This window comes from Ambystoma mexicanum, chromosome 1q, assembly GCF_040938575.1.
Source record: "Ambystoma mexicanum isolate Mex_15411 chromosome 1q, UKY_AmexF1_1, whole genome shotgun sequence".
NCBI lineage: Eukaryota > Metazoa > Chordata > Amphibia > Caudata > Ambystomatidae > Ambystoma > Ambystoma mexicanum.
In genome coordinates, this window is record NC_090922.1 from 216864588 (window position 1) to 216936676 (window position 72089).

The window sequence follows — 72089 nt, forward strand, 5'->3', positions numbered from 1 at the left end:
AGTTTGGCCCACAGTTGGAGTTTCACAGTTAACAGCTGTAGGAAAGTTTCATGGCTATCTGAGCATAATGTTTGTCTTTCTCTGGACACAATTATGCCCAGATAGGGAACTAGGACAGGCACCCATTTGAATCCACTAATATTTGATGGGCATTCGGTAGCAGGTGTGAGTGGGAAAAATTCTGATTTCTAATTATTAATTTTATACTCAGAATACCGTGCAAACACATGCATGTCCTTTATAATGGGTTCTAGATTTAACTCAGAGTCTCGAATATAGAGGAGCGTGTTGTCTGCGTAGAGTGATAATATTTGAGGTGGACCGGTCACTCTGATGCCCCTATGCCCATGGCTTTTACAGACGACGCAGCCATCGGTTCAATTGTTAGGGCAAACAGTATGGGATAGAATACTGGGACATCCTTGTCTGGTACCCCTACCCAGGGGAAACAACGCAGATAAAGTATGGTTCGTAAGGACTCTCGCACCGGGGTTGGTGTAGAGGAGTCAACCACATCTTATAAAGTACGAACCCAGTCAGAAGCATTCAAGCACTGAGAACAGAAACACCCAGGAGACAGAATCAAATGCCTTTTCGGCATCTAGCACCGCTATTGCTGCTTTTGCGTTCGGCATATCTGTGCCATTACCCCAAATAGCCTGCAGAGATTGAGGGCTGTGGACCGCATTGCAATAAAACCAGATTGGTCGGGATGTACCAATTTGGGCATGTTGGGGAGAAGCCTAGTCGCGAGGATTTTGGTGAATATTTTCGCATCTGTGTTGATTAAGGAAAGGGGTCTGTATGAGGACATGTCATAAAAAGGGCAAAAAGGTTTCAGCAGGAGACTTATCAGTTATTATAGCTTTGCGCATCGAGTCTGGGAGTGTACTCCGGTCCATAGCCTCCTCCCACACGTACAGCAAGATAGGGGCTAGCTTTCAGTGGAACTCATTATACAATTCAATACCTAGGCTGTCAGATCCGGGGGCTTTCCTTGAAGCCAGGGCCTTAATAGTGTCTACTTTCTCCTCCTGGGTAATCAGGATTTTACCTCAGGTGGGAGCTCCGGGAGCCCAAGTACACGTAAATATTCAGATGTTTCCTCGGCTGCCCTCTCGTCTCAATTGGAGCATTGTTCTGTGTAGAATTGAGTAAATGCAGTGTTTATTTCTTCCCCTTGGGTCATCACCTCCCCATTTGCTGCTTGGATACTGGCAATAGGGTTGCTGTAGTTTTCCGCTTTCAGCATGTTAGACAAGGATGTTCCTGCTTTGTCACCCTCCCCATACCTGTGTGCCCTCGCTGGGGTGGCATATATTGCACTTCTCTATCAGCCAATTTGTGAAATTCGCTCAACAGTTTATTAATATCCAGCAGGGTGTCCTTATTATGTGTGATACTATAACTCTTCTCGTGATCCCGCAGGCAGGATTCCTCCTGGCTCAATCCCTTCCTAACCGATTTAAGCAACCCGGTGGTTCTGGCCATAATGAAACCCCGAACCCAAACCTTGAAGGTTTCCCAGAGTGTTGCGTGAGTGTTAACTGAGCCTTTGTTGATGTTGAAGAACTCTTTGATCTCTATATGTAGGAGTTCAGACACATTAGGATCTTTAGGGATAGCAGAGGGCATCCTCCAGCGCTTAGCGCGTGGGGGGGACATCACGTAGTTCAAGGCACAGAGAAACCGGGGAGTGATCTGAGAGTGTACATGGGTAAATATCACAGCTCGACACCATGTTCGAAAGCGAGGCGGTCAGGAGCAAGTAGTCAATCCGAGACTCAGAGTCATGCACCGTAGAGTAATACAAATATTGTTTGTCTAATGGGTGGAGTGTTCTCCAAACATCTATTAAAGGTACCTGTAACAATATCTGATGAAGTGTAGTAGCAGCTTTCGTGAGTATACAGGGGCATCGGATGACCTATCCAGTGTTGTGTCAAGAATCGTGTTAAAATCTCCTCCCCAAAACACCTAGGTCTCGTCAGGTGGGATGAGCATATCCAACACAGCCTGGTAGAATTCCGGGTCATCTATATTGGGCCCATATGTATTTACCAGAACCACTGAGTGACCAGCTAATTCCCCCCACACCAGCACATAGCATCCCAATGGGTCAATTTTACTGTTTGTGTACTGGAAGCCTAGTGATGGGTGGATAAGAGTGAGGACTCCCCTGGCCTGTGTGGAGTATACTGTGTAGTATCGGAGTGGGCCCCAACTAATGTTAAAGCCATCGTTTACTTTTTTCAATGCATGGGTTTCTTGGAGCATCAGTATCTGCGGGTCGTGTCTTGTCATGTATGCACCCACTTTTCTGGCCTTACCCGGATTATTGAGGCCCTTACATTCCAAGTTAACAGCTTAACATTCACCTCATTGCCTTCTGGTTTGCTACGTACCATTTGTAATCACCATGCTTATCATTATCTTTACTTGCACTTCTAATTCCAGTACTGTTCATAACGACATGACCTTTGATTTTAAAACTTTTAACATCCCCAACTTGCCCAGCGTCCCTTACCCATACCTCCCTCCTTCCAGGTGTACCAGGGAATGACCATTGTAAACCCCACCTCCCCCCACCCACACCATCAACCCCAACAAGATGATGATATTTCCCCCTAACCTTATGGAACCTTCCGGAGGTGCATATGCTGCAGCTTCGTGACTGCCACAGCTGGACGCTAACGATCCGGTTCAAAATCACAGTTTAGTTTGGTGCCATTCATTGACATCTCTCCCCAACCTATCTAAAGGGTATTACATTTTGCAACATTCAGTATGCCCGACCTCTCCTCTCATCATTGAGTCGAGGGTTCCTATTCTGATCTGCTCCACGGTCGCAGGGTGGTAGCGGAATTGAAGCTTCGATGTAGTCCATTGCCGCCGCCGGGTTCTCAAAGAAATGTGCTCTTCCACGTTGTTGTATTCGCATCTTACCCGGAAAAATTAAGGCATATGGGACGTGACACAGCCAGAGTTGTCTTTTAACTTGTTCGTAGGATCTCCTTTGTGCCTGCACTCCTGCAGCAAAGTCAGGGTAAATTTGTTCGTTGTTGCCCTCATATTGCAGCGACCCCCAACTTTCTGGCCATTCCGAGGATCAAATCCCTATAATTGAGCAGCTTGGCAATGATGGTACGAGGAGGAGCCCTGGGTTTAGTCGTTGGGGCCAGGGGGGTTGAGGCCTTTGGACCAGGAAATGGTCAGAGTATGATGTTGCCACGAATAGGGATTTCATGAGAGCTTTGATAAGCACTTCCATGGTGCCTTTGCATGCAGATTCTGCAACTCCAACTATACAGATATTTTTTCTCCTGGATCAGGATTCCAGGTCATCGCACTTGCCTCGCATTTTACCGACTTCACCTTTCAGTTGTGCAATGTCGCGGCCCTATTGACCAATTGTATCTTAATTTGTGCTTATTCTGGCCTCGCTTTCCGTCACCCGAGCACTTTCTTTATCCAATCGTGCCTTGAGTGACTCAATGGTGGACACAATATCGTCCAGTTTTACATTTACGGATAGGAATCCATTTTGCATGGTGGCGAGAAGATGATACTCTCTAGGGTTAGCTGCAGGCATTGTTGGGGCATCTTTAGTCGAGGGCGCTGCTGTCGTTGTTGCCAAGGTCTGAGTGTTTGTAGAAGAGTCCATCGGGCCATTTTTCCTGGCGCCAGAGCCCTTTGTCATTATCAACGAGTTGTTGTATATGGGCTGCTCTATAGATCGTATGAGAAGAGATGCTGAGCAATATTAGTGATGGGATAATGACCAGGATTCGAGTACTTCATGCAGTGGAAGTTATTCTTGCGTGGTCGCACATAAGGGTGTAACGGTACACCGGTATGCTGGTATAATTACCATGAATCTCCTCATTTAATCACAATAACCGTGACCTTGTCCATACCGGTTTACTGTGTGTTCAGCATCAAAGCAAAGTTTTGTTTGTTTAAAGTGGTTTCAGTTCGTGGGAGACAGAGGCAAGGCGGCAAAGCAGATCTGTATACGCAGACAGTGGAAGTTCTGACCACTTTATTATTTTGTTTACATTGCCTGCAGCTGCCTGGCACCTTCCAGTAAACTAGCACCATACTTGCCAACATTCTGTGACCAAAAAGATGTAGGATTTTTGAAGTTTTAAAAATGAATAATTCCCATAACAATGACATCAAAGTAAAATACATAACATACATTGTTGGCACCACTGAAGTATTCTAAAATACACAACCCACCAAACGGCACAATATGGAAAGATGTTCAAATGTTAAAAATGTATAATTCTGAATGGTAACTTAACACCAAATTCAATTACCTAACTTCACAGAAGGTAATCACACAGAGCTGGCGGGCAACGTTTGCCACTGCTCTGTAGCAGCATCCTGGGCAATACATATTTATTGCAAGTTGAACTTTGAATGACATGGTGACTGATACCCCCCTTAGTCTGATAGGCAGATGTTGTGTGAAGGTGTTACACTCTGCCACTTGCCTTCGCTGGTGGTTCACCTAAGGGTTGTCCCGGCCAGAGTGCAGGACAGTCACGTAGCTGTCAGGTCAGTGGATTGATCTGAGCCCAATCAAAGTAATCACCTACCAGTCCACTGCACAGACAGACTAATTAATGTATTGCATGCTTTGTCCTGGAGCTTGCCTTATAGTCATATAAATTACTTGCCTCTATAAAAAGCAGTAGGATCTGTCACTGAACTCTGTAGGCGGTAGGACTGATTAAAAAGCAGTAGCCTACTGCCTAAATCTGTAGGGTTGGCAAGCATGTAGCACCCCCGCTGAATAAGGCAGATAAACTGGTGTCAAAGTCGCGAAGCTGCAGTCACGAGGCTCCAGAGAAAAATGCATTGAAAGCTCCAGTGAAAGCTGCATTGCTTGGGCCCTCTAGCAATGTGCTGTTATCTTTGCATTGCGGAAAGGGTTGTTGTCCCAGGAGTGGGGCTCAGGGGATCCCAAATTGTCATGTTCAGAGCCGGTATGTGTCGTGAAAGCTTTATTTTTTTCCCATTTTGTTTTTCTTTCGGAGCTTTTCATGAAAGAGACAGGCTAGCCAGGCCCGTTGCACAGCAACCACCCTGCCAGTAGGATCATAAAGGTTTCAATTTGGTCCAGGCCCTTTGAACACGCTAAAAAATAACACATTAGCTCCTGTCCTGCAGCAAACTTTGCAAAAGCACTTCAGTGCAAAAGCTCTCCAGTGTTGGTCAGGTGGCAGGCTGCTTTGTTTGGGCAAATGCCGTAGAGTCAGTCTTGCCACTGTTGCCAAGGTTTAGAACGTGAACATTGCAGAGTAAAATGCTACATATAGGTTAGAACAGGGGCTTCTTTTAGTTCAGAGACAATGTGCGAGAGCTACTGGAGCAGTGATGTGCATGGGGATTTGTACTAAAATTGGTTTTATTGGAATTTTATTTTTACTCCGGAATAAAAATGTATGCGTTCACTGTGGCATTTCAATACTGAAATTAATTTCAAACTACATAAACTGCAAGCTTACAACTACCTCTGCACATTATAAGGATACATTATGTACTTGAGAAGTTGAATGTTACATACATATATTTTGTACATACATCCAAATTATGTGGGTGTTAAGTATTTATAAGAACTATCTCGCTTCAGGAATAGTCTTTACAAAATTATATAAGAACATGTTATCATTGTCCAGGTACTTTTACAGAGAAGAGAAGATTGTATACTTTTCGCTGCCTTTTTTTACATACTTGCAAATTCGATAACATTACGTTTTGAAAATGTTGATATGGATGTCTAAGAATTATCATTTTCTTTCCCAATCGACTGTGTTACTATACATGTCTGTGCATCCCAAAACATAATACTGCAACGCCATGATTTGTATCCATACCACTAGGGTTTTAAAGTCATGCCTTATTTGAAAAACTTTGCTTTGCATTGTCAGCTACACGAACCAACAGCCCAAGCCAAGATGGCTAACTACTGTTAGCTTTGGTTTAGAAGTCACCTTCTTTTTGTCTTTCACTGAGGTGGGTGTGTTTTTTATAAAAATTAACTCCCTGCAGGGGATGAGTGACTGTGAACAAGCCACTAGGGAGTGGTGAAACGCGTCAGGCTGCCGTCAGGCTTGAATACTCTCACTGGGAGAATTTTCCTTTTTTTTTTTTTAAACGCTGCAAAATGAAATAAAGGTTGTTTTACACATTACAACCGAAGTCGCAGTGTTTGCTATTGGCTTTCCGTGTATTTTATATTAATGGAACACTTGTTGTGGAGTGCTGCTCGTTTGGACAGTTTTCTGTGGAGTTTTCTGTGGATGCCGTTCACATTTCAAATATATTTTGTTATGAAATCCTTTTGCAGTGTGTTAAAAGGTATTGTGGCAAAGCACTGTAGAGCTGACATTGTGGATTATGGGCCTGCTAAATAAATGGGTCATTTTTAGTTTTGGCTGTTAGGTGGCACTAAAAGTGCTTCCTATAAACCAAAACTATTGTCACGGGAAGCGCAGACAGGAGAGAGATGGGATGCAAGGAGGAACACACATTCTGTGGGTATTGCTTGAATATTAAGAAAGCCATGGCCATGGTAGTCCCTCCGGCCATGCCGACTGACTATCTTCCCCTCTCTGCCCAAAGCCCATGACCCTGGGATCGCAAAGTCTAGCAATGTGCTTTCTGATCATCATTCTGAAAAGCAATGGCATAATTACAGCTATAAACCAGCCCTTCATGTAATAAAACTGTCTTAACCAAGTGTACCATCAGCCACGTGATGTGTAAGCAGTATGTGTGTCCTTGCAGCTGTCCCTTGCACTTAATTCCTGTTCCAAACATTCGAAAACCCAAAGGTTGTGGCTCTTGTATAGGCATTAAATAAGCACTTGTAAGGCACTTCCGTTATATATGCCCAGGTACTAGCATCATTTTCAGCTGTTGGTTTTTTATGGCCAGGTAGTAATATTATGGCAATGCCTGAAAAAGACAGAGATCATGTCTACACAAAAGCCAAAAGTGTTGGCTTTGTCAATGCTTGTCATTAGTAGACAACATCAGAATGAAGCATGACAAGCCCATGTAATTTGGGAGATGCTCATTAAGTCCTTTTTTACATTCTGGGAAATTTGGTTTTTCCATTATAAATACTGGGCGACAAGCTCCATAATGCAAAGAAAAAACAGGAATCGATAAATAGCTCTCAAATTAACATGGAGTTTTTTGGCATATATTTGCCATTGAAAAACAAATACATGCTCTTACTCAGCTTTTAGTCCCTCATTCAAGCATTTTTCCGCAACACAGCTCTTCGTGTTTAAACGATCTTTGTAAATTCCTTCTTGAAATGCTTTGAAAAACATATGCTGCCATTGCATTTATGATATGATAGTTTATTTATATAGCCCTATACACAATGTGTTTCAAAACGCTTCAAGGGAGGGAACAAGGAAAATACAAGGACATTCTTACAGGCCATGAACAGTAAGGATGTGAAATTAACTATCGTACTCGGCCTGACGACATTTCGGATGGTGCAAGAGCTAAAATAAGGAAGGGAGGGGGAGAGTGGGAAGGAAATGGAAACAGACAGGCGACTACCGTACTAGGCCTGATGATATTTCTGGTAGAGCCAGAGAAAAACAAACGGTGAGGGAGAGGGGTGTAGAAAAAGAGGGGAGGAACAAAACAAGCGACTATCATACTTGGCCTGACGACATTTCAGATAGTGCTGAGGGGGTGGGACGCTAAGGGGAGGGGGGAGGAGACAGATGATGTTGCTATCATACTAGGTCCAGGGACAATTCTGATAGAGTAAGTGCTTAGAAGAAAGTGAGTGGAGGAGGGGAGAAGATAGGAAAAGGGAGAAAGGGAGAGGAGGAGATAACAGAGAGTAAGCAATCAAAGAGTGGAGAAGCAAAAGGGGAGAGCGAATACTATTGCAGAAGTCAGTAGTAACTCATAATGTTGCAAGCCAGGATACAAGATGAAGATGGGAACAGCATGATTCAGGGCCACTATGAGTACAAGATGCAAAGGAAGTCCAGCATGAGAGTTGAGAAAGGGTGATGCACTGTGAATCAATGAAGTCCATAAAAGTAAAATCCAGCAATGGCCACAAGACGTGATGGTGAAACCAGAATGTATCAGGACAGACTCCTGCAGATGTAGGCTGGAGTGGGCAGAGCACTAAGCTACAAGTGAAAGCTATTAGTGGGGCTTTCAAACATGATGAATGTGTGATCTTGGGCACATAAAGTAGTTGATTGATCTCACACTTCCCTATATACTTGGGGACTGTCAAACCAACAACTCTTTAGCAAAGTATAGTGAATCAAAAAATACAAGAAGCAAATAACGTAATATTTCTTTTACACTGGTTACTTTCTTCTCCAGATGCAAAAGCAAAAGAAAAGCACTGCCAGCACTGCATTGTGATCAAATCCCATAATTTTAAATGTTCTGAAACATACACAGGTCTTACCTGAGGATGTTCCCTTGTGCTGCTGAGTCCGTAATGTTAGGCTGCGGTCAGTATAAAAATAATTAAAACATTGCCTGTATATCCTCAGCTGAAAACCCTTTTGATTATTCAATGTTTGCAGAGTAAACAGGAGTTTCTGTAAAATTCGCCATAATAGAATCTGCACTCTGAGCTGTTCAGTGTATGCCACTGATATGCACTCTGCTTCCAGCGGTATTCACAAAAACCAGGGCACAAAATAACAATCAGTTATATGCCCAAATTAATTTATTTCTCTCTTCAGAGACTTGGAAATACATAAGGCACACAGAAGGAATGGCTTGCAAAGTTGCAGCAGCAATGGCTCAACCCCGAGCTGGAGTCAAGCAGCCCCTCCTCCCCTGACCTGGCTTAGGGGCCAGCAAAGGCAGCACAGCTGAGAGAGCTACTGGGAAGCACGAGGCGAGCTACCAGTGGCTCCCGATCGACGGGTTGGAGACCCTGGGGTTCGAATAATGGTCCTATGGGTGACAAACCTAAGGATAGTTATTTGCCTCTGTCGCCCAACTTGCATTCTTGTCTACATTGGAGTGGACTTGATGTGCATGAAGGTATGTGGGGGGGGAGCTCAGACCTGCACGCTATCAGTTTACTTACACCCATCAGAAAAGTCCAATGGAACACCATTTGCTGTATTGGTACATAATAAATACCAAATAAATAAAATCATACTGAAAAAGGCTTCTTTATAAGCGATCATGAGCTATGTTGTGTTCCTTTTAAATGTCAACGGTCTGCATTTCTCTGAAATGTCTGAAGTGCTGCTAAGCCTACAGCCTACTTTTGTGGCATGCAGACCATTGCAAAAGAGAAGTATGCGATTGCACGAGGTCTCCCTAGAACCATTTTAGTGAATAGAGTATGGCCCAGTTTTCACAGGGGCTGAGGGGGTGACGGAGCATGCACCAAAGATTTTAAATGTTTGTACGCATTCATTTCTCTGGCCCCATTTTTGAGATGACCGAGTAATTACCAGGAAATATCCATTTACCAGATGTTTTGCTTTGGATACCTGCAGATCTGGTTGAAGAGGCATGGTTGCCCATTTCAAAATGTTATTTGGGGAGCCCCATTCCTACATCTGGAAAAAACAGCCTGCATATGTTAACAATATGATTTTTGGGTACACACAGTTTCAGGTGGTGCCGTTTGTACCTTTTGAAGCACATACCTGATCACAAAATCAATAAATTGTAAGGAATGAGAAGGAACCAGTTCATGAGGTATGTGTGGTATGTAAATTATTATGGATTGTATAAATTACATTTTAGATTGTAACAGATTATAATGGATAATGTGTTTCTAATGCATACTACAATGGCTGAAGTCCCTGGTTTTATCAATGAATTTGAATAATAATCCCAAAATGTATCACTGCCCCACCACACCCACTAGCTGAAAGCAGGGTAAAAATTGTCTGTGATTATTGATCACCTTTTGGAGCGATTTATGTTTGGCCATCAATTATACATTTGAAGTGACAGCCTCAATGTGTGCCTTATTTTGTGGTGTGTAGATTATCAGGGGAAGTTACCTGTCCTCTGCATTTCCGAACAAAGAAAAGCAGCCTAGTTGTGGAGCTGAAACCCTAAATGACCACTTAAACAATGCTATAAGCTTTTTTTTTAAAGATTAACAGGGCCCCCAAAGGCTTGGGTGGGGAGGATCTACTTCAATAGAAAGGCATGAAGTTCTGGCCTACCTATACCCTCGCCCAGACATTTGTCCAGCGTGGGCACAGGGCTTCTTTTCTCTGGTGATATGTGTTCGCTATGCACTCAGTGCGGCCAAAGTGTTCTCAGTAAACGAAGAAGGGAGTTTGTCTTTTAGGACTGTTAATTGGGAACACCAAAGTGCCCACTTTTGTCACTTCTACTAAAACATATTTATATACAAAGACGACTTCTTGTTTGTGGTGTAAGTCTGTTAAGAAAAGTAAAACATTCTGTCAAAGTATTATTTAAGGTTACTTTAATATGTGTGCTATACCGCGATAACCGTGGTATACCGTTACTTGGCAAGAAGGTTATCATACCGTCCAAAAATCCATACTGTGGTACCCCTAGGAAGCATTCACCTCACTTTATTGGGCCCGGCGTGTTCAGGGTGGGTATTACTATCAGTGGCCACACTCCTCAACGCAGTTCGACAGTGGACGCTGTATCTCCTATGAGTCTGAGTCGCAGCACATAAAGAGCTCCATATTCACAGTCCGAATCTTTCAATAACTGCCCGGTATCAGAAGGACCAGCTAGGGGTTATGCCGTTCCGCACCCCTCAACATCGTTCTGGTATTTTCTAGCCCAAGTTATACAGTGTGGTGTATCCAGGCAATGATTTCCACAGGGTTGGACAAGGCTATATGGCCGTTTCAATGGTCCTGTAGGGTGTATACAGGGGGGTAGGCCCTGATGTCTTCTGTATGGATATCACTGTGTCCGGTGTGTCACCTGTGGCGTACCAGCACACAAGGCCGGGTATCAGTGTTTCAGCTAACCCGTATTTCTCAGAATGCTCGCACTATATTGTCATTGAGCGTTCCACACTTGCTTCACTCTGGTTGGAGAGATGGATTGTGCTCTCCTACCTTTTAGGGGTACTGTCTGTTTTGTCGGATCAACCAGTAGCACGCATGTAATGCTCTACATCAATGTATTCCTTGTTTTGTTCTCAGAGCGTAGAGTTCAGTAGTGCTGCAACGTGATCCGCCCCACTGCGTATTAACAGTCTCTGTCCCTCATTCGACAGTGTCCTCTCCAGGCCTATTGTTTCGAGGATTATGCCCTCATCAGGGTAGGTAGTGTCCACCGCACGTGTGGTGAAGGGCCCACGTCTAGGGGCAGGGTGCCACCCTGCTTATTGCTTGACTATGTAACAGACGGGCTGTGTGGCGACGACCATGCACCAAGACGGAGGTGTAGTCATGCCCGGGGTATTACTTCTTACCTGCTATGTTCGTGGCACCCAGTTGGATGATGTTGGTAGATGGTCTCACCTCATGGTTTCCCACCCCGTGGCAGAGCATTCGTCGCCTCTGAGTCCAGTGGCTCAGTTTGAGTGGCAGCCACGGCAATGTCTGCGGTCTGCCGCCGGGCCAAGTCTTCCATTGCACAATGATTTTCAAAAGATAGAATTCTAGAATTCTGGCTTGAATATATTATTCTGAGTGTCCACAATATAGTATCAATGGATGCCCCGCGTTAACTTCGGTCTGGATAGAGCAATGGGCTGTGTTCTCCCACGTTTTGGGGATTATTGCTGTGATAACGGGCAGCCTGTTTCAGTGTGGACGGAGCGTTATTTTGGTATGTCCGCTTTATCTCTGTTCAAATGCAGTGCTCAGCAATTTTGCAAGGCCCCCCGCCGTATCACAAGCCGATGGCCCACTCTCCCAGCCGGCAGGATCTATCCAGGCTTTGTGGTATAGGAGTTTTATCTTGGCAGGGACAGCGAGCCTCCTTCGCAAGTGTGGTGTTGGGCACAAGCGGGGTAGCTGGCGTAGCTTCCACTACATGTTCAACCTTGTGCCTAGCTAGTGTTGCATCCAAGTCTATGTATGGAGCTCGGTGCATAGGCAGGGGAGGGGGCATCGTATCCTACCTGGTATGATTGTACAGCCCCACCGTCAGATTTGCACCGTCCGCTGCCTTCAGGCTAGGAGGCGAGGCTCAAGGAGGTAGGCACAGGGAAGTCTGCAATATGATGTTGGGTCCAAATCGTTATGTTGTTCACTGCCGCAGTGGCCTCCACGCTGTCTCAGAGCCTGTTCCATGATGGGCAATGGTATAAACCGTGGCTGGCTCCATTGCAACAGGGCAGCCGATGATATCCCTGCAGCCTAACCAGGATGTAGCTCGCCCATGTGTTCCCCAGATCCAAGCTTGTTGCTGCAGCTCAGTGGAATTGCGCTTGCTGCGATCGACCGTAGCACACAGTGTCCATTCGGTTGAGGTGTCTTGGGGTCTGTCCGGCTCGTTCTCCATGTAGGGGGAGTGACTGAGTGTCTGACTGCCGCAGGGCTGCACTGCACGGGTAGGAAGTCTGCAAAGTGCCTGGCGGCATGTCCGCAATCACAATTGGCCTCTGCGCCCAGCTCCCCCTGCAGCCTCAAGTAATTATCTTGTGGTTCTCGCGCCCAACCTCCGCACCATGCTGTCCCCCGCTCAGCTCTTCCAAAATGGATTTCTCAGCCGTTTGACATCGGATTGTTCTGAAATTTACTCTGTGTGTTCTCCAATCCTTTTATGAACGAGCGTTGCAGTAAATGTCGTCGCCGGGTGGCTCCAAAAGCGGATTTTATTTGAATTAGGATCTGGTCCGGATCGGAGCTCTACAATTAGGCGGCTATCACGTGTGTGCGCAACAGCACCCCACCAGCCGCCCATACATTTAATTGTGCACCCTTTCACCATAACCTAACACAGGCAGCCACCTATACTTTCAAGTGTGCACCCTTTCACCATACCCTCACACAGGCATCAACCTATACATTTAAGTTTGCACCCTTTCACCATACACTCACACACGCATGCGTCATGGGGTTGAGGGGAGCCCTATTACTTCATGGTTTCTTTTTTAAGTCACTCAGACTTCATAAAGAAATTATTTCTATTAAGGACCGAACCATAATAGAAATAATTTCTAAATAAGAGCTTCCCCACTCCATCACATGGAGTCCTCCAGCCTAGAGGCATCCATGTCATGGGGTGGGGGGAGCCACATACTTTTAAAAAAAAAGTTTCTTTTTGTAGTCCCTCTGCCATCATAAAGGAATTATTTCTGCTACGCTGTAACAGAAATAATTTCTTTATGAAGGCAGAGTGAATAAAAACATGTTTTTTAATTTTATTTTTTTAGTCCAAAGGGCCCCCCTCCCAGGACATTTGGTGGTGGGGCCCCGCACACCATAGGGGGTGCAGGGGCACCTGTTACATCAGTGACCCCAGGTTACTTATCAGTTCATTTTCACACAGTGGAACGGTCCCCACTGACCTAGACTTTTGGGAAAAAGCCTCTGTGAAATTAGCCTTTAAAAGATCCCTGTTATTTTTATCTCTCTTTCCAGCGTAACTGTTGGAGGGCTAGGGTCACCACTCACTTAAACGGTTTTGTGGAAGAGCAAGAAATTCTTGACCCCTTGACTCACTTTATTTATCAGCTCATAGCAAAGAGGAAATGTTAGTGTCAATGCTGAGTGACATTAGATAGCTCATGGATTAAAACTTTGTTGCAGGTACTAGCTTAGTTAGACCAATTGGCGGTCTCCGACACAGTTGTCCATGTGGCTTGTTGGGGGCCATGTTGCAATTGTGTATGGGGATATCATGCGAACCCATATGTCTGTATGAATTAGGTGGCATAAGATGTGCAAGTCATACTTCCACATGTTGCCACATTTGAATGTCTGGGCTGTGCATGGGATCACTGATGATGCACAGACTTCAATCCTTCCACTCCAGTGTCTCTCTGTTACTCTTGTTAGGGGATATGTATCTACCCTTGCACATGCAGATCATGCCATGTTGCACTGTGTGGTATGCCCATACATGACTGTGAATGTCAGCTAATGCCATTCATCTGTAACGTACAGCTCACATTGTGCCTAGTCACAATGTCTGACGTATTTGTGTCCAGCCATTTTGTGTCTATTTGCACTTCAATGAACATGTGCATACTTGCCAGGGAACTCTTGATTTAAAATGTTGTTGTCTGTCCATGTAGTTGATGATACAGCAGATGCAGGGGAGGAGGAGGAAGCAGAAGAGGTTTTACGTCAGTCCACCAGTGGAGGCCATGGTGTCGTATACCATGAAAATCCACAGGTGCTACTTTGAATTCTTCTGACTCTGCAGGTACTGATGCCACTTTGAGGGGCAAGGTTGTTGCCAATGGGCAGATCGGATGGGAAAGTTGAGTCTGCGGCGGTGCACCAGGCTTCACGAGGCCAGTCAGTGGTAAGCCCCACGTCTGCAGTGGTTATGGCTGCAAGATCTCACTCCCATGATTTGAGATCAGATTCTGGGGTTGATGTCCAATGGAGAGTTGTAGACCTGCAGCCAACGACAGGGGCCTCACAGCAACGGGCCTGGTCCCTTGCATTGCACCGCTGACGGCCCTGCACACGTGGTGGACGTTTGCATGCTGGAGAGACAATGTGGGAGAAGCAGATGTTGCATGCTGCCATGCAGCATGGCGATATGTTACGTCATATTGCTGAGGGTATGGATCAGGCGACTGAGAACATTTTCACACCAGTGGCATGAGATGCGTAACAGCAGCGACTCTTGTCCAACATGTAGAAGAAACTGAATGCTGAGATGCGGTCTTCAAGGAGTTCTCACAGACTGGGCATGGAGGCCAACATCAAGGGCTGACGGGTTGATCTGAAGTGCCTGTAGGACTCCCTGAATGAAGATGCTGTGGCACATGGAGAAGCCCTGAAGCAGGAGAAATTGGCATGTAGAGATTCCAATCACAGTGAGATGGATATCTTGAGGGATTCACTGCACGATGAACTTACAGCCACAAGGTCACAGCTCCACCAGGATATGGATGACTAGTGGCAGATCCTGTCCCAGCAAATTGATGTGTCATGAGTGAGCGCACATGCAGACTCTGTGGCCAATCGGGAGGAAGTTAATTGTGACCTTTCAGCCATTGGAGTGCTGGTGCATGCATCTGTATCACGGGTGGCCCTAGCCAATGAAGACCAGGCTTTGGTACTGCATGGACAGCAGGCACCACCACCACCAGATGATAATCCACTGCAGGATGTCAGTCCCTGTACACCCACGCCACCTCAACCACCTCTGCCGTGATGTCTATGAGCCCATGGAGGGATACATATTTTTAATTTTGTATTGGTTTTGAATGTTTTGGTCCACTCATGTGGACATGGATACACACCCTCCTTCCCCCTCTAGGGTGGACATTTTTTCCCCAGTCCAAGATGTGCTCTTCTGCCTACCACCCTTACCCCCGTCCCCATGTGTTGAACAGGGTCCTGAAGGTGTACTCTGTGTCCACCCTGCTCTTAGACCTGTGCCAGGACCCATTCCGCTCATATGACATGCCCTGTTACGACTACACATCATGCACACACACATCCATTCACAGATCACCAACATCCTCACAAGTATTATTTGCTGTTTTCATTTTGGGCTTTGCCTTCCTCACATGTTCTCCTGTGTGCTGTTGGGGGTCTGCGTGCACAATAGTTGGTGGTTTTCATGTGAAAGTGGTCAGGGATTTCGTTGCTTGTGTGCTTTGGTGTGAGGAACATGGATACTGTTGTTTCCACTTGCTATGATTGTGTCAGCGTTTGGTGCATTTGTTTTTATGGCTATGGACACACACAGTTTGCCTTTCCCAGACAAACATTCTCAGGGTCTTGTTTGGGACATGGAGGATTGACCCCAATTCATCATTGAATGGCGCCAGGGATGTGGCTTCACTGTGTCTGCTCGAGAGGGGCTAGTTTTCACAAGCTGATTGCACGCAACCTCTCCCTGTGCCCTTTGGCCGACTAAGGGCAACGGTGGCGCCTGTGGATAAGATCAACGTCCCTCCTGCAGATCAACTGATATGCCATGTAATGTGTCAAGATTGTGCAAGACACAAGCTACCACAAAGATTTTATTACTACTGGTGGGGCATATAGCAATACCCCACTAGAGTAGTCAAGGGAGTGCAAATGTGACTTGAGCACCCCAAATGTGTGCTCCACTCTGCCCTTAGTGGCTACATGTGCTGCATTGTATCTTACCACGGTTGTTGTGGCAGGATTCCTGAATGGCATGAAGAGGAATGTTAATATCGGGTAGCCACTGTCCCCTGAAAATGTATGAAGGGTTGTTATTGGCATTGATTGTCATGCTCTGTTGTTCACGTAAATGTATGCATATGCGTGACAGTTGATACTCACTGAGAACCCAGGTGTTGTCAAAGGCACAAGATACCAGTGCCTGGTAATGTGGTGACTGGTGGTAAATGTAGCTGTCATGAGTGCTTCCAGGAAAATTGGCATTTACTTACATGATCACTCAGTTTGCAGCACAGATGACCTGCACATTGATGGAGTGCCAATGCTTCCAGTTGAGGTAAATGTGCTCCGTCAATTGGGTGGGCTGCAGTGCGACATAGGTACAATCAATGGCTCCAAGAACACGTGGGAAGTGTGCAACGGCATAGAACTCCTGGCACACTCTCTGCCTTGCCTGATGTGATGCTGACCAAAACCTGGTGGTAACAGCGGGATTGTGTGGGCTGAGATATGCCACCAACAATGGCAGTGGTTCGCTGAAAGGAGCCTGTGGCTGTAAAATGGAGTGCTGCCATCACCTTTTCCAGAGGGCTGAGAGCATGGGAGCAGATGGTGGATGATGCAAGCTCTTGCTCGCACTCCCTGCCCAGGTCTAGGATGACATAGGCTGGGAACCTGTACCTTGCACACACCAGGTCATCTGGAATCCCAAATAGCGTGATGCGTGTTGAAAAAATCTGGTCCCTCAGCCTCCTCCTCCTTCATCTATGTCCATGTATGATAACTCAGTTTACCTGCATTCATCGTGGGTGGGGGACTTTTGCATGGTGTGCATTGCATGCTTTAAACACGTTGAATCCTTTGTGCATTGTATTTTGCGTCTCCTATCATGTGGCGGTTAAATCACAAGGTTTGTGTGTGACTTTTCCTGACGCGCAGTTGTGCGTTTTATTACATGAATTTGCTTCTGCCTGCGCTTTACTGAGCATGCGATTTCTTTGCATGGCCCTTCCCTCAACACGCCCATGTTATTCCTCGTTCTTCCTCATTTTGCGGGGAGAATGGGGAATATGCGTGTTCCGCCCTCTATTTATTTCTTTGTGCAGGCCCGTCCCGCATTTTGTGTGGAGTGTCACGCACAGCGCTCAACTGCATGCAAAGTCGTGATGGACCCACGCAGAGTCCTGGAAATACACGCTAAGTCCGATCCATGAATCAGTGAAAGGAGTTTTGCACACTGAAAAGTGCGCAAAGTCAGTTTTCACTGCTCCAAAAATTCAATAAATCAGGCCCCAAGTCTTTTATAATATGTTTTGCAGCTGGTAGGTAGGTAAGGGTTTATATTAAAAAAACTTCAGTTGAGACAACGTTAAGATGATCCAATTGATTGCAACAAAACCCATGAAATTCAGTAGGTGGAAGAGGGGATGACAAAACTGAATGTTTTGGAAAGCACAATTTATGGATATTGAACACGTGAAAAGGAAATAAATATAATACTTAGGTTCTTGTGATACTATTATATATTTTAAATAATGATGAGTTGTAGGTCTTAAAATGGGCTGTCTCACCTAAGTGTTTTATCGCTTTAAAGCGGGAGGAAGGAGGCATTAATCTATATAGTAGTAATAAACAGTCCCCAGGGCAGTAATAGCTCGGGACCTGACTTAATGTTCAGCCTTTAAAAGAGGGGCCATGGGAAGTACTACCTGGTACTGCCTGGGGTTATTATTGCTATCAACAACCAGCTTTAATGTCCCAGGGTGCTAGCAGCAATGTATTTGGTTGCATCAACAGGTTGCGCTCTCTCAGTGATACATTAATTCAGGCAAATACTCAGCTAAGATGGCCACCATAGAAATGGAAGGTGGGGCTTCATGCAGAGCCCCTCTTTCATTCCCATGGGGCCCAGGATCAGTGCACATCTTGCTTCGAACCCGGGCTTGGAATGTGTGATTCAGCTCAGGTTTAGAGCACCCTGATCGGCTGCCACACTCACTAAAGGTGCTAACAAAGAAGAAACCTACATGCATGCAGATTTAATTACTGTCAAGTAATAATGGTATGGCAGTGAACCCGTGAATGGGCCCTTTTTAATCAGTAACACGCCATACAAGGATGGGGATGCAGAATAACTCTTACACCAAATAATAAGACTGACTCAGGAAGTTTGGCAAAATGTCTCCTCCGACTGTTTTATTTTCAATTGTCTAAAACAGGGCGTTACAACAGACATCAACGGACGTTCAATCGTGCTCTCAATCATTTTGCATAAAAAACACACTTAAGTACTAAGAATTTGTCATAAGTGACGTCATGTGTGGCAAACTAAGAAAACCTACGTGGGATTGTGATAGGTTCAAGGGGAACATCTAAGTATACTTTCTTTAAGGGATCGGGTTGTGATTAGGTCTCTACCGTCAGGTGGACAACTTAGGCCCACTCCTAGTGCAAGTCATCCTCATCAGTTACTAGATACACGGTACACCATTGGCTCTCAAACTATAAGGCCATTCGTTATATGGCCTTTTACAATTGCTTGGCACGCTCGTATCCTTCTGGAACATTCGGCTCACTAGCAGTACGTAACCTGGTACCCGAGGTGCTGGTGGGTGGAATTGACCGTGTCTCCCCACCCAATTAGCCCTACATCTCTCATCGCTCAGGCTTTCTGCCATTCAGATTTTCTTTGAACTTGGCCTTGCAAAGTATCACTGCTCTTGAGAATAAAAGGGAGTATAGGCACATCCTTATCGTAACTCAGGTCTGCACATCCAATCCTATTTTCATACTTCACTCATGTGACAGGAGACCGTATTTTAGGCTTTTTTGCAGCATTTAATTGTCTTGAATTAATAAACATGGCACTCATGGTGTTCTTTCTTGCACCTTAACAAGGGCTGATTCAGCTTCTCACGATCACCGTTCTTTAAGGATAGATAACCGGTTCTTGGCCGTTCCATCTTTTGACACCAGGCTAGACAGCTATTCCAGGCATTTCCTCGATCTTCAGCTGTTTTCTTATTGCGACACACAGACCTCTGATTCTTCTTTCTTTACGGGTCTGAGCTTACTAAATATGTGACACTGATGTCCAGAATTCTATATAATGGCGGTACCGCCTGCAGTCTATTCACTACGTATAGCCAGCCTTTATGATTACTTAATGCATTACATTACAGCATCTGTACAGTTATAAAATGGCTTGTATTTTCTGCAGTGCTCTTCTCGATTCTTTACTTCGTTATCAGATTCTATAAGGTCTATGCACCTTCTTCTTCAACCATTCTTCTCAATGCGACACGCTTATTTCTTGTGACATCAACAGACTCTTTTCTTCTCATCTTCATATTCCTTCGGTGACCTCCTCCAAGAGATTATCTCTGCGAGGTTACATCACATAAGGTCTTCTCAATGGATATCTTGTCTCAAAGACTCTTCGTAGAATAGGCACCATCACCAGTGGTGCGCATGTTGCATTTTCCGGAGTCCAACATATAGGCAGAATGGGGGCGGGACTTCCTGCAGAGGCAGTCATCTGCTCCTCTACACTCCCCTCTCTGGTTGATTCATCAACCACTCTTTCACCAGTCTCCACATCATGTTATTCTCTCTTAAAGAAGTGCTTCTTTGGAGTCCAGATTTTCACTACTCCCTTCAGGGATCCTGCTGATTTTACATTTTCATTAACACTCCAGGTCATGTGACTGCACTGTCCCTTTGGATTACAGTTAATCAATTGTTTCACATACTTCCTGTGATTTCTTCGAAGCAGGAACCTTGATCCCTCAAGTGCTAAGATGCTGCACTCTACATATTTTCTGATTTCTTCGTCAGTCAATTCCATCTTCATTCCTACTGCTTTCTTTGCTGTCTTTGTGCACTGTATGATTATAATCCTGACCAAACACAATCAAAAACATTATCATCACCAATACTGCTTCCATCTTGTGAAGTTTCATCAGCAACGTTATGGCCTCTGTCCAAGTCCCATTCTTGTCATCATGAAAAGGTATGAACGTGCAACATGATTCTCCAAATTCGGCACAAACTCCTCCATCCATTGATGTAATCATATCAAGGACCTAGCTGTTCTGAAGGGTCATCAATCTTATGGCCCTCAATTCTTCTTTAATCGCATTGAATCCCTTTATGGTAGTGTTGATTGTCTGCAGGAGCTCCCAGCGAGTGATCTGTAACCACTTGGAATTCACCATTGTCTGGATTCCTGGCATAAAGATAGTCATGAAGATTGCAGAAGTCTGGCTGAACAATCTGTGCTCATATGGAATAGCATCATAGTCTTCTATCGATTTAACTGAAAAGTAATTCTTCCTCCTTGTTCAGTTGAGAAATTTGAATGATCTTCTCTTCCTCAAATGGGCATCTGCCTTTGGAAACTCTTTGTAATCACTAATGCTGGAACATGAATAAGCAGTATAGAAAATGTCCCTGCCTAGTCCTTGGGCAGCTTCAAGTAGGCTCTAGACGCATAAGCCCAATAGTGGTTCATCAGAACTACTGTCCCATCCATCATGCCTGGTGCATCAAAAATTGGCCACTCTGATGATTCTCTCCAACCTTCCTCATGCCATTATATCTGAAACACAAGGATGCATTTGTTAGAGGTATTATCTGCAATGGTCCTCCTTTATCGTCGACCCATGTCAGTAACTATGTAATCTTCGACCCGTGATCTACGCATTGTCCTTCTGTGTGTCCCACAATTGCTTCAGGTCATCCAGGTAGTGCTGGTGCTTTGCGCACAATCAGGCCTTCAGCCCATCCTTCTGGGGTCAACACTTTTTCTTTAATTTGTAGTGGGCCTCTTTCCCAATATCTCCATATCTATTCTTTATCTTGACAATTTAACATTTTGTTTTCTTCCATCCGAAATCCTGCTCCACTCATTCCAGGCTGTTCATATCTGATAACTAAGTTCCTTGTTTCTGGCTTCCCTCTTGTCTTCAAATCTTGCACGTAATTATCTTTTCTTTGAGATGTCTCTTTAGTCACCCATACCAAGGATGCTGTTCGACCCTGGAATCGTCCTCTCGTCTGGCAGAGTGCGAGATGCATCAGACAATGAGCTTGTTGCACTGGTACTTCTGTAGCTATGAATATCTTAGAGGTTCCCTTGGCATAAGGTATGCCTGCAAAGACGTAGTAACTCTCCTTAGACATTCTCTCTCCCACCTTTTTCATGTGCTGGTACCACATGTTATTAACCAAGTGTGATGTACTGTCTAGAAATGTGTTTATCCCATTATTGTCTTCCTCTGTCTTTCTCCTGTGTCTCTTTAGCAAAATGTTTGCAGCTCAGGGAAACAACTCTAAAGGAGCTCTAGACCTTGGCTCACTGGCAAACCTACAAGAGTTCCTGGAGTGGGGAGAATCAAAGGGACTATTGCCTTTTTTGGATCAAACATATAAAAAAGTTGAATCATAAGAAACAAAAAGACATAAAGCATAACTGTGCATATGTATATCGCAGACCAACATAATAATCCCCACCATTTATGCCATTCTGGAACTTCATGAGCTTGCTCATTCTCTGAAATTGTGTTATCTTCAACATTTCTCATTTGTTCTACAATTTAAGGAAGGAAAAACACTTTACTCAGGTAACTGTAATAGTTTTGGCAGCTGCAGTAGTCCCTCTACTATTGCCACAAGCAGCCTTATAATTACAATGCAATTCTTAGGATTGTGTAAGAAAGTGTCACATCTCTTTTAACAAGGGCTGGATATGCTTGAAGAATAAACACAAAAATAGCAAGCACGATACGATGCACATTACTTTTGGGGAGAACCATAAATCAGTCAAACAAATATTCAGTGAGGAACAAATCGGGGTACTGTTCGCATTTCCAATTCTTAACCAAGTGTTGTTGTTTAAGCATAATCACAATATATCGGCATTTCACTAAAGTTCATTTTCAAAGATTCAGGTGACTCAAGCAAAAGGATTGCACACCTGCTAGAATATCTATAAGGAGTGTGCAAGCCACAGTCCAAATGCAAATCTGCAGTTATTAATCCATTGGTGTATCGTCCTTCTTCTTTGTCATCGATCGTGTCTGCACACGCTGAAATTCTTCTTGTCTTTCTTCTGTATTGATGGCTGGAGTGCTACGGTCTCACCGGTGTAGAGCTTGACATCATTCAGGTGGCTCCAAGCTCATCTGCCTTGAACTTTCACTGCTGAGGGAATAATGTTCTCTGCTACAAACATGCCATCACACCTTGGCTCGTGCCACTTCCTAGTGAAGTTTATTATCAACATGGTGTCACCAGCAAAGAGTTTAGGAACCAATAATAGTTCTGAAGATCTGGTTGCTGAATGATTCTCATCTGTGTTCTGTGACTGCCCCACCCTGGCGCTTGAGTTTATCTGAAATGAGAGCGACATTAGCGGTCATACATGTCAAATAATCATGTTATTCATTTCCTAACATTTTTGCTGTACTCTGGGCATCACTTCTACTCCTCGATGGAGGAGTTAAAGGTGTTTTCATTCTTCTTCCTGTCACTAGTTCGTGGGGTGTGAGGTGATGGTCCGAACCAGGCTGATTCCTATATATAAAGCTAAGGGCAGGAAATATTGCCATCCCTTTTTCAGTGTCTACTTGAGCTTGGCAATACTTTCTTCAAGAAGGCTGTTGAGTCTCTCACATATCTGGTTCACTTGTGGGTGATAAGCACAAGAAAACTTGTGCTTAATACTCAACAATAAACCTATCTGTTTAAATTCTTCATTGACAAAAAGTGGTCCATTATCCGATCTCAGCACTCCACACACTCCCCATCTTTGAAAAACTTGATGTACTAAAAACGTTGCTGCGCAAGTGGCATTAGGATGTGTATACGGACCTGCTTCCATCCACCTCGGGTAGGGACACACTACCACAATCAAATACCTGTATCCACTACATATTTGCAGCATATCAGCATAATCGATATGTAAATTGCTGAAAAGGACCATTCAGTTGAGGAATTACTCCTCTAATAGTTTGCAGTGTATGCCCAGCGGTAAACATTTGACATACGATGCAATTTACTACATACAATGGAACGTGTTCTAACAGGTTTGGAACAAACCAGTCTTCTCAATTGTTGCAGCAATACTCTCCCTAGTTATATGCGCAGGGTAGTGCAGCTGTTCAAGCGCTACCCTTAACAAAGCTACTGTCATCACTGACTTTCCCGTGCTGTCCTGTTGCCATAATGCCTCAGTGTCGGATAAAGAACAAACACTTTGTTTCTGCAATTCCTGCTCTTCCTGTGGTGCATTTCCTTGAATCTCCATCAATTGAGTTCTTGGTAAATGATGAAATCCTTCTTTCACTATCATGATTTTAACTACCTTTTCCTTAACATCTGGAGTATCTAAACTTATATCTGGTGAATACGCAACCCTTTTGGCTTCTGCATCTGCAGCTTCATTCCAGCAAGAAATAAAATCAGTTTGCTTAGTATGTGCTGCGCATTTAACTATCACTATGGCTACTGGGAGTTTCCAATGTGCTAGCCTTGTGTGTACGGTTGACATCACATAGGTGGAGTCACTGTATACCGTCACTTCCTGCCCGCATGATTTTCGAGCATGAGAGTAAGCGCTACCAATTCTGCCGCTTGTGCTGAAAAGTGAGACAGTAGTCTTGCACTTGCTACAACTTTGAACTCGCCATTTACTCTGTGTCTCACTAAAGCTGCGCCAGAATGCCTTTCTCTACTTGCTTGATCAATTTTTTCAAAGAACCATCAATAAAGAGAATTTCCCCTCCTGACAATGTGTTCTCTTTTACTCTCATAAAACTCTATATAATTTGTGAAGTCATGAACATGCTCGCCCTCTGTCACTGGCTCAGCTACAAATGTGGCAGGGTTCACTATTTTACATCTGACAATTTTAATCGCTGGGATTGAGATCATCCCTTCATATGCCGAAGCTCTCTGGGATGTCAATGTACCCTTGGGTTTCTCTAATATGACAGAGGAAGACAATAATGGGATAAACACATTTCTAGACAGTACATCACACTTGGGTAATAACATGTGGTATCTGCACATGAAAAAGGTGGGAGAGAGAATGTCTAAGGAGAGTTGCTACGTCTTTGCAGGCATACCTTATGCCATGGGAACCTCTAAGATATTCATAGCTACAGAAGTACCAGTGCAACAAAGCATGTTCTACAAAAAGCGTCATAGAGCAGCCCATTACGATACTTGTAGATTTCTCAATTGCGAGCGCAGTGGCTGCCAATGACTGTTCGTAAGGAAAGTGTCATTTCATAACTGGGTCTAGAATCCCACTGTAATATGCTAGCGGCTTATACCCCAATGTGGTCCTCTGTGTAAACACTGCAGTCATGACTGTCCCATTTGTGTGCGAAAACAAGAAAAACTCCTCTGCATAATTGGGAATTCCTAAAACAGGAGCTTTACAAATTGCTTTCTTTAACTCTTCAAACCCTCCCTCTATTTCCTCAGTCCATTTTATTTTCTCATTGTTCATCTGTGCTTTCTTTAAATCCTACAAAAGGGGTCTTGTCTATGAACTATAGTCAAACACCCAGGCTCTTACATAATTACATAGTCCCAAGAACTGTTGCATCTGCTTCACTGTGTGCGGTTTTGCAGTCTTCATATTGCCTCAGCTCTTTCACTCTTTCAGGCGTTACCCTCTTTCCCTCATGCGAGATCAACTGGCCTATGTACAACACCTCTTCTACAGTATCCCTTGGCTGCTAGGATAGTCATCAATTGAATTGAGTCCTGCCTGCACTCACCCTCTGTGGTGCTACAAATAAAAATGTAATCTATTTACTGTATCACAGCCCCCTTCAAATCAATATTGCCTAGGTCCATCTGTAGGACTATGTTAAAGATCGATGGGGACTCACAATACCCTTGAGGCAGCCTAGTGTGTTTCAGACGAGTCTGGCGAAACATAAATTAAGTCAAGCCTTGTGAGTATTTGTGTAACGGGATTGAGAAAAACACATTTTACAAATCGATCACCGTGAGATATCGAGCTTCTACTGGGATACTGCATAGTATCGTCGTCGGGTTAGGAACTAAAGGAAACTCTGCTTCTACAATCTGGTTAATCGGTCTCATATTTTATATGAATCTTCACAGCCCTCCCTTTGCTTTTTTCACAGAGTACACTGGGGAGTTGCACGATGATTCGGACGGTACCAGGATACCTTGTTTCATCAGTGCTGAGATAGTCTTAAAAATAGCTTCATCTGCCTCTCGAGATATTGGGCACTGTCTTGCTCGAGGTAAAATTTCTCCTGGTCTCAGTTTTATTTTAACTTCCCCTGCCCCCTTCAATAGGCCTATGTCATATGGTCCTGTAGTCCATAAGGCGCTTGCCACTTTCTCCAAGCCTTCATCCAAACATTCTGGGCGCTGCCGCATTATCGCCATGCGCTGTGGGATCTCTCTTTTCTATATTCTAATCCAATATGTGATGCTCATGAAGAACACTACTTCATCATCTGTTGGGTCATCTCTAAACATGTCATCATCAGTGATGTCAGTCAACCTACACCCTTCAATACATATCACTGTCCTCCATGGTCTACCCTCATCATTCGTTCCTTCGAGCATTGCCATTTCCCCTTCATCTATGGCTGCATCTAATTGTATTGGGAGGGTCTGTCCCCCCTCTTCGTCCATGGGTATCTGTGGTCTAAACAAAAATTCATCAGGTATTCTCATAGTCTTTCCCACTAAGCCAGGTAGCCATGTCAACAGAATGCCCACGCCATAAAGAAAAACCTCAGGCTCTACAGGGACGTCATTTCAGGGGTAGCGGAAGTGACATCACATTACCCTTGACCCCCTGATGACATCACAGGAAGTGATGTCATTTGACCCCGCCCTGAAGTGATATCGCGGGAAGCAATGGAACACAACCTTTCCGCGCTTTATATAGAAAAAATGTACACCCAATATCACCCAACCTGTGTTGGTACTCATTTATCGACCTCAGAAGGATGAAAGACTGAGTTGAGGCATTTAAGCACAGACTAAATCAGTGAAGTGTGCCTGAAATAAACCTTTGATGAGTCTAGCAATTATTGTATAGAATTCCATAAAGACACATTATTTGGTATTCCTATTCTTTCTTATTTACAGTCAGTGCTGAAAGTGTTAGACTTGTAGCACTCCTGTTCTTATTTTTCTTCTTTTTTTTAAAGGGGCCTGAACAAGAAAGCCAGCCACTCCAGAAGCAAAGAGCCACATGGTGCTGGCCACAGCCCAGGAACTTGCATTACCAAAAAAAAAAAAAAAGTTTTTTTTTTTTTTAAAACAGAGGTCGCAAGGGAGACCTCAGAGGTCGCAGTTGCGACTTCTGGCGACCCCTAAATGACGTCCCTCAGGCTCTATTGGAACTCCTTCCAGAGCCATTTGCCTTGTAAATGCCAATATAAATTCACCCACATTTAAGTAGTGTATTCCAGGAGTGGAACACACTATCCCTTTGTCATGTTAAGTTTTGTCATTAAATCCCTTCCCAAAATGTTAACAGGCGTATGTCGTGAATACAGCAATGGAACAGACATGTCACACTCTCCTATAGGGACTGGTAATTCATCAGTAAAAGGAACTTGACTTCTAGCTCCAGAGAACCCTTGAGCATTCGTGGGAATTCCCGACTTCCCTCTCGTATACATAAATGAGTAGCCCCAGTGTCTAATGAAAAAGATTTGCCTCCTATAGTCATATCAATGCTTGGTTCCTCTTGGGGGTTTGGTGTCACTGATAGTAGTGAACACATCAAGTCACCCTGTGAGCTGTCCTATTGTGGATACATACATAACCCTGTACCCATGAAAGTATTTCCTCCCACCACAGTGACACCCCCTATTCTAGGTGTCAATAACTGTCCCGTGTTTGCAAACTGCTTTATCTGCATAGGGGTGTGCTGCGATTGCCCTGGCAGTGGATTCATCTTTGCTTGCTGTAATTGCTGTGGCTGCTGTGCCTGTTGCATTTGCAGCATCTGTATCTGATACATCCTCTGATCTTGGGCAAACCCTTCCCTAGCTTGTAAGCTACATGCTGGAGGATAAGCTGTGCCCTTTCTTGAGAATTGGCCATTCTGTTCATACCCTTGGCTCCTGCATAGGCGCGCAATGTGCCCAGTCATCCACAAGTCCAACATACAGGAGGAGCCCTTCTAACTAGTCCCCTTTGGTTGAACCCTCCTTGTGCATTCTGATTCTCATTCTCCGCATTCTGAAACCCACCTTGTTTTGTAATCCACCCCTTATTCTATACCGCATGCCTCTACTTCATGGTACAAACCCATTCCCTCCTTGGTCCATCGGGTGCTGATTATTCGCCTGCGATGTACCCGTTGCTTGCTGTACTCCCAGACCTTCTACACTTGTCAATACTGCCCCTTCTATGGCATATTTTGACAATTTCTTCTGAACATGTTTAACTTCCTCGAGTTTCCTAACCTCTTCTCTCTTCTTGTCTTTCTCCTGCAACAGCCCACAGTGATGCACTATTGTCAACTGTATTTCTGCCCATGATTTTGCTCACATTGCCACTTGCTTGTTCATTTGCCTCTGTACTTGCTCTGGCAAACCCGGGCATAACATTTGGTAAACTAATGCCACAGTTTTTCCCACGGCTCCCTTGTTTCAGAGTCCAATGCTCTTGAATGTCCTGATTGTAAGCAACAGGATCTTCATCTTCTTTCATCTTACATGTCATGAGTCATGTCATCAGGCCTAGTACGTTAGACGCCTGTCTGTTCCCTTTCCCTTCCCACCCACCTCCTCCCTCCCTTATCTGTGTCTTAGCTCTTGCACTATCTGAAATGTCGCCAGGCTGAGTACGATAGAACATTTCACATTCTTATTGTTCAAGGCCTTGTAATAATGTTTTCTGTTTGTATTTTTCCTGTGTTCCCTCCCTTGCCTTGAATCACTTTGAAACACATTGTGTATAGGCGCTATACAAATAAACTATCATATCATATCTGTTGTAATTTGACTGTCGTGTAGTCAGGAGAGACCTCTGTCCACAAGTGCCGCGCAGGGAGGAGCAAAAAGACTCCCTGTGCAACCCTTGAGGCCACAGGTGGGAGATCTTCTTCCTCCGGAAACGCAGACCCTCGGAAACCCCGGACCACTGCAAAGAAAGCACGGTTATGCGCCCAACAACAACCACTATTCAACACAACAACAAGTTGGAACAGTCTTACCCAATGGAGCGTTGAGGTACTCCGGTATACCTATGGGGTTTTTCCGGGATTCTCCAGGACCCTCCCTATCAGGGAAGTATTGCCAGAAGGTCAGACGCACTTGAGATGGAACGGGCCCACCCGTTGTCAAAGTCCAGAACAAGGACAAGTGATCGTAGTGCCAGGGATAAAGAAGACGAAGTCCAAAAAGCAGTCCGTGGTTAGTGACCGGTAATTCCAAAAGACAAAGCCAAGGAGATCCAATAGCAATTCCGTGAAGCAGTCCAAGGTCGGTATCCGGGTGTTCAAGAAATCAGGTACGTAGCGCCGAACAGTGTCCAAGGATTTAAACAGCTGTGAAGTGCCGGTTGCACCGACGCGGCCGTTTAAATACTGGCGCTTCGCTCCCCATCTGGACGCGTGACCCGCAGTCTCCGGTCACGTGATCTACTGCCGCACGCGTGCGTACATTCCGGGTAATGTGACCAGCAGCCATGTCTTGGGAACGTGAAGCATTCCTGGAATGCGGAAGTGCGGCTGCACGAAGCCGATCCCTCAATCTCCATGGGAGACGCCACTGAAGCGGGCGCGCAGCGGGCGGGTTGCAAAACGCTGGGGACCATGTGGTGGCAACCTAAATGAGGAGGGTACCGGTAAATCCCAGAGCTGGGCATGAGATCGGGAGGGGCTAGGCACCATGGAGGGGGGACTGGGAAACCTGTTGTGATCCCTACGAGTCGTGACAGAGCCCCCCCCAAAGGCCCATGACCCCGTGGGCAGGCAGGATTGTCCCGATGGAACCGGGCAACCAGACGAGGGGCATGGACGTCCACGGCAGGAACCCAAGACCGCTCCTCAAGGCCATTGTAACGCTCACCTGATTCCCGTAGAGGCGCCGGTCTTGACTGGGCGTATACCGTATCTTCAAAGGTGATGTGTAACACACGGCCGGCTTTTTGGGCTGGACCTCTGTGCACTGTATGTCTGACTTGAAGGGTAAGATGTCTGCAGATAGAAAATATGGGATTAAGGAACTGGGTTATTGAATGTCTCTCTCTTCTTCCCTTTCTCTTCTCCTGTAGAACCCCAAAGGTTAACGCTCTCACCTTAGGTAAGTGAACGCCGTGCTCTCCATCTGCCTCGGGGCAGGGTGCTGTAACCAGTTTCTTCACTGGATAAGGGGAGCAGGCCTCTTGACTTCAGAGGACTGCTGTCCGTCGTTTACTGCACGAACGGTAAGTTTCGAGTAATTCTAATGTCTTTAAAGTCTTTAGTAATGATGTTTCTTGTTTTGCAGGGTTCCGGCGATGGCGGATGACGGGCTGAAGTGAGTTGAAGATGGAGCCCGTGTGACGAATAGAAGCGCCTGGAAGCACGTAAGTAAGCGCTTGTTGCCTGCTTCACGATGCGCTCTAACTGTCTTTTTATTTTGCAGGTACAAGTTCGGAGCGGCTGCAGGGTGCCGGAATACCCACTGGGTTAGATGTGGAAAGGGGTAATGGCACGTGAGTATTAAAGTTCCCCAATGTCTTTAAACGCACCTTGTTTTGTCTTTCAGATGCGGGATGCAGCGCCGAAGGCTTCCGGAGCGTGCGAAGAGTTGGTAAGCTTTTGTCTTTCAGATGCCGGAATGCAGTGTGAAGACCAACGGAGCGCACGAAGAGTAGGTAAGCCTTTGTCTTTCAGATGCCGGAATGCAGCGCGAGGCGTTGGTGACAGCCGATGGACCAGGTAAGTGAAGAGCTGTCACTGAAGACCGTAATGCTAACCTGTTCGTTCTTGTCTTTATAGGTGTTGCTGAAGACTGGATTCAGGATGGTAAGCCTTTTTCCTTAGGCCCAGGATCAGATGCAGAAGACACGATGAGCGTTCTGCTGCAGAGGATGCAGAATAACGCAAAGCAAGATTCATCCATCGGGTGTGGTTTAAATAGCCTCCTGTAGTGCTTAGATGTCTCCTTCCACAGCCACGCCTAGGTAAGAAAAGAGTTCCTGCTTTCCAGAAGAGTTCCAGTGTTCTGAATCTAGGGAGTGGCTCCTGCCCCACCCAACAGGAAATGTAGTTCCAAACAGAAGAGGATCAGAGGCTCAACTGGCAGGCAAGTAAGCAGCATGGTCTGCTGCAGGTAAGTCCACCCAAGCATTATGAGCCCGGCGCTTCCAGCGCTGGGACTGGGCATATTTATGAGCCTGGTGCCACTGGCGCCAGGACTGGGTCCAAAAGGTCCCAATTGGGACTGGTTGGCACTCGGAACCTGGGTTATGGATCTGCTTCCAAGGGAGTTGGGAAAACCCTGACCTTTTGGAAGCAGAGATCATGACAGTACCCCCCCTCAAGGCCCCTCCCAAACCGGGCTCCTCCGGGGGTTTTGGCTTGTCAGGAAATGTTCGGTGAAATCTTTTGATTAGGCGAGGAGCGTGGACATATTCAGCAGGTTCCCAGGATCTCTCTTGGGGGCCGTAGCCTTTCCAGTCAATTAGGTAAAATAGTTTAGATTTGGAGATCTTGGAGTCCAGAATGCTTTTGACTTCAAACTCGAGTTCTCCATCAACTAGGATAGGTTTTGGAGATTTAGTTAGTCGGGTTTGAGGTTGCACGGGTTTTAATAGAGAGACGTGGAAGTCCGGATGTATCTTCATGTGCGGGGGCAAGTCCAACTTGACCGCTACTGGGTTTACTATGGTAGTGATGGAATAGGGACCAAGGTATCTTGGGTTGAATGTGCGTGGCCCTTTTAGAGGTAGATATTTGTTGGATAACCAGACTTGATCCCCTACTTGATATTGAGGGGCTTCCTTCCGATGTTGATCTGCTCCTTTCTTGTATTGTTCTTTAGCCCTTTGAAGGTGAGAAACAGCTTCCTTAAAGGCTTGGGTGATTGTAGAATGCAGGTAGTCTACTGCTGGTGTTTCAAGATCTGGGAGGGGATCCAACTCCGAGGTTCGAGGGTGACTGCCGTACAAAAGAAAAAACGGGGTTTTCCCAGTTCCCGAATGGACAGAGTTATTGTAGGCATATTCGGCTATCCAAAGGATGTCTTTCCAAGTTTTTTCAGTTTGTTGCAGCATGCAGCGTAAATACTGTTCCAGAGTTTGATTGGTCCTCTCGGTTTGTCCGTCGGTCTGAGGGTGGTGACTGGTCGATAGTCTCACATCAATTTGAGCCGACCGACAGCAACTTCGCCAAAAATGAGAAATAAATTGACTACCTCGATCCGAAATTAGAACCGAAGGAAAACCGTGCAGTCGGACGATGTTTTCGAGAAATTCTCGGGCCAGAGTTGCTGCTGTTGGCAAGCCTTTGAGCGGAATGAAATGCGCCATCTTGGAGAATAAGTCCACGATTACTAGAATCGTATTGTATCCGGAGCATGGAGGTAGATCGGTGATGAAGTCCATAGAAAGCGTATGCCAAGGGCGAGGTGGGATGTCAATAGGGCGTAAGAGGCCTGCTGGTCTTTCCTTTTGACTCTTGTTTTGGGCGCATACTCCACAGGACATTATAAAGTCTCTGATATCTTTTTTCCAAGACGGCCACCAGAAGTAGCGCTTGATCTTTTCTGAGGTCTTGGCCATACCGGAATGTCCTTCCATTAAAGAATCGTGATAACAAGAGATTACTTTTTTCTGTAAATCTGTGCTGGGTAGGTATAATCGTTCTTGGAAATACAATAAGTTGTCCTTTACTGCAAAGTCCTTTCCCTGCAGATGCCAATTCTGTATGTCTGCTGGAGTTACAAGTTGCCTGGCTTTATCCTTAACTTCCTCTATGGATTCTGTGGCGATTACACCCAGAATTCTTTGTTCGGGAATGATTGGTACAGGTTTAGGGTTGATCAAGTGTTCTTCCACTCCCATCCGAGAAAGGGCATCAGCTTTACCGTTCTTTGTACCAGGTCGATAGGTAATTATGAAGTCAAACTCGGCAAAGAATAATGCCCAACGGAGTTGTCTAGAGGATTGGGCTTTTGCGGTTTTCAAATATTGCAGGTTTCGGTGATCCGTAATCACAGTAACGGTGTGTCGGGCCCCCAGCAGATAATGCCGCCAAGCCTTAAAGGCAGACTTGATAGCCAGAAGTTCCTTGTCAGTAATCGTGTAATTGATTTCAGGAGGCGAGAATTTGCGGGACCAAAATGCCACGGGATGCAACTGATTGGTTACCGGGTCCTTTTGTGATAGAACTGCTCCCATGGCAAGGCTTGAAGCATCAGTTTCCACGATGTATGGGAGTTCGGGGCGAGGGTGTTTTAAGATTGGTGCAGAGATAAATTTAGTCTTCAAATCCTGGAAAGCTTGTTCCGCCTCGGTAGACCATTCAAAACGTTTGTTTTTCTTTAACAAGGCAGTGATGGGCTGGACTATTCGAGAGAATTCGGGGATAAACCTGCGGTAAAAGTTAGCGAAGCCTAACATGCTTTGCACACCTTTTACGGAGGATGGTGATGGCCATTTGAGAACTGCATCGACCTTCTTTGAATCCATACGCACTCCGCCAGGTGATAATATGAATCCCAAGAATTCAACTTCAGTCACGTTGAAAACACATTTTTCCAACTTAGAGAACAGTTTGTGTTGACGCAATCTTTCGAGGACCATTTTCACGTGTTTCCGATGTTCAGATTCCGATGAAGAATAAACGAGGATGTCGTCAATGTAAACAACAACACACACATCTATGAGCTCTCTGAGGACATCGTTCATAAAATATTGAAAGGCGGCCGGGGCATTGCAAAGTCCGAAGGGCATGACCTGATATTCAAATAGCCCATACTTGGTGCGGAAGGCCGTCTTCCATTCATCGCCCTCTTTTACTCGTACCAAGTGGTAAGCTCCTCTAAGATCCAGCTTTGTATATATGCATGCTTTTCTGACTTGGTCCAGGAGTTCAGGGATCAAAGGTAACGGATATCTATTCTTAACGGTGATCTGGTTCAGGGAGCGATAATCTATACAAGTTCTAAGGTCTCCTTCCTTTTTTGGAACGAAGAACAAAGCTGAAGAAGCAGGGGACTTGGAAGGACGAATAAACCCATTTGCCAGGTATTGATCCAGGTATTGTCGAAGGTGAAGGTTCTCAGGCTCGGTGAGGGCATAAATTCTACTACAAGGAGGAGTAGATCCAGGTATCAGGTCTATCTGGCAGTCATAAGACCTATGAGGAGGTAGAGAGTTAGCCTGATCCTTCCGGAAAACATCTTGGTATTCTAGGTATTCGGGAGGTAACTGGGGAGTCTCTGAAGAAATTGCTGCCAGTGCAACACCAGGTGGAGGGTGACAAGTAGAGACACATTCTGGAAACTGGACCGTTCTTGCTCGCCAATCGATCAGAGGATTGTGTTTCTCTAACCAAGGTATTCCTAGAATAATCTGAAACTGAGGGGCCTTGATCACATCGAACACGATCTTCTCATGGTGTCCATCTTGACTTACTAGCGTCACCTCTTGAGTGGTATGCGTTACTGGCCCGGAGGCTATCTCCGTACCATCCACCGTAGTAATGACGTCCTTTACAGCCTTGGGACAAAGAGTTAGATTCATCCTCAAAACCATTTCATGATCCACATAATTGCCGATGGCACCGCTGTCGACGTAAGCTTCAATTGCATGTAATTGATCCGGATTATCAGGGCTAATGAGGACCATAGGTATCACGAAATGCGAGGTCACGGAACTGGTTTTCACGCTCGGCAAGAGGACCTCTATTCTTGTCGGGCGAGGTCGTTTCCCTGCTCAGAGTTTGTAACTTTGGTAACTGCAGCTCCTACTGCCTTCTTGGCAGGTTTCACTGGACAGTCTCGAAGAAAGTGCCCTGAGTTTCCGCAATAGAGGCATAATTGCAACTGTTTTCTCCTTTCCCGCTCCTTTTGTGTTAGAGGACCTTTCAGACCCCCTATTTGCATGGGTTCCCCGGAGTCTACTCCTTTGGAAGGAGTTGGCGGTTTGGAAAATACTCGAGCATCAAACTTGGAACGATCGGCCTTCCTGTTCTGCAGTCTGTGATCTATTTGAACGACTAAGTCTATATAGTCCGAACAATCTTGTGGGGGATTCACTACTTGGGCTAACACATCTTTGAGCTCTCCACGTAGACCTCTATAAAACAGCGTAATCCTTTTGTCCTCAGGCCATTGAGTTTCCACTATCAGTCTGTTGAAAGACGCAATATAAGCCAAAAGGTCTTGATTACCTTGTCGCAACGAAAGAAGCTCATTGTCCAAGGCCTGCCCCTGTGAATGTCTTGCGAACAGTTTTTCCATACTGAGCTGAAAAGCTTGAAAATCATGGAGGACCGGATCATCTTGATTTACTAGAGGGATCGACCAGTCTGCCGCATTGCCACTAAGGTACGAAAGCACGAAAGCTACTTTAGCTTGATCAGTTGGAAAGGCTGCTGGCCGGCATAAGAAATGCAACCGGCACTGATTGATAAATACTGCAAACCTCTTTGGGTCACCAGAAAATCGTTCGGGCGGAGCCAGAGGTACATTCCCAGGTAGGTTGATCTGCACTGGATTCATAGAGGATGTAGAAGGAAGATTTCCCCCAGATGCGGGTAACGGGGTCTGTCCGGCTTGTCACTGTAGCAATTGTCTAGCGAGATCATCTGTTCGCTCCTTGGAAATAATCAGTTCCCTTCTTAGAGCGTTCGTTTCCTGACAGGCTGCATGCACTTCTGCCCTTAGTTCCCCAGTAACTGGGCTAGCTGGTCGGTATCCGAGGTTTCCATAGCGCCTGGACGGGAGTTTTGTGGTAGGCTTTGCGTTCTGTAACGCTCACCTGATTCCCGTAGAGGCGCCGGTCTTGACTGGGCGTATACCGTATCTTCAAAGGTGATGTGTAACACACGGCTGGCTTTTTGGGCTGGACCTCTGTGCACTGTATGTCTGACTTGAAGGGTAAGATGTCTGCAGATAGAAAATATGGGATTAAGGAACTGGGTTATTGAATGTCTCTCTCTTCTTCCCTTTCTCTTCTCCTGTAGAACCCCAAAGGTTAACGCTCTCACCTTAGGTAAGTGAACGCCGTGCTCTCCATCTGCCTCGGGGCAGGGTGCTGTAACCAGTTTCTTCACTGGATAAGGGGAGCAGGCCTCTTGACTTCAGAGGACTGCTGTCCGTCGTTTACTGCACGAACGGTAAGTTTCGAGTAATTCTAATGTCTTTAAAGTCTTTAGTAATGATGTTTCTTGTTTTGCAGGGTTCCGGCGATGGCGGATGACGGGCTGAAGTGAGTTGAAGATGGAGCCCGTGTGATGAATAGAAGCGCCTGGAAGCACGTAAGTAAGCGCTAGTTGCCTGCTTCATGATGCGCTCTAACTGTCTTTTTATTTTGCAGGTACAAGTTCGGAGCGGCTGCAGGGTGCCGGAATACCACTGGGTTAGATGTGGAAAGGGGTAATGGCACGTGAGTATTAAAGTTCCCCAATGTCTTTAAACGCACCTTGTTTTGTCTTTCAGATGCGGGATGCAGCGCCGAAGGCCTCCGGAGCGTGCGAAGAGTTGGTAAGCTTTTGTCTTTCAGATGCCGGAATGCAGTGTGAAGACCTCCGGAGCGCACGAAGAGTAGGTAAGCCTTTGTCTTTCAGATGCCGGAATGCAGCGCGAGGCGTTGGTGACAGCCGATGGACCAGGTAAGTGAAGAGCTGTCACTGAAGACCGTAATGCTAACCTGTTCTTTCTTGTCTTTATAGGTGTTGCTGAAGACTGGATTCAGGATGGTAAGCCTTTTTCCTTAGGCCCAGGATCAGATGCAGAAGACACGATGAGCGTTCTGCTGCAGAGGATGCAGAATAACGCAAAGCAAGATTCATCCATCGGGTGTGGTTTAAATAGCCTCCTGTAGTGCTTAGGTGTCTCCTTCCACAGCCACGCCTAGGTAAGAAAAGAGTTCCTGCTTTCCAGAAGAGTTCCAGTGTTCTGAATCTAGGGAGTGGCTCCTGCCCCACCCAACAGGAAAAGTAGTTCCAAATAGAAGAGGATCAGAGGCTCAACTGGCAGGCAAGTAAGCAGCATGGTCTGCTGCAGGTAAGTCCACCCAAGCAATATGAGCCCGGCGCTTCCAGCGCTGGGACTGGGCATATTTATGAGCCTGGTGCCACTGGCGCCAGGACTGGGTCCAAAAGGTCCCAATTGGGACTGGTTGGCACTCGGAACCTGGGTTATGGATCTGCTTCCAAGGGAGTTGGGAAAACCCTGACTTTTTGGAAGCAGAGATCATGACAGCCATAGCCCGACCAGTCCACCAGATACTGAAGGGAACCCCTAAAGACCCGGGAACCCAGGACCGCAGAGACCTCATACACGTCAGGGGAAACCAGGGAGACTGGGGCCGCGGGGGCACGAAGCCGCGTGGGAGCAGAACAGGGCTTGAGAAGGGAGACATGGAAAACAGGGTGAATCCGCCAGGACCTCGGGAGAGCCAGCCGATAAGCCATAGGATTGAGAACCCAGGACACCAGATAAGGGCCAACAAACCGAGGCAGGAGCTTCCTACACCCCACCAACCGCAGATGCCAGACGCGCGACCCCATGGCATACGGGGGGGCCAACACCCACCGTCTATCGGCCTGAGCCTTCATGGATGCCTGGGCCTCGAGGAGATGGGTCGAGGTCTGGGCATGGACGGAGGCCAGGTCCCGGACACAGGCAGCCGCGGCTGGGTTAACAGTGGAGGACAAATGAGGGATGGGTAGGACACGGGGATGCTGACCATAGAGTACATAAAAAGGGGAGAACCCAGTGGAAGAGTGGACAGCATTGTTATATGCGAATTCCGCGAGATGCACCACTTGCAACCAAGACGCCTGTTGCTGCAGGGTCAAACAACGCAAGTACTGCTCGAGGGTTTGATTAAGCCTCTCGGTTTGACCATCCGTTTCAGGGTGGTAAGCCGACGAGAAGCGTACGTCTATACCGAGCAGTTTGGCCAATGCACGCCAAAAGCGTGACGTGAACTGAGAACCCCTATCCGAGACGATGACTGATGGGAGCCCAAAGAGACAAAAGACGTGAACAAAGAAGAGCTTGGCCATGGCAGGGGCAGTGGGTATTCCTTTACAGGGAACAAAGCGGGCCATCTTGGAAAACAAATCAATAACCACCCATAGAGTGTCAAAGCCCTGGACCCGAGGTAGATCCGTGATGAAGTCCAAAGACACGGTGTGCCAGGGACTGGGGGGAACGGGCAACGGGAGAAGGAGACCCACAGTGCGACCCCTACGATGTTTGCACCGTGCACAAATGGCGCATGTGTTAACGTAGCGCTCTACATCTTTCCTCATGGAAGACCACCAGCACCATCGTTTGAGCAGTGCCAAGGTACGAGATTGACCGGGGTGTCCGTGCACAGGGGCATCGTGGGACCATTCGAGCGCCATGTTGCGAGTATCCGTAGTGGGCAGGAACAACCTATCCGATACAAAGGGCAGGCCGTCATGGTACACGGGATCCCATTCGGATAGCTGATCGGGGTGTAAGATAACCCATTTTTGTATAGCATCGAGCAAGGGCAAGAATGGGGTGCATAGACACACTACCTTGCCGCAGTCCAGGAGAGTGTCGGGGTAAACAGGTAAGGCCACGCCCCCAGGGGAACGAGACAGGGCGTCAGCCTTTCCGTGAGCTGAGCCAGAACGGTGCTTGATAACGAAATCGAAAGCAACAAAGAACAAGTGCCACCGGACCTGCCTGCTGTTGACACATTTCAGGGAGGCCAGATCTTGCAGGTTTTGATGGTCGGAATACACAGTGACCTGGTGCTTAGTACCCAAAAGATGATGCCTCCACACATGAAAAGCGTCCATGACTGCTAAGAGCTCCTTTTCAGTCACCGTATAGTGGGATTCGGTGTCAGTGAACTTGCGGGAGTGAAAGGCCACAGGGTGAAGTCGGCCAGAGGAGGGGCATATCTGTGACAAAACCGCGCCTAGAGCAAAGGAGGAAGCGTCGGCCTCCACGATGAAAGGCAACTCCGGGTCTGGATGCTGCAGAACGGGTGCGGTGGTAAATGCTGTTTTCAAGGCCTCGAAGGCTTGTTGATGTGTGTCCGCCCATGAGAAAGGAGTGCGGGGGCTGGTCAAAGAGGTGAGAGGAGCCACTAGAGAAGAAAACCCCGAAATAAAGCGCCTGTAAAAGTTAGCGAAGCCAAGAAAAGACTGCAGTGCTTTCAGGTTTTTTGGAACAGGCCAATCCAACACGGCCCGTACCTTGGAAGTGTTCATGGTCAGCCCCCCAGGAGTGATAGAGAAACCAAGGAACTCCACGGAGTTAGTATGGAACAGACACTTTTCTGGCTTGGCGAAGAGAGAGTGTGCCTGCAAGCGAGAAAGCACTTCGCGTACGTGCTGTACATGTTCACCCAGGTTTCGAGAAAAGATCAGTATGTCGTCTAAATACACTACAATGAACACGTCCAGGATATCGGAGAATATGTCGTTCATGAACCTCTGGAGCGTGGCCGGAGCGTTGCATAAACCGAAGGGCATTACTGTGTATTCATACAACCCGTAGCAAGTGCAAAAGTGGTCTTCCACTCATCGCCAGGGCGTCCACGAACCAGGTTGTAAGCCCCACGCAGGTCCAATTTGGTGAAGATGGAGGCGTGGGAGAGACAGTCGAGCAGGGGCGTGATCAAGGGTATGGGATACCTGTTTTTCACTGTGATGGCATTAATCCGTCTGTAGTCTACGCATGGACGTAGATCACCCTCTTTTTTGGGGACAAAAAAAATGGGACTAGCAGCTGCAGAAGTGGAGGGGCGGATATGACCTAAGCGGAGGGCCTTTTGGATATATTCTTTCAAAACCACATCTTCAGCGGGGGAAAGGGAGTAGATCCGACCCGTGGGAATGACACTGTCGGGTAGCAGATCTATCGGGCAATCGTATGGGCAGTGAGGCGGGAGTGCTTCTGATGAACCCTGATCGAATACCCCCGTGTAGTCTTGGTACTGGGCCGGTACAGATGTGGAAACCAGGCCGACTGTGGGGTGCTCTACCGGGGAACCCGAGGCTGTGGCGTCCCTGATGGTCAGGTGAGCAATGGAACCCAGAGCTTGAGCGGGTGTAGCGTTCCCGATGTTGGCGGGAAGGCAGAAATGCTGACATAGATCGGACTCGAAGTGTACTATACCAGCCTTCCAGTCTATCAACGGGTTGTGCTCCTGGAGCCAGGGTATCCCCAATATAAGACCGAACTGGGGCACTCTGATGAGATCAAAGCTCTCGGTTCCGGTGTGGATTGACTGGATTGTCAAGAGCATCGGGGCCGTTTGTTGTTTAATAGGTCCAGATATCAAGGCAGTGCCGTCAACCGCATGTACAGGTTCGGGTAAGGGTTTGGCCAGGAGCGGTAGGTTCAGGGAATGCGCAAGGGTGATGTCGATGTAGTTACCCGTGGCCCCGGAGTCTATGATGATTGTAACAGGGTGTGTGATTCCGGGCATGGGCTGGATAACTGCTTGTACATGGATCGGCCTGATGCGACCGAAAGCAGGTGTGGCGTTCGGGGTAAGACCAGAGGTGCTCGACCCAGCCCCCGTGTCTAGGGTCGAGCGGTCCGAAAACCCGAGAACTTGAGTTTTGGTCTGCGGGGACATTCCTTGACATAGTGCCCTGTGAGCCCGCAATAAAAACAGGCGTTGTCTGTTCTTCTACGCTCTCGTTCCGCTGGTGTGATCGGGCTCCGTATGCCCCCTATCTGCATGGATTCAGGAGTGGTATTGGGGGTAGCTGAGACACCGGGCAGTGGGGGAAAACCTGCCTCGGCTCTTCGTTCTGAACGCCAGGCGTCTACCTGTAAGGCTAAGTCCACTATGTCTTGGAATGTGGTGGGTAGCGAAGGAACAACAGCAAGAGCATCCTTCATGGCGTTGCTCAGGCCCCTGTAGAACACAACGGACCTCTTGCTTTCGGGCCAGGAAGTTTCTGCTACCAACTGATTGAATCTAGTAATATACTCGATCAAAGAGCCCTTCCCTTGCCCCAGGTCCAGGAGTCCTAAATCACGGGACTGTACTTTATAACGAGTGTCGAACACCCTTGACATTTCCGTAATCAGTAGGTCGAAGTCATAAAGGGCAGGGTTGTCCTCCTCCAGGAGGGGATTGGCCCAAGCGGCAGCTGTACCAGCTAAGTGGGAGAGTGTAAAGGCAGCCTTAGTGGTGGAGTCCGGAAAAGACCGGGGTCTGCACAGGAAGTGTAGTTTACACTGGTTCAAGAAGGTCCCGAACTTACTGGGGTCCCCATGAAACCTCTCGGGAGCCGCCAAGGGGAAGGGGGACGGTAGTAACACTGGTATGGGACCCTGGGATGGCGGGACAGGAGGAGGCGTGGGCTGTGAAGTCGATGGGATGTCCCCAAACTCAGTATCGGGAGGCAAGGGGTATCTGGTGCTTTGGATGTGGTCCAGGCGCTGGTGTATGGCAGTGGTGGCTGCGGCCATATCAGCACGTAACACGGTTATGGCTTGTACCATAGCAGCCCGGGGTTCATCTGCGGCCCCCTGCATGACTACACGACAGGTTGGCTTCACAGTCTGTTGTAATTTGACTGTCGTGTAGTCAGGAGAGACCTCTGTCCACAAGTGCCGCACATGGAGGAGCAAAAAGACTCCCTGTGCAACCCTTGAGGCCACAGGTGGGAGATCTTCTTCCTCCGGAAACGCAGACCCTCGGAAACCCCGGACCACTGCAAAGAAAGCACCGGTTAAGTTATGCACCCAACAACAACCACTAGTCAACACAACAACAAGTTGGAACAGTCTTACCCAATGGAGCGGTGAGGTACTCCAGTATACCTATGGGGTTTTTCCGGGATTCTTCAGGACCCTCCCTATAAGGGAAGTATTGCCAGAAGGTCAGACGCACTTGAGATGGAACGGGCCCACCCGTTGTCAAAGTCCAGAACAAGGACAAGTGATCGTAGTGTCAAGGATAAAGAAGACGAAGTCCAAAAAGCAGTCCGTGGTTCGTGACCGGTAATTCCAAAAGACAAAGCCAAGGAGATCCAATAGCAATTCCGTGAAGCAGTCCAAGGTCGGTATCCGGGTGTTCAAGAAATCAGGTACGTAGTGCCGAACAGTGTCCAAGGATTTAAACAGCTGTGAAGCGCCGGTTGCACCGACGCGGCCGTTTAAATACTGGCGCTTCGCTCCCCATCTGGACACGTGACCCGCAGTCTCCGGTCACGTGATCTACTGCCGCACGCGTGCGTACCTTCCGGGTAATGTGACCAGCAGCCATGTCTTGGGAACGTGAAGCATTCCTGGAATGCGGAAGTGCGGCTGCACGAAGCCGATCCCTCAATCTCCATGGGAGACGCCACTGAAGCGGGCCCCGCAGCAGGCGGGTTGCAAAACGCTGGGGACCATGTGGTGGCAACCTAAATGAGGAGGGTACCGGTAAATCCCGGAGCTGGGTATGAGATCGGGAGGGGCTAGGCACCATGGAGGGGGGACTGGGAAACCTGTTGTGATCCCTACGAGTCGTGACAATATCATATCATGATTGCATCCATGTCTGATGTGTCAGGATACTGTACCCTGAGAGCCCTCGAGACATCTGCTCTGCAATTATTAAAAGTCGCTCCATTGTGCGCCGTGTTCTGTGCTGTCACACTCGAATAGCCTGCTCTCTTACATATGTCATCAGCTCTTTCCCCAAGAATGGCTGCTAGGAGACCCTTAATTTCCCCTATTGCAAAGGTATTTCCTCCTGTCATTTTTTCTTACTCATATACCATTTTCCTGCACCCGCTGTTAAACTGGGGATTTCAGACCTTAAATTATCCTTGTCCATCTGCGGCCATGGAATACACTGTGGTCTCGCTCCTCCTTTTTCCAATAAGGGAAACTGTGTCAACCCTAAACCGTAATCGGCTCCCATATTCTGCCTATCCATACTAGGGACAATGGTTCCTGACCGCCTCCTCCCTGGCAACGATCTTAACCTTCTCATATATGCAGTGATTCTCTCTTCTCACTATGCGATCGTCCTTTGGGACGCTCTGAATATGCTATGGCATCTGGCGTCCTTTCCTTTGGTTGCTCTAGATTAGACCATCTTACTTCCTTGTCTGTCTGCAGGCTTCCCTCATGGGAAAATGCACCTCCTCCCTCTTCTCCATGGAAGGATTCCCTTTCCTCGTCTGAAATAACTAGTACCCAGCTAGTGTGACAATATGCTTAAGGATAAGGCTCTATGCTCGAGGCTAAACAGATTTTCCTCTTCGCTTTGTGATTGGAAGACCAACATGTGATCTCCTTTCCCTCGGATTCCTGATTTACTACCTTCCCTTAATTCTTGATAAGCTTTATCGATCCTATCTCCGATGCTTCCTATATCAAAATTCTCTTCTAAATCTACTCTAGATGGTCCTGACGTTGCTCCCTGTAACGGGGCTAACTCTTCTATACTGCCCCATTGTATTGCTGGACTTGGTTCCATTATCTCCTTTTCAATGCAATCAATATAATGCTTCCACTGTCTTCTCTTTCGTTCTAATTCTTCATCTAATTCTCTTCACTTTCTCGCCTCCCATCTAATTCTTTCCTCTTCCTGTCTTATTTCCGCTGTTCTTTCCCCTGCTCTACTTTCTTCCTCTTCTCTTCGTCTTTGTATTCTTCTATCCTTTAATTTCTGTGCTTCCTCATCTTCTCTTTTCCTTACTTGTCTATCCCGTTCTTCTATTGTTCTCTTCCTGTTGTCATGCTTCCTTTGCTCCTCTGCCCTTTCTTCTTTCTTGTGTTGCTCCTCCTGATACATCTGTTCTCGCTGCTGTTTGCTTTTTCTTCTATGGTCATCTTCCTTCAATCTTTTTTCTCATTCCTTGTCTTTTCTATCCTGTTCGTCCTGATCTTCTCTTTGCCTTACTTCCTCGATGTTCTTCCCATCTAGCTTGAGCAATATCTGCCCTTCCATCATTCATTCTGTACGGGCATTACCTTGTCAGCTTTATCCTTCTCTCCTTTCCATCTCTTAATCTCTCATTCTATCTATGTCGATATATATCCGATTGCTCGCTTTTCTCCCCTTTGTCCTGTAAGATCTTAAAGACTCTTCTTTTCTCTTACTCTCTTCTGGACTATCGGCACTGCTATAAGCAGGTGGTTTGTATATTGTATTACTATACCATCTTGCCGCATTCAGTTCCTTTAAAGGATACAATCCTATGTCTCTGTACTATTGCTGTTTACTTCCGGCGAGGTAAGGGGAGCAGAAGGCTTGACACCTTCCTCCTTACACTGATTAAGCATCCACTCTTCAGGTGGCAGATCCTCCCTCTCTTCTTGGTACATCTTCCAAAGCTCTAGAATAGCTAATCTTTTTTCTAACTTCTTTCCCATGTATGCAGTGTGCAAGTATGTGGTCATGTGATGCAATACTGCTTTTGTCAGTGTTCCCCCTTGTGGCCATGGCATGAACAGTTTATCTGCTGTACCTTTCACCCATTCCGCACTATACTGTGTGAGCTTGGGCATGTGTTTTGGCAATGTCTTAAATTAATGCATCAGAGGAGTAATGTCTCCCATTGTGACATGTCTCAATTGACTGTCAATTCAATACTTATCAGTGTTTACAAAAGACCTTTATAAAAACAAAAAATATGAGCACGCTCCAACATTCGCCACTCAAAACATTTATCTCTCCAATTGTTTCTGTCTACCTCTGAATCGGCACTGATTGCTTCCCTAGATAGATAATATAACTTTTTCACCTCGTCTCAATTCTCATACAACAGTTTGTGTCGCTCTTCGACACCTTAATTTCAACACAAATACATAGACAGACAGGCAAGTGGAACCTTCGCATAAACCTTAGTGATCACTCTTAATCTCTGCCCCTAATAATACCCTGATCACAGAGTTTAGATTGTCTTTTGATGCGGACCTGTCCCGCACGTACCCTAAATTACTGGAGTGTAAGACAATCTCTTGTAAAACACCTTGGGTTAGGACTCTAGGCCCTTCTCTTCTGTCTCTCTCTTTATATACAAGCAAATCTCCCATTACCCCGTTACTTTTTCTGTTACTTTTGTTACTTTCTAAATTATCACAACACCATCCCCTCAGTTTGCCATGCCCCTTAGTCTACTCACCATTCGCTTGTTTGGCTCAAAGCCCTCGGTATCGACTTCCTCCTCCAGTCGACCACTTTCGCCTTCCATCCGCAAAGCACCTGTGAAAACCAATGAGGGATTTCATCAATGAGGTACCCTGCCCACTGTCTCGATTCTACTTGCAAGTTTTCTATTTAGCCGCTCTCCACAGGAATCCCTGCGATCTTCCGGCTAGATGGCGAAGGATGTACGATCGTCCAAAGCTCTGGAGTCTACAGGTCGATGGGTCTTCCGTGCAACCATGCGACAATGCTACCATGTGAACCCACGAATGGGCCCTTTTAAATCAGTAACATGTCATACAAGGATGGGATGCAGAATAACTCTTACACCAAATAATAAGACCCACTCAGGAAGTTTGGCAAAATGTCTCCTCCAACTGTTTTATTTTCAATTGTCTAAAACAGGGAGTTACAACAAACATCAACAGACGTTCAATCATGCTCTCAATCATTTTGCATAAAAAACACACTTATGTACTAAAAATTCATCATAAGTGACGTCATACTATGTGGCAAAGTAAGAAAACCTATGTGGGATTGTGATACGTTTAAGGGAAATATCTAAGTATACTTTCTTTAAGGGATCGGGTTGTGATTGGGTCTCTACAGCCAGGTGGGCAACTTATGCCCACCCCTAGAGCAAGTCATCCTCATCAGTTACTAGATATGCGGTACATCATTGGCTCTCAAACTATAAGGCCCTTTGTTATTTGGCCTTCTACAATTGGTTGGCACGCTTGTACCCTTCTGGAATATTCGGTTCACTAGCAGCACGTAAGCTGGTACTCCAGGTGCTGGTGGGTGCACTTGCCTGTGTCTCGCCACCCAATTAGCCCTACATCTCTCATCACTCATGCCTTCTGCCATTCAGATTGTCTTTGAACTTGGCCTTGCAAAGTATCACTGCTCCTGAGAATACAAGGGAGTATAGGCACATCCTTATCGTAGCTCAGGTCTGCACATCCACTCCTATATTCATCATTGACTCACATGACAGGAGACCGTATTTTGGCCTGTTTTGCAGCATCTAATTGTCTTGAATTAATAAACTTGGCACTCATGGTGTTCTTTCTTGCACCTTAACAAGGGCTGATTCAGCTTCTCACGTCCACTGTTCTTCAAGGATAGATAACCGGTTCTTTGCCTCTCCATCCTTTGACACCAGGCCAGACAGCTATTCTAGGCCTTTCCTCGATCTTCAGCTGTTTTCTTACTGCGACACAAAGCCCTCTGATCCTTCTTTCTTCACAGGTCTGAACTTACTAAATATGTGACACCGACGTCCAAAATTCTATATAATGGCGGCACCGCCTTAAGTCTATTCACTAAGTATAGCCAGCCTTTATGATTACTTAACCTACTTGCGTTAGAGCATCTGAGCATCTAAAACGGCTTGCATTTTCTGCAGTGCTCTTCACACGTGCAATCTTCACTCTGTAAATGAAAATCTTCTCGATTCTTTACTTTGTCATTATATTCTATGAGGTCTATGCACTTTCTTCTTCGACCATTCTTCTCAGCGCGTCACGCTTATTTCTTGTGACGTCACCAGCCTCTTTTCGGCTCCAGGCGTTAATATCCCTGCAAAAATATCGCCATACAAAAATATTGCCATATGTTTGCGGAGATATTAAGCCATGGAACCTGCGGGGGACACGCCTGCAACCCCCATTATTATTTTAATGGAGCGGGGGACAGCCCCGCAACCCCAGGTCCCAATAACCCCATAAATTATCCCCACTAATAATATCGCCTATGGCCTTACCGCACAACCATGTATATGGCGATATTATTGGTGGGGATAATATTACCTGATTCCCTCTTTTCTTCTCATCTTCATATTCCTTCGGGGATCTCCTCCAAGAGGTTTCCATCTCTGCAAGGATACATCATAAAGGGTCTTCTCCACGGATATCTTGTAGAATAGGTACCATCACTGGCGTTGCGCATGTCACAATTTCCGGCTTCCAACCTATAGGCAGAATGGGGGCGGGACTTCCTGCAGAGGCATTCAGCTGCTCCTCTACAGCAGATTGTAAATGCCTGACACCCAGAGGCACAGAACAGTTGCAACAATTAAATTCGAGCTTTGCCTCGGTTGTGAAACTGTATTTTGTTTAAGTTTAAAAGAAATACCCCTTACATATGCCTGCCTACCTCTCTGCATGGTGCATGGGTGTCGCTGACTGTTCACCGCTCATTTTCACCACACGAAAAAGCTTGGGGATACAAGGTAATGAACGGAGGGATATTTTCTCCCATTTCTAAATGGATGCCTGCAAAATAACTCACCCAAACTCCCATAGCATACGCAAAGTTATACAGGTAAATGCTAAACATATCATCATGCAATAAGGAAAAGTAAAAGGAATGTTTTATTGACATGGTCTAGGGTTTACATAATCGATTGTTTTATTCAGTAAAGAAATGGCCTTTAACCCCGTTGATGCGCCTCCCATATGCCATGCATCTACTTTAGATAGACACCGTACACGTTAGATTTTCTGTTCCATGCAAGTACCTTTATTAATTCCGGTTCCACAGGCACACCTCTTGACAGTTATAGGAGACTACATAGATAGACAGACCACTGGATCATCCACACCCTAGCCATACCCTACTCCAACTGTCACACCAGATCACTCACCCAGTTCTCCACTAACATTCCACACTGGAATTCCATTAATGCAGCCCAACATTCAGATCACTACAACATCACTTGTTTATTTTTTCACTGATTTGGTATACTTTGCTTTTTTTATTTTCAGCTCCTCGTGCTTTTGAGCTGTGCTTCTACACATAGTTGTGTTTTTTTTTACCACAAACTAAAAAGGTATCATTCTACATCTGCATACATGGATTTTATTATACATAACTTGGCCCTTTTATGAGTAATTTTGACCATGCACTTTTTTTCATTTTTTTTCAACCAGATCTTTATTAGCAAGTGTTCACATCATAGACTCAGCAACAGCACCAAGAATTATAAACAGTTCCAGTCAATAGACCAGTAGCATAACACAGGATTTGCATGTAATCATTACATTAATCTCATCTATTCCATCATTAACCGCCTCCTACTATCTCCTCCTCTTGATATAATGCCCATCCATCCCTCAAGTCTAGGTCTAATTCATTAAGCATATCTCCCATCGGCCATTGCGCCCCTCAATTATTATTATTCTTTTTCCTGTAGTATGTCCAAAATACAGAGTCCCACAGGGATATGCAATCAGCTCGCATCTTTCAAAGCATTTTCTGTAAAAGGGGCCCAAACTTTTCTAAAACATGTCATCTTGTCATGTATGATTGCTGTCATTTTCTCCATGCAAAGGAGGTCCCACAGTGCATAAGACCATTGCACAATGAAGGGCGCCTCCTTCTGCCGCCACATCTTCACAATACATCTCTTGACTCCCAGCATCATGTTTGGCCACAGCACTCCCTCCCTCCCACTGGGCGTGGCACCCCGACCCCATGTATGTTCAGCAGTACTGAGGCTAGATCAAAGGTATGCTCATCCCCCACAATCTCCCCAACCTTCAATTTCACCTCTAACCAGAAATTCTTTAACTGAGGACACCCACACCAACCGTGTTTCACTGTCCCTCCTCTCCACAATCACACAATCTCACCAGCTTAAGTGGGAAATGGATCTCCTCATTCTGGCGACCTTTTGTGGTGTGTAATGCCACCTATGCAGGAGTTTATATTGCAGTTCCTGATTCTATGTTGAGGTAAAAAGCCCTCTTGTAGCCTGTTTCCATGACCTTTCAGAAAATTGTTTGCCAGCATCTATTTCCCATTTGTCCCTTATCTACAGTTGTCCCCATACTGCTGCCCTGATTAAGAGTGTGTAGAGGGTGGAGAAAAGTCCTCTATTGATCACGTTGTCTGTTAGAACTCGTTCCCACTCTGTAAGTTCTGTATTCTCCCCTTCCCTCATTGCGGGAGCACGCGACCAATGCCTCAGCTGCTGGTACCTGAATTGGTCCCCCTCCTTTAACCCAAATGCTGTGACACATTCTGCAAATGTTTTGAGGCACTTAAGGTCATGCAGGTCCCTAAGCTCCCTCAGGCCACCCTCCGCCCATTTTGCAAACCTACTTTATTCTGTACGGAGAGGAAATACTGGATTCCAGAACACAGGTGTCCTCAGCGACAGCCACAGAGCTAAATTGTACCGCTTGTTTACACTAACTAAAATCACTAGAGCACATCTTGTTATGGGATTTTCCTTAAATCCCATGGGCCTATCCTCCCGTCTCATCCAGGGGATCTTTAACATACGCTGGCCCGCGACCGCCGAATCCATCCGCACCCAGTGCTTCATGTCACCTACCCATCCCCATTCTGCCAGCACACGCAATTCCGCTGCCGGATATAGGTCGCTACGTTTGGGCACCCACTCCCCCCTGCCATTTGGGTTTAAACGGGACATCTCTCCGAATACGCGTTTGTTACCCATTCCATACAAACCCAATGATCTCATCCTATATCCCCTTTAACACCTTTCCTGGCAGGGCAATGGGAAGGGCCTGAAACATGTACATAAGTCTAGGAAACACATTCATTTTGATAATGGCAATCCTACCCAATGAAGAAACATATAGGCCCCTTCAACGATGCAGGTTCTTCCTGATCTGGCCCAACATTTGAGGATAATTCACCTTATAGAGCGTTTGATGCTCGTAGTCACATTTATTCCCAGATACTTCACCGACGCCCCCTACCCAGCAAAACGGTGTCTGACTTTTAAGGTATTCCTCTTCTCTCAGCCCTACCGATAGATTCAGTATTTCCGATTTGGGGGAATGTACTTTAAATCTGGAGACCTTCAAGAACCTATTAGTTTCCCCCATGATCTCTGGTAGAGACTGTGTTGGGTTGATCACCATAAGCATAACATCATCGGCGAACAACACTATCTTTTGCTGCAACTTGGCCCACCTTGCTCCTTGTATTGCCCCATTGTTTCTTATGCATTGGGAAAAGGGTGCCATTACCATGGTGAACAGCAAGGGAGATAATGGGCACCCCTGCTTGGTTCCACCAGCTATGGGAAAGGGCTTAGTGAACTTGCCATTCACATTCACCCTGGCCATAGCATTCTGATAATTAGCCTGGACCATCCTAATAAAGTATGCACCCATTCCCATCCTTTGCAACAGCTCAATCACATACTTCCAGTTAACCCGGTCGAATGCCTTCTCTGCGTCTAATGCCCATAGAAGCATTGGTACCCCGGACACCACCTTCGCAGTTTTATCCACGATATGGAGTATCCTCCTAATGTAATCAAAGGTATTCCTACCCTGGATGAATCGTGATTGGTCTTGCGCTATCAGGTCAGGAAGCACCCCTTCAAGCCGTGCCGCCAGAACGTGTGTATACAACTTGGCGTCCAGGTTGATGAGTGCTATTGGCCTATAGGAGGAACATAATTGCACATCCTTGCCTGGCTTCGGGTTCAGCATGATGTGAGCCGTGTCCATAGTTTCAGAAATGTTGCCCCTTTCCTGGAATTCATTAAAGAGGTCCGTCAAAGTTTTTGCTTAACATTTTATAAAATATTGCCATAAGGCCGTCTGCCCACGGGCTCTTATGTGGCTTCAGCCTGCCTATGGCTTTCCATACCTCCTCCTTCTTTATTTTGGCCTCCAAAAATTCCCTCTGCTCATCTGATAGCTTCAGCCCGACCCAAGTCCTCAGATAGTTGTCCTGCTTCTGTTCGTTGCATGGTTCATCACTGTGTAACCCCCAAAAATGTCTTCCATCAGCCGCCTCTTGCCCCTCTCTGTTTCTACCAGCCAATACCTGTGGTCCTGCAGTCCTGTTATATAATGTTGCTGCTCTTGTACACTCAACTGTCTTGGTAAGATAGCCATGACGACTTTGTTTCCATGCTCATAAAAGGGCTGCTTACACCGTAGTATGGTACTTTCTGCTGATCTGTTGGGCAGCTGTTTCAGTTGCCCTTTCATATGCGCCAGCTGTTGAGACAAATTTGCTTCGACTGTGACTCCTTATGTGCTGCCTCCACCCTTGCCATTTCCTCTTCCAGTTCCCTCTCCTCCCTCCTCCTTGCCTCCTGCAGGCCCTTTGATATCTTAATCATGAAGTTTTTGATATGATCCTTAAACCCATCCCACCTTTCTCCTCCTGCCATCTCCAGGTCTATGATTGATTGCTGCCATGTACTTATCAATCTCACCTGTGTTCAGGATTTGGATCCCCTTATCTCTCAGGAGATAATCCTCCAACCTCCAGGCCCTATTCCGCCTACTGACGGTCACCTCCTCCCACTCCTGAGCCATGTGAGCATGGTCCAGCAGCACAATGGACCCTATATTCGGTATGCAGTGATTTTGTGGAATGGATAATAATTTATATGTGGGGTGGGATGAGCGGTTAATAGGGATGGGCAGTGGTTTGGGATGGAACTATAAACATAGGGAAACAGGGGACTTGGGAGGGGCCTCCCCCAAATAAAAATAAAAAATCTATTTTTTTCGTTATAAATGTTTAGACATTAATGCTGTTCGTTGTTTTTTATTTGTCAAAATCACATGTAATCCCTATTATCGCTGTGTTGCTCACCGCTAATATCCCGTGTGGCCAAAATTAAGTCTATCCTTGGGTATGTTTTATGTACAGCGGAATAAAAGGAGAAGTCCCTCTCCTGCGGAAGGCCTGCCCTCCACACGTCTGTCAGCCCCACCTCAGCCAGGCTTTCCCGTAACTGTTTGGACATCGCCTCCATTGCATGCCCTTGGACCCTGCTCGACCTGTCCCATCTTGGATCAAATACCAAGTTGAAATCTCCCACGACTCTCCATTGACCTTCCCCAAATGTCGGCAGCTCATCCAACCACGCATTTTAAGAATTGCTCCTGCCCCTGATTCGGCGCATATTCCGATGCCAACGTATATATCTGCCCCTTCATCTTCCCCTTTACATAACAAACCTCCCCAGGGATCCTGCCTAACCTGTACCGCTTCCAATTTTACCTCTCTCTTCAGTAGAATTGCCCCTCCTGCTTGTTTACTCTTAGCGTGTGCATAGAATTGCGTGGGATACTCCTTACAGTTTAACCTTTTTGCATTCTTCCTCCTAAAATGAGTTTTCTGCAAGCATACAACATGGTCCCTTCTCTTGCCAATGTCCCTCAACATGCCTAGCCTCTTGTTCAGCTGTTTAGCCCCCTAACATTCCAGGTCTCTAACTTCCACTTTGCCATAGCTAGGCTATTAGTTTCTGCTCCGCCTCCAAACTTCCCCACCTGACCTTTCCCTCCTCCTACATCTTCGGCACTTTCCTCCAAAAGCTGATATCACCTACTGTTAGACCTGCTCCCACTATTAACGAATTGAGTGTCCCTGGAACCGACCCCATCTCAGTCCCCCGTCCCTCCCCAACCAAGCCTCCCATACCATTCTGTCCCCTCAAAATTCCCACAAAGAACTTTTGTGGCAACTTAGTTAACAACACATTCAAACACCATGAAGCTACAGTTGTCAGTGGTGCACCTCCAAACCAGGTTTCACCACCTGTCCACCTGGCATCGACTTGGTTGAGTCCCCTTCTATCAGGAGGGAGGCTTCTCCATCCTCATTTCTTCTTGACTTTTTTGTCATCCAACCCCCTGGTTCGCTGTTGGGATTTTCTGTGCTCCTTTACTGGGGCCTTCCTCCTCCCCCTGTCCCATCCCCAGCACCATCAAACCCTCCTCCACCGTGTTTATGATCTTTTCCTCATTCCCCATCCCAATCTGCAGCTTTCCGGGAAGAGCCACCAGTATTTCATGCTCTTCCTTGCAAGCTCCTCTGTCATCGCTCTGAATGCTCTTTGTTTGGTCAGAGTTACCTACGCCAGATCATCGTATAGTTGAACCTCACTGCCCCTGATATGGGCCTTGTCTCGCCTCCTTGCAGCCATCATTATATCCTCTGATTGTCTTTGAAGCTGTGCAGTTTCACCAAGACGTCTCTCGGTCATGCTTGTGCCCACCCGGTGCATCCAGCTTCTGTGCCTGCCCATTGTCCACCAGGGCCATGAACAGTTCCATGACACATTCTTCTAGGTCTGTCCCTTTCTTCAGATCTTGGATCCTAATGTTCTCTCTCCTCGACCGGGTTTATGCCTGCTGCGAGAATTCCAGAGCTTCTCCACCACTACTGTTAGTTGGCCCTCCATGTCCAGCACCCTTTCACCCAGGTCCTCAAGGTTCTTCCTATTTGCCGCAAAGGCTTGGGACAAGTCCTTCTTGATGTGTGCCACCTCCGCCTTGATTGTTTCAGTAATGTCACCCTTGAACCTGGATAGTGCGGCATCCAAGTATTCCTTCCTTCCTTCGTCAGTTCTCCCTTTATCCTGAGAAAGGAAATGGAGTATCGACTGCTCGGTAGCTCTTACTTGTTTCTTCCCTCGACGGTTCCCAGCCTTTTCCATCTGTCCCTTCTTCTTTGATCCCATTTACATGTTGCTCCCTCGTGGGTGGTGCATTGTGTGAGGGAGTTCATCAGGATTTGATGTACCCCTGCTCAGCCGCTCTCCCTTCCCAGCTCTGGCTCCTTGCTCACCTTTCTCTATCTATGGCCTTTCATTCAGCCATGCAGTCACCGGTCACCTGCTTGAGTGCACCAATGCCTGAAGCCCCGCGACCACCACGAGAGACACAAGACCATAGCCACGGCTCCTTGGCTGCTAAGGACCTCCTCCACACCCATGTTCTGTGGTATGTTCACCCTCGTTGGGGAAGACTGATCATACAGTTCTTCCATGTCCCGAAGTGTTTTTATCAACTTTGCCCCTCCTCACCCCCCTGCTCTCACACAGCGGTGTGCCAGCAGAAGCCAGCAGAAACCGCAGCGCAGCGCTGCACATTACTGCACACCCATCGGGCGGGGGCTACTCCTCCACTCTCACGGCACTCTGATGGTCTGCCTTTGTGCAACCTCACAGCTCTGCATGGCACCTTCTTCCACTCACAGGCCCCTGCCCCGCTGTCACCTCTTTTTATTTATTATATGTATTGGTTATTTGTAAAGTGACTACACAACTAATGGTGTTTCAAGGCACCACAAAAGAAAAAAAGGGGCGGGGGCTGGGAAGAAAACAACAATAACAGTCCTACTAGGCCGTGTGTCATTCAGATTGTGCAAGTACAGTAACCAGAAGTGCAGGGGAGGGGGGGAAATGGGGGAAGGGATAATACTAGGATGAGAGGGAGGTGAGGGGCAAGAGGAGGTAGTGGGGAAGAGAGGGGGAAGAAGAGGGCATCTGGGGATAGGCAAGTGCTAAGGGGGAGGGCAGGTGGGCAAGTGCCAGAGGATGCAGCAAGTGCAGGGAGTGAGGACCACATGCAAGGAGGGGGTGGACCAGGCCTGGTAGGCATGCACACACTGCCAGGCTAGTTAGGGGAAAGGGGCCCGGAAGGGCAAGTGCAGGGTAGGGGTTGTGGGGGGGGGGGTGTCAGGAGGAAGGGTTCTGTGTTAAACTGGGCGAGGAGGGCCTGGTGCCCTATGGAGCTCAGAAGGGACCAGGCAGCCAGTCAATGTATCAGAGGGAGGCATTAGCAGGGGAGGGGGAGAGGAAAGGAAGAAGAGAAAGGGAGGGACTTAACAAGCTTGCAGAACTTGAGGAGATCCGGCTCAAGCCTGAGAGAAGCAAGGAGGCAATTCCAGATGGAGACTCCTGCCGAGGAGAGAGATCTACCCGACACTCTGCTTGGAAAAGCATCTGATCTGCAGAGAGTTGGAGCTAGAAGACTAAAGGGCTCTATACGGGAGGTATTAGGGAGAGAGAGAGTTGGATGTAGCGGGAACTTGAACTTGATCTTTGCAGCCACTGGGAGCCAGTGTAGAGATTTTAGGGCTGGAGAGATGCGATCACTGGGCCTGAGGCCAAGGATAAGTGTTGAAGCCCTTTTCTGGATTAGTTAAAGGGGAGGAGGGAGGATAAAGGCACATTAAGGAAGAGGCTGTTGCAGTAGTGCAGCCTGGAGAGGACCAAACCTCTGGAGACATTGAGTTTCTGGGGAAGGTGAGGAATGGGAGAATGCCTCTGAGGAGGTGCAACTGAAAGTGGGCCTTCTTGGCAAGGTCCACGATGTGATAGAGAAGGAAAGAGAGGAGTCAAAGATGACACCCAGGTTTTTAGCCCAACAAGAGGGTGAGGGGAGGGGACCCATGGAAGGCGGTCAGAGAGAAGGAGGGAGCAGGGGTCCCAATGAGAAGTATCTCAGATTTATTGGCAAGAAGGCAGAGATTGTTAGCAGTGCACCATGCCTGAAAAGCAGTCAGACAGTCACGAATGAGAGAGGAGGAAGAGAAGGTCGTGGAGGGAAGCTTGAAGGAGAGCTGCGTGTCGTCTGCATAACACTGGAAGTGAGGAGAGAAGGTGGAGATCAAGTGGCCTAGAGGGGCATGGTAGGTGTTGAAGACTCATGGCGAGAGAATAGAGCCCCGGGGGATGCCGCAGGTGGAGAGTGTGGAGGAGAAGAGGCAAGGGCCCAGTTGAACATGGGACAGTCAGTCAGATAAGTAGGAGGTCAGCCAGTTAAGTGCCAGGTCTGTGATGAGGGTATCACGGAGCCGATTTATAAGGGTGGTATCATTGACCGTATCAAAGGCAGAGGAAAGATCTAGATGTATGAGAACCGAAGGAGCAAGTCTTTACAGGTGTTCAGGAGAGCAGTTTCCGTGCCTCTGGCTGCTCTGAAGCCAGACTGGTGGTCAGGGCGACAACCAACAATTCAGTGTGGTGGATCAGTTGGGAGATGGCCAGCTTCTCCAAGAGTTTTCCCAGGAAGGAGGTAATGGAGATAGGGCAGGAAGGGTCAGCCGAAAGCTTTTTAAGGAGAGGGTGCACAACGGAGTGCCTGAGGGGTAATGGGAATGAGATAGGGGCAAAGGAGTGATTGCCAGGGAGGCAATGTTGTCCTTGATAGTTCTGGAGGCTCAGAGGAGCTCCTGTTTGGAGTAGACTTTCATAGAGAGGATTTGTTTAGCAACCTCATCAGTTGCAATGGGTGAGAAGGAGGAGAGAAGGAGGGAAGGGGTGCCAAAAGAGGCCAGAGGCCGGGTGAGAGAGGAGGGAGGGGAGTAGTAGAGAGTGAGGACAGGATTGTCATAAGTTTTGGATATGAAGTGGGAGGTACAGAGGGCCTGGGAAGGCAGAGGAGGAGTACAGACTGCAGTAGGATTGGCGAGTTCCTTACAGATTTTGAACAGTTTGGCCGTGTTGTTGGTGACACCAGACATGCAGGCTTTGATATGGGCCCTATTCTTACATCGGATGGAGAACCTGTATTGCCTTTGGAGCAAGCGGCAGGCCAGTCTGTCACTGGATCTGCTTGAAGCCCGCCACTTCCGTTCAGCAACTCTGCGCTTGCATTTCAGAGAGACTAGGTCGGAGTCGACCAGGTTTTCCGCTTGGAGGCAGGATTCATGTGGATCCGCATGACAGGGGCAAGGATGTCCAGGGTGTTGGAGATAGAGAGGTGAAGGATAGCAAGGGCTGTGTCCATGTGAGAGTCAGTGGCTGGAGTGGGAGGTTGAATGAAAGTTGCGGTAAAAGCAGCACTTGCACCTGCTTTATCGGTTAACCCCCTCAACTGGTAAAAGGCACTCTCCCTGTTGGTGATCACTCCCCTGTCGCATAAGGTTAGACCACTCCTGCTCAGTGCCAAGCTGTCATGTCACTTTGGGCTTCTCCTTCAACAGTCTCTCCACGAGCCCCTACTTCACTCCTCTGGCCCAGGGGACTCCTGGACGTAGTGATTCCTGCTCCTGCTCTGCTCTCACCTCGCTCCGGCTGCCTTTCAGTTTTTCCGTTGTCCTCTCGCACCGCCCGCGAGCTGTTAATGGAGCAGCTTCTCCCCCACAGCCCGTTCTGTCACATCTGCTGGCCTGCTGTTGCTTCCCCACAGCCCGTTCTGTCAATGCTGCTGGTCCGCCGTGCTGGGTCGCACCACTCCGCTCAACCAGCTGCTGCTCCTCGCTGCCGCTCACCATTCTAGGTCTTGTGGCTTCAGGCGGTACTCCTCCCCCACAGGGACCGCACCTTGTTTGCTGGTGGGATCACCGCCCGGCCCACTCCTCCTCCTGGGCCACTCCACCTCCACTGCTCTCTGTCTATGTTGGCGTGGGCCTCACTTTCCGACCCGGCACCACTCTCCGTTTCACAGACTTTCACTGAGAAGTAGTTTGGGCTGGCTGTCCCGACCTGCCCACCTCTCTCCACCTGCTCACCCGCCACCCACTCTAGACGTTTCCGTTCACTGTCACACTGCGCTCCGGACCACGGCCGCTATTCCCCGGATGCCTCTCCTGAGCACCACATATTGTCAGGGTGGACCCCCCCCAGCCAGTTTCTTCACTGATGCTCTGCACCAAACTGCTCAGCACTCTTTGGGAGTTCAGGGGTCCACTCGTCTTTCATGTGTAAGGGGATTTAGGGGTATTCACATGCCTCTAGTACTTGCCGACACAGGAGCCCTCGCTGGGCACGTCCGTTCGGCCCGCCATCTTGGCCACGCCCCTACTTTTTATTTTTTAACATGTACACTTTTATGTTCAGCACTATGTGTGTACTTGCTTCATTTCTGCCTATTATTCATTTCAGTGTATATCTGTCATGCTTTGCAATCACTGTTACATATAGCTTGTATATATTCTTTAGAATCTGCCCTGATGAAAGACCAATGGGTCCAAAATGCATTGGCCAAACGTCATCTGCCATTGTGAATTGTGGATGGTCAACAAGAAGACGTGGTCACAACTAAAAATTCACACTTACATATGACTATGGTCCTCCTTACAAGAGCAGTGGTGCACGTAAAAAGGATGGTCATGTGGTGGTAATTCTATTATCGCCACTTTACCGCAGCATTATCGTACTACCGTACTACAAGTTTGGTGGTAGGGAGGAAGATTTACCTCAAGCAAAAATTGATGGGTAAATCTTTCTCTTTACCATCAAAAATCGCCAGATTTACCACACATAAATCTGCACAACATCCCCATGCAGTACTATGGGCTCCAAACATGGAAAATTACCATTACTTGTAATCCTGTGGTAACTTCACAGGACCAAGTGGCAGCAGCGGTAATTGGGTTTGGTGGTAATTTGGAAAGATTGACCACAGAATGACCACCAAATTTCTAATTTTTTTTAGCAATCACAGAGTAGGCTGTTTGAGCATACACAGTTCTAAAGGGGTACTTCCCTAGTTTCTTACCCCATTTCGACCAACCACATTATGCAATGTGGTTTCTGGAGAGCACTTTCTAACATCGTTTATTATTTCAATTATCGAATTGAGAACCCATTCTCTACTTTAAGATTGGGCCCACTTAAATCTCGCTAATACAGATTCTGCCATTTCGTTTGCAGTGATCACGTTCAAGCGGGCACTTTAAAATACTTATATGCCCTTATAATTTCCAAGTAACAAGGTGTGAGATCAAGAACGTTCAGACCTACTGGCGCAAGGCTATGCTCGTTGTGCTTCAGATGCCATCTTGTTAATGGGTTGATTACACTGAGGAATGTGTCAGTTCCATTGAAGCTGAGAGCGAAACCAAATACAATAGTAGGAAAGAAAAGAGGTTTGCAAAAGCATGTTTCTCCTGCGCCCACTGTCATTGTGCTACGTGAGCTAAGCTGTTAATTGCAGAATGCCATCGCCACCTGAAGTTCCTGCTAATGTCGCATGACATCCAACAACAGATGTGCTTCTCTGCCTCTAAACTTCGCAAATATTTGCTTTTCGTGATGTGAATTGTTCTTGTAAAACTCAGCAGCTGATATTCCCAAGCTCGGCTGAGGATTGTTTAGAGTGGAAAACAGTCAGAGGCACCTGTGGGGGTGCATCCATAATAATGGAGATCAAGAAATACAACAGGGTGTTAATAGCCGCCGAATATCACGAGACAGCAACCCAGCAGGGAGCTAAAGCACCAAATGCCCATTGAAATGGCTAATATTATGTTATGTTATTGTGATTTAAATTATCCTGCAAACCGCTCGTCTCCAAGTGCCCTGGTGAATCTCAAAATAAAGGAGGGCATGGAAGGCTTAGTGGGATAGAGAGGGAAAGCACTAGAGAGCTTTCATGTGCTGTTGGTAGCTACAGTTCAGAAACAAATGGAAACTGTGTGCTGGGCTTGTTTTTTGCTCGTAAGAGTTAGGTGGTGTTTGTTGTATGAGTGTGTGTGGGAGGATTTGTGGTAGTTGGTTTTGTTTTCTTTAGTGTGCTTAGTTGGGTGTTGCTGAGTGTGTGCAATTTGTGATGCTTGTAGGTTTCTGCTGCAGTAGATGTATGTGTGTGTTTTGTTTGGTGTTTGACGGTTAGTATGCAGGATATTGGAACATTTCTAGTAGGGTTAGTTGGTAATATTAGTACTCTGTTCCCTTCTGTGCAGTGGTACTGTTGGTCTGTCAGGGTTCATATTCTTCTATGGTGGTTTGTGTTAAAATGCTGTGTTTTGTTGGGGCATCCAGGTTTCAGTTTGTTAGGTTTCATTTGTTTTGGGTGTTTCTCTTGTGTTGTGTTGGGTGTTTTCCTTCGACAGTGTTTCCTGTTTAGCTTGGTGAGTTAAATCGCCATGTTTGTAGCAATGAAGAGGTCTTCTGTTGTTCGTATTTCCTTCAGGAGTGAGTTACAAAGTTTTGCTGAGATGCAGGAGGATGCTGATCCACCAAATTTCTGCTTTGAGTATTGTTTTGCTTCGAGGCGAATGTTGTTGCTGGACCTTGGTGTTCGGTCTGGTTTGTAGATGGAGATTTTTCGCTGTATGAATTCTGATTCTGGGGCGTGGATTGTTCTGTGGGTTATGCAGAGTGTTTTGAAGAAAATAATTTTTTTGACTGGTAGCCAGTCTAGAGTTCTCAGCGCTGGTGTGACGTGTTCTCTCTTAGTGAGTCTTGCTGCTGCGTTCTGGAAACGCTGTTGTTTATTGGTAAGATAGTCCAGCATTCCGAGACAGATACTGTTGGCGTAGTCTATTCTTGAAATGTTGAGGTAGATGATGGAGAGTGTTTCATGTTGGAAGGTGAAGAAAGGTAGTATCTGCTTGATTGTGTGCATGTGGAATAAGCACTTCTTTATTACTACATTGGCTTGTGGTTCGAGTGTTAAGTCACTATTCATTAATATTCCAAGGTTTTTAACCACTTAGGAAGGTTCCGGCCGATTCATAGTTTTGGTAGGCGGTGAAATGTGGTGTTGGTTCGACGGGTCATTGGGCGCGATTATGATTTCAATGTTGTATGCGTATAGTTTAAGGCTGTTCATACTCATCCAATGGTTTATTTCTGTGAGGCAGTTGATAAGGGTTGGGTCTTGTTCTCCACTAGTGTTGATTTTGTAGATGACTTGTGTGTCATCTGCATATTTGTAGCAAGTGAGACTATGGGCCTCATTATGAGTCTGGCGGTAACCCTGCCGGTGATAACAGTGGGATGTTCAGAGTGTTCAAGTTCAGAGTTTAGACAGTTTTATACTTCTCTTTACTCGGATCCATCACAGGTTGAGGAAGACAAACTAACTGAGTTTTTTGGACAGAATTGAAGTTCCCTGTTTGTCTGAGGAAGGTAGAGAAACACTTGATGCTCAGATTTCAGAAATTGAAGTAGAGGATGCTATTCGTCAACTCAATTTGGGTAAGCCTCCGTGTTCAGACTGATTACCTGTGGAACTTTACTGGTCCTTTGGTTCAGTTTTAGTGCCCAGGGTGTGTACTTTATTTAATCAGTTCCTTTCTGATGGGATATTGTGTACCTCGATGCAGGAAGCGATTATTACTTTGATTCCTAAACAAGGGAAAGATTCTTCAAAATGTGTTAATTATCGGCCCATTTCGCTGTTGAATGTAGATGTAAACATGTTTGCAAAGGTTATGGCTATGAGGTTACAAAAATATATATGAGAATTGATAGGTGGTTCTCAAGTGGGTTTTATGGATAATAGGCATGGATATGATAACATTAGGACATTATTAAATATAATAGGTTTATCCCGTGAGAAGGTGGAAGAAATTTTGATGCTGAAAAAGCATTTGATTGCGTGAACTGGTCGTTTCTTAATTTTACATTACTTAAAATGGGCTTTGGTCCGCAATTCTTAAATGCAATAGGAGCATTACAGTATAATATTCCAGCAAAAATTTGGGTCAATGATGTTTTGTCTCAAGCTTTTCGGTTGTATAGGGGAACTAGACAGGGCTGTCCACTTTCACCCTTTTTATTTAATTTAGTTCTTGAGCCATTGTTGATTTACCTTAGACAGGAACATAATATTATTGGGTGGAAATTAAGGGATGCAGAGGTGAAAGTTCTGGCTTATGCTGATGATCTGCCAATGGTTCTGACAAATCCAGAGATAGGGGGGCCATTACTAAGAGATATGTTACGGGAAGTAGGGGATGTATCTGGGTATAAGGTAAATTGGGGGAAAACTGTGATCTTTCCACTTAAAATAAATCCATTACATACAAGTTTGCTAGATTGGGATTGTCATTGGGCTGAGGTTTCGGTGAAATATTTGGGTATTTATTTGGTACGGGATATTAGAAGAATGGTTGAATATAATGTGGATAAATTGAAAGAAGTGCTGGTCAAGGATGTACAACGATGGGATAGATTCCCTTTGGGCATTTGGGCTAAAATTAATGCAATAAAAATGATGTTATTGCTCAAGGTTTTATATTACATTCAGTCTCTCCCTCTTCGGTTTACCAAGAAGATACTCAAGAGTATTGATAGGCTTTTCATGGATTTCTTATGGGGAAAAGGAAATAGGCCAAAGATTCCTCGATTTATTATGATACTTAGAATTAAGGATGGGGGTTTTGGTTACCCAGAGTTGGAAAATTATTATAAGGGTTTCTTATTAAAAAAAGCATCCTATTAATTTGGGGAAAGAAAGAATTCAGATCCTTTCTGGCTTTTGATGGAACGGGAAAGATTATACCCCTTCTCTGTGGATTGTTTATATTCCTATGGAAGGATACTAAACTCTGGGACAAAATTGGAACCAATGGTAGTTTCACAATCTGCTTTAGGTTCTTGGATTAAAGGATGTGGACAGTCTTTATTTTTTTATGATTCGGTATCAATTTGGCCGAAGCCAGGCTTACAAATTGAAAATAAAATGCTCATTTGGAGAGCATGGGCCAACAAGGGTATTTTAAAGATAGGAGATGTCTGGAGGGACGGATTGATTGTTCCATTTGAGGATCTGGTTAGCTGTTATGGGCTGCACAATAGGGAGATTAGGAGATATAGATCTTTAGAGCAGTTACTGAGAGAGAGATTACAGATATTGGATACACCCTTAGACTGTATACCTCAAATCTGTGAATTGTTCACTACACCACCAGGGGTAGTTTCGACCATTTATTAAGCTGATGCCTCTACAGGAATGTGTTTTGAACTCTTGGGATGAATTGAGATTGGAATGGGAGGCAGAACTGGAAGTGGAGTTGTCTGAGGAATCCTGGAACTATGCGTGGAAAGCAGCTGTGAAAGCTAAAGTTGATTTAAACCTGAGGTACATTCATCATCGCGTTTTAGGATGTGTTTACTGGACGCCTGTGAGGATGAATAGGAGAGGTTTGGCAGATGCGGATTTATGTTGGGGGTGTAATTACTCAAGAGGGACCTTCAAGCATATGCTTTCGGAATGTAATAGAGTGTTAGATTTTTGGAAGAGTGTTCTGGATCGGGTTGATTTGGTGGTAAATGATTTATTCCCTCGAACTTTTAAGTCAGTGATATTTCTGTCAGTTGATAACAGGAGTGGAGGTATATGTGAATCCCTAGATTGGATTGATAGAGCATTGTTGATGGCTATTAAACATATAATGAAGGTGTGGAAATCTAGGAAAAAACCACAATATGAAAATTGGTTGTCAGACATGCGAACGCTTTCATGGTATGAAAAGACTGAAGCTCGGAAACATGATCGGGAGTTCGAATATGTTGAGATGTGGGGATCGTTCAATGATTTGTTTGACTAAAGTGTAGGACTTGTTCAATAGATGTGTAAATAATATCAGGGATTGGGTGGAGGGAGGGTGTTTGTTTTTTCTTTTGTGTTGTCTTTTTGGTGTCTTGTAGTTGAGATGAAAAGTGGGAGTGGGTAACTTATAGTACGATATTATGATAAGTCGTTGCGGCATGTGTTATGTAGATATTGAGTCTATGGATTATATGTGTATACACACCCACCTATATGTATGTTTATTTTTCCTTATGTTGTAATTTTATGTAAAAATAATAAATAAAGTGGGAGAAAAAATAAGTTCAGAGTGGCCGGGTGGCAAAGTGGCAAAGTTCAGAGGTGGTGAACTCAAGGTGGTGTGCTCCAAAAAGAGGCACAATCTCACAGTGGCCACGTTCCGAGTGGCAGAGCCCCACGGTAGTACAATTAAAAGTGTGTCTACTCTCACAGAGAGACAGAGCCCACAGTAGCAAAATTCAAAGTGAGAAAGAAGAGGATCACAAAGGAAGAATTTAAATGAGGCAAGGTGCAAAGATGGCAATAGAGGATGTGGAGGAACTGGTGTTAAAAGGCAACAAAGTGATAAGAACACTTCTGTATACCCCAAGGGAAGTGACGGCCAGAAGGCTCTAGCAAACAGCTTGTAGGCCGAGCACTGCAAAGCGTTATTCAGAGCTCCAGAAAGAAGGGATTATTTTGTTGTGTTAAAAGCCTGTTGACTGGCAATATGGGGGCAGTTGCTGAGGGCCCCCTGGGGCTCGAGGCCCCTTTCAACTGAAAAAGTTGGAGGGCTCTGACGCTGTCCCTGGATACTCCTCACTGGCACCTGTACTTTGATTTTAATTCCAAGAGGACTGTTATGGAAGAAGTCCACGCAAGACAGATTTAGAGGGGTTTAGATTACAGAAAAGTTTTTATCAGAAAAGGGATTATTACCTCCAAATTCCTCTTGCTTGGCCGAGGGTTTATGTGTGAGGTACCAATATCCATAACAGGAACCACTTTAAACATATTTTTGTAACTCTGCCCCTGCCCTTCCTGGGGCATAATACTCTCTCGGTCTCAGAATGCAACAGTTAAAATGTTCCTGCCCATTGGCTGAGAGCCAGGTGTGTTTCTGGGCTACAGAACTACAAGGTATATCTTCTTGGCACCCTTCTGGGCATGAGAATACGTGCTAAGGGATACTATTCCGCTTAAGAGTTAACATTGTATTTTAGAGCACTTAAATGTTACTTTGGGATGTCACGAGGAGAGGAACAGAAGTGTAGAAAACATAAGGCAGGATATATCGCACTATATCATGGAAGGGACAACAGCTTTACTCGGACCTGTGGGGCGAACGCTCGGGAATAAATGATGTGAGCCAGCAGGTATGTTAGTACACTAGAACAAAACATAATAGAAATAAAGTGTTCCTGAACTTACTGCTCGCCTCATTGAAAACGTATGTGATCATGTGGGACTAAATGACAAAGGGTTGATAGCCTCCTGGGCAGGGGAGCACAGTTGAGAAAAGATGAGTCAGCATGTAGTTTGACCGGGTCAGCGCTGTGGCCCAACAGCTTGGACCCGGAAACATACGTGATCTTGTAGGACTACATGACACACGGTTGATAGTCTCCTAGGCAGGAGAGCTCAGTTGAGAAAGGATGAGTCAGCATGTAGCCTGACCAGGTCTGTGCTGCGGCCCAACAGCTTGGACCTGATCAGCACCATGAGCCTAGGTAGGGAGTTGGGCAGGCTACGTTTATATATCTCTGCTGCTGAGAAAAGGAGCCATCATTCAGCCTGATTGGGTTGGCATCTCACGAGAAATACCTTGCATGGGCCAAGGTCAGGAGGAGGGCAGGAGGAGCAGATGGGCTTTTGTGGTCGGCGCACTGCGGTGCTGCATCTCCCCCCAGTACGCCCATAAAGGAAGGAATATCAAGGGGATTGGAGATAGGCAGCCATGTTGGATGGGCACTCTGTGCATGCACCAGCATGCCATAGGTGTCTATGAGACTATGCCGATGCTGGTACTTTCTTGCATTCCTGGAAGACAGAGCAAAGATTTGCAGCTTTGAGCTCTGCCAGATACACTCAAAAGCGAAAGCATGCAGAGGACACAGTGTGACAGAAATCCATCAATGAGGGTGGGAATCCTGAGATTTCTTTAATTTTTAATTATAAATGATGCGAGTAATTGAAAGTGAGATCTGCGAATCCGACCCCACTTTCATAATGCCTCATATCAAAAAGTATAGTGCCCCATGAACCTTTTACTGTGACTGTCTTCTGACATCCCCAGAAGCTGCCCTGAAGTGGCAACAAGGCAGGTTCAAAGATCAGATGTCCTTTCAAACAGAGGTGGCTTTTTAGCTGTATGCACCTCTGGTTCAAAATATCATAATTGTGTACCCCCAAACCTCCAAACAAGAATGGAAATGCTTTCTTTTTCTCGAGCATTTCACAGAGATAGGCCCTTTAATGGCCCGTCTCAGTGAAAAGCACTCCCAGCAATTGGTTGAACAGCGCATCTTTGTGAGACTGTCCAGCCCCTCCTGAAATGTGCAGGTCACCTTTGAGAATAAGATGAACTGCGCACTTCAGCAACGAGCACAAATGAAAAAAATGCATCCTCTGGGTGTTTTTCATTTGTGCTAATTTTTGAGAATCTGACGCATTGACTCAAGTGGAGCTCTTGCCAAACCTCTCCTACGACAGGGTTAACGCTTTTGCATTAGCCATGGGAGTAGTGGTGGCCAGTTGGGGGTATTGCACTTAAAAGGGAAGTTCTCTCAGGAATTGTATTGGCCCAATGGATAGGGTATGTATTTTTGTGCACATATTGATTTATCAGATATTTTTTTCCAATGCATTTTTCCTTTGATTTTCTGACATTTACGCATGTCAACCTTATGGGTGGGAAACCACAATTTTCAGATAATCTTATCCGTTGATCCATCACCCTAAGTTCCATTGCCCTCAAAGAAGTAAATCAGATCACCCGCCTCTTAAATTGACATCGACATGTCAAACCGATATGCTCATGACATTGGTGCACAGCATAGCCAAACGTACCCTGTCATCAACAACATCATCACGTTACCTAAAGCAGAACCTGGAAGATCAACACACATGCACGCACATATGAAGCACAGTAAAAGTTTTCTCTCTTTCCCCAAGAAGAAGAAAACAATGTACACATTTCAATTAATACTTATGGTCTGGAATTTACCAAGTCATTATATTTCTTAATTCAACAGGGAAAAAAGGTGGAATACATCCAGCGAAACATTCACACTTTTGGTGCACACAGTCAGGCGAAGAATAAAATGTTTACTACTAGCCATAGTTCGTATTTTTGGGTCGATTGTCACATTCCATACAATGTTTCTGATTCCATTCATTGATGGCTGGTACATGAATTGTGAAAGTCAAAGTTCTGTGTAGTAAAATATAATTCAATTGTGTTCCATCATCAAGAAAAAAATGTTTCGTTACACATTGACAAGAAAAGGTTGATATTTGCATGTCTTCATTGAGTAAACACTGGCATGTTGCTTCAAATGACTGGGACCACAATGGGCAATTGGACAGGTTGATCATCCCAGAAGATAGTAATCATTGTTCCGTTTGTGATGGCAAAATTCCAGTTCTGGTTGGAAAACCAATCGACGGGCAGATGATTGCCACGAAATAAGTACATCTTGATGACATAACAATGTAAATTTGAGAAATAGAAAACATATTTTAATACCTATTGGCAACACATTTCAATATATTTCAATACAAAATTAATTTTTCTGTAGTTGTTATACTTCAATTAAATAAATGGGCTGTCTTTGCGTCAACTTGACTATCAAAGTGGCACATTGTTTCTCATCAAGCAAACATTTGCATACATATTATTGTAATACCATCAATTTTGCTGGCCTGATTTGTAAAGTTTCCATTTTATCACTGAGAAATGAAGCTCGTCCTCAATCAACAGATCTTACGAATAGAAACTTGATATTCATCGGTTCAGTTTATTTCAATTGCATCTTATCTTTTCTTTGATGTTACTTGCTACATTTTATCCTAACAATTTTTACTACAAGCGATTCAGGGACAAATTACAAAGCGACCCTGTATTGTGTGCACACATTTACAAGGTCAAGCTAGATTCCATTTTTGGCTTTAGTGCAGAATAGAAAAATGCTATGTTGGTATTACAATAGTATGCTCTACAGGAAAAATATGAAAATATTTGTACTCTTCAAAATCACATAAGATATTGTTTCAATGTTACTATAAATATACATATTCTTAATTAAACCAAGTGTAATTATTATTATTTTATCAAACAGGACTATATGCGTACACAGGAGTGCTCTGGTTTTTCATCTGGTCAGCCACTTTCACAATACAAATATATTATTACTTGTTTTCACTGTCAATTTAATTTGGGTAAAATTAATAAAGACAAACTTTTTTAAAACCCAATTGAAATAGTGTCCTATGCTAACAACTAGAATTTGATAAGATGCTTGCTGTGCTTTGAATAAAATAGTAACGGTTCACATTATACCCCAACTACCTCCACCCAATCGTCAGGTGCAGGCCCGGTTTGCCGTGATGGCATCATCGCTATGGAAAAGGCCAGAATCCAACGGGAGGAGAATGCACTTACGTGCTGATACCTCAGCACCAAAAGGTGCACAGAACAGTCTTTCTGCTCTGCCTGTTGGGGCTAGGGGATCCCATGTTATGTTATGTTATTTTAAGTTGCATGTGTATAGTGCCAACTGCCATTGGTATGGCCTTGAAGCGCTAGGCAGAGGAACACCCTTCGGAGGATCGTAGTCGAAGATGTGAGATATGAAGGAATGATTTATAAAGTGCATATGTGCATTTCTTGTTTCACAAAGGTATGTAGGGAGTGGCTAGGTCCTAATAGCAGCCCATAGATGTCACATGTGAGAATGGTTACCATGACTGATTGTCAGGGGAGCAGGAGAGTCAGGACACTGATTATGTGAAGAGTTGGACCAGATTTTTTCATGGAACCCAATTGTATTCTATTTTTGGTGGTGATGTGTGTTTGGGTAGGTGAAGTCGAACAGATTTTAAAACAGATGTATGGAGGTGGGTGAGCTGTGCCCGGGCAGGATCTAGCTATGCTCCATTGTGATGGAGTGCTTGACGTTCCAGCAAAGCAAGAAAGACACCCAGTTAAATAAGGACTTGCAGAAAATATATTAAGGCCTGACTGAGATGCCGTCCATGGAGGGCACGTCCCCCCTTGTTGACTCCTCAGGTGCCCCCGCATTCCTGTCAGGCGTGGGTAATCATTTGCCTAGGAGATCCTCTAAGTCTGTGAGGATGCTGAAGGGAAGAGCCAGGTTTGGAAGGTGAGGTGATACTCAAGGCGGGGGTCATTCTGGGGCGACTGCAAGTGTGGAAAACCATACAGCAGCAAATTCAATTGTGAGACCCACGCCATGGAACCTAAGCGAAGACGATGCAAGTTTTGCAGTTCAAACAACACTAAAATTCAATTGTAAGATCCACGTCCTGGACACTAGGCAAGGAAAATGCAAGCATGGCCTTGCAGAACAACAACAAAAAACCAAATGTGAGACACAAACCCAGTAGGAAGATTCAGAAGAGCAATCTCGCTGTGGATGCCAGCCCAGCAATGCAAGTGCATGAAGCACAAACATTGGCTTTTGGGGTTGGAATTCTTGATGATAGTCTTGGAGGATGCCAGGTATAGGGCTTGTACCTTTGGTGGTGGGGAGGCATAATTTGAGCTAGGGCCTTGTGCCCTGGCTCTTGGCAGTGTTGGGTCATTTGAGTTTGTACTTTGGGGCTTTACTTAAGATATTGTGACTCTATCAACCATATAATGGCATTATTGTTGTATTTGAGGCAAGACTTGGCATATTATAGCAGGCTATACTATAAATTGTCACAAGTCACTCCCCTTCTCACCTGTTTCTCTTTGCTTTCGACCTTCTTGGATGTGTTCTTTCGCACGGGCCGGGATTTATACAGGCCCGTGTGGAGGTCTTCAGATTCCAGCATGAGGATTGCAAGCAATGTTCCCTCTAATTATTTTTCTCTATGTGCGGAACTGGTTTGCTGTTGTGCGCATATTCTTTTCCATGTGCACAACTGACTAATGAGGTAAGCCACTTTGTGAGCATGCGTATTTAGTGAACTACCGTCGCAGAAGAGAGTTTGGAAAGGAATTTCGTCTTCCCAGCCACTGAAATTCTTGACAAATCTTACAACACTTTTTACAAACACATAGGCTAAAATGGAATATGTCATATGTGATTAAACAGAAAACTCATCAACCAGTCCATGACTTCAACATCTGCCACAGTACCTTGCAAACATTTTATGCCACTGGAATATGACTCATGTGTAATACAAAACACAAATATCTCTCGTTATAAACTGATGTAGCCGTCAAGAAATTCAGACAGAATAGAGCATGTACTGATGGATTAATGGCAATTAAAAGCAACGTGTCAAAAACATGCTGATAGGAGTTCAAGTGCCACTTTAATGAAGTAATTCAAGGTCCGGGAGAACATGCCTCTAATTATTTGTGTAAGGATGATAATTGAATCAGACTAACTGCTCCTCAGAATATGATTGATCAAATATTCCTGTGCCTCTGCTTACTATCCACATTATGTTGTCCTTTGGGTAGTGATAACACCAGCCTTACAGCTAAGAAACATAAACATCATCCATTTGTACTCCCTAAATATGAAAATGTGCCCAACAAAAACGAGAAACGATAAACATTTTGTTGGTTCAACCCACAAAGCTCCACTGATATTTTTTTTAATTAGTGACCAGTAGAGCAGTGGTATAGGAAGGAACTCTAATAATATTAATGCCTGAAATCAACAGGAATTTTAAGGGGAAGAACCACTTTTAATACGCAGAAAGTATCCCTACTGGCTAAGCTAATTACTTTTTTACACCCTGAAAAATCATTTGACTCCAAGTAGGGAGCAAAATCTCATTAGAGCCTTGCTTGTAACCCTGACACAGAAAGTGAAATGACAGGGAACACAATGTAGTCTATAGTTTTGCCCACCCTTCCGCACCAGAGCATAGACAAATTAAACAAGAGCTTTACTGAGGTTTATAATGGATCCCTATGTAAGAAAATCATATATATATATATATATATATATATATATATATATATATATATATATATATATATATATATATATATATATATATATATATATATATATATATATATATATATATATATATATATATATATATATATATATATATATATATGTCTTTTAGGTTAATGGCATCAAAGCTCAAGAGAGAACAGATCGAGTCCCTTCATCTGTAACTATGGATCCCTCTTCTGTAATTCTTTGTTATGAGTTAAGTAAGATGCAGGGAGATGCTAGAGACAATACAGAGCACATGGTTATATTCAAAACACCTCGGCAGCTGAGCATAGAAAGGAAAAGAAGGTACTGCTCTCTAGACGGGAACTACCATTTCCTATCCTCTAGCAAGACAGCAAGAAGGAGCCTATGGATATTGACATCAGATAGAGCCATGAATCTAGCCAAAGAGAAACTCAGTGAGGAATGAATCGGGGAAATGCTCCCTTTTCCAACACGTTTCCTTTAGTGTGCTGCCGAAACTTCTGACTTGTTTTTTGAAATGTGCTGCTTTGTTCATCACCCGCAAGGAGTGATGACCTGTGCTTTTCCGCCCATATCATTCCCCGGCCCCTGTGCTTGCCTCTAATACTAGTTGATAGGGCACTGTGAAAAGTGAGGAATTGTAGCAGTAAACACTCACTGAGATATTTGCCGACCCACAATACTTTGCAAGCAAGGCATGACTATTTGAAGCATACCCCACCCTTATATCATTGTTTAGGATTACACAGTGCTCAGTGAAACTGTTTTTGCATAGCAGCGTGTTACCATATAATGTGTGACGGTCTATGCCCAAAGGAATTCTGAACACTTGGAAATGAGGCAGATTGTGTGAAAAGAATTCTCATGTCTGAATATCCAGTTCCTTGATACCAGAGGTGTTGCTAGGTCTGGAAAAGATCCTGAGCTATGCTAATTTTGGGACTGTCGGGACTGGGGGCTAGCTAGCCTTTTTGGTTGTAACCCCTGAGCTTCTATCCGGGGTTACAACCAAAAGACCCATGGCTATTGCCCCCTCAGCCCCCTCCTAACAACGCCTCTGCTTGATACTATGGACGAGTAATCCCAGGCATAGTCAATACCCATTATCCCTTCTAGGCAAAGTAAATGATATTGCATTGTTGCTCTCTACTTGTAGGGTAATGTTAGTAATGCTAAAGTAGGAGACGCTAAGCTTCACATTTGTCTTGTCAAAATCCTTAAAGGGCAAATTCATATTTTAGTTTTATAATGTGTTAACTTGCAAGGATGCCACTTCAAAGCATTTGCGTGACATATGTATAAAGAAAAGGAGGTATGGGATAAAGTTACACATCCAGGTAGCCTGCTTACTTACAGTCAGTATGAGATATTTGAGTTGGTAGTTCGATTGTATCATGTGGAGTAAGGCACAATGAGTAACAGAAATTCTGGCACGTGAACGTTATTCATATTATTCATATCATTCATATTACAAAAAACATAAAAGAAGTGGATGTAGGTACGCATCTGCTAACCTTTTGCAGAGTCAAGGTTGTCCGGTACTATCTTAATGTGTTCTGTGGCAGAAGTTAGAGACATAAGCTCACAGTGTGGTAGAATCAAGTTTAGGAGTCATAGGTGGGGTGGGAACATTATTTGGTTAATGTGTGCAGGCATATCTTGGTTAGATTCTTCTGTTCATGGAGCCAGTTTTTCATATTAGTATTTAACCTCTTATGTGTGTATTTTGTTGTTAGGGATTTTAGGTGTTTACGGTCACGCTTGCATAGTAGTGTAATGCAAATTAGCAGAATATCAAGACTATTTGCTTATTTTAAAAGAAAGCTAATTTCAATTAATTGCTGTGGCTTGTGCTTTATTAAATATATTTGAATAGGTGAGAATTGTCTGTGTGCGCTGCTAAAAATCTTCTGAGTGGCACCCAGAAGGAAGCTGTGCAAGCGCACATGCACACAGCTTAGAGGGAACACTGATTGCAAGTCCTACACCAAGTAGCGTTCAAATATCCAGGACCGAGAACCAGGAAGGAAACAGTATCCTAAATCGGAGGCAGGGAATGCTGTGACCCGAGCACAGGAGAAATCCCGGAAGAAAAGCACGGAAGAGGGTACTTCAAGGAAAGGGAATGGAAAAAGGAGTGCAATCAGGGAAATGGGAAAACGGGACTCGGAAGGAGGCCCGAGCGAACTCCGGCAACACGCGTCTGACTACACTAAGCGGTTCGGATAGAATGAACATTCTTCTGATGGGAATCACTGCTGAAGGCTCAGTGTCAATGGCACAATCCACAGGTCTGT